Here is a 71,278-nt window from a genome sequence, read left to right as displayed (position 1 = left end):
TCCAGATCATATAGCATGCCAATGCCTGGACTCTTTCGTCACCTTTTCTAACCTACTTTTGATTACGGGTGGTAACAGCCCCAGGTGATTGTCCAACTTAACCTTGTTCTTAGCCATAGTCCTCATGACAAACATCCTCACCTCTTCTAAAAGAGTAAGTATAGGCTTGCCCCTTGCTTCTTTGATCTTTGAATTGAAAACCTCACAAGCGTTGTTGCAAATCGAATCCAATTTCGGGTTGTGCCTGAACTGTGACCTTGTCCATGCCTCCCTTGGCCACTTGTCAAGATACTTCCATGCGTTCTTGTTCAGCCTCTTTATCCTATCCATGTATTCCTGAATTTCAATAGTTAATAGTTGGGAAAAAAGTCCATGTAAGCTAACACCAGTTGCAGAAAAAAGTGGCTATATGTACCTTAAACTCTTGAAATGTTGTAGCTCTAGCACACTCCCATAACAGTCCCTTCAGCTCCAGGTCCTTCCACTGCTTGTTGAAATTTCGCCACAAGTGCCAGACACAGAATCGGTGGCCCACATTAGGCATCACGGCTTTCATGGCAGGCAGTAATCCCTGAAGATAGCAAACAATATGTTACCATAATAATCCCTAACTTTGAAAATCGATCACCATAATAGTCCCTAACTTTAAAAATCTATCACCATAATAGTCTCTAACTTTGGAAACCAATCACCATAATTGTCCCTAACAGCACACCACAGAGGTAAAGTATATATTCAAACAATTATATCAGAGCAGTACTCACAGTATGGCAGTATACCCTAACAGCATACCACAGAGGTATAGTATATAATCCAACAATTATATCAGAGGTATCATCACAATATGGTAGTATACTACACTTTATGCACTAAATCAAGCTAACACAGTTTTACACATTAAGGATTAAGGTTACAGTAGGAAATTACCTTTTGCATATCAGAGATGAAGTTCCACTCATGGGTCTTGTAGTCTCTAAGATCCTCATGTAGCAACTCTAGAAACCACTTCCAATTCTCAAAGTTCTCTGATGAGCGGATATTCTATACGCTTTTTGGGGTTAATTTCATATAGTTTTTAGTATGTTTTAGTTAGTTTTTAGTTTATTTTCATTAGTTTTTAGGAAAAATTCATATTTCTGGACTTTACTATGAGTTGTGTATTTTTCTGTAATTTCAGGTATTTTTCTGGCTGAAATTGAGGGAGCTGAGCAAAAATCTGATTCAGGCTGAAAAAGGACTGCTGATGCTGTTGGATTCTGACCTCCCTGCACTCAAAGTGGATTTTCTGGAGCTACAGAACTCGAAATAGCGCGCTTCCAATTGCATTGGAAAGTAGACATCCAGGGCTTTCCAGCAATATATAATAGTCCATACTTTGCTCAAGGATAGACGACGTAAACTGGCGTTCAACGCCAGTTCTCTGTCCAATTCTGGCGTCCAGCGCCAGAAAAGGATTAAAAGTTGGAGTTCAACGCCAGAAATGGATCCAAACCTGGCGTTGAATGCCCAAAATGGCCTTATACACGTGAATTGCTTAAGTCTCAGCCCCAGCACACACCAAGTGGGCCCCAGAAGTGGATCTCTGCATCATCTGTCATAGTCTACTCAATTTCTGTAAACCTAGGCTACTAGTTTAGTATTTAAACAACTTTTAGAGACTTATTTTGTATCTCATGACATTTTAGATCTAAACTTTGTACTCTTTGACGGCATGAGTCTCTAAACTCCATTGTTGGGGGTGAGGAGCTCTGCTGTGTCTCGATGAATTAATGCAAGTATTTCTGTTTTCCATTCAAACATGCGTGTTCCTATCTAAGATATCCATTCGCGCCTAACTATGGAGAAGGTGATGATCAGTGACACTCATCACCTTCCTCAATCCATGAATGTGTATCTGACAATCACCTCCGTTCTACATCAGATTGAATGAATATCTCTTAGATTCCTTAATCAGAATCTCCGTGGTATAAGCTAGATTGATGGCGGCATTCATGAGAATCCGGAAAGTCTAAACCTTGTCTGTGGTATTCCGAGTAGGATTCAAGGATTGAATGACTGTGACGAGCTTCAAACTCGCGAGTGCTGGGCGTAGTGACAGACGCAAAAGGAGGGTGAATCCTATTCCAGCACGATCGGGAACCTCAGATGATTAGCCGTGCTGTGACAGAGCATTTGGATCATTTTCACAAGAGGAGGGGATATAACCATTGACAACGGTGATGCCCTAACACACAGCTTGCCATAGAAGGACGTGCGTGCGTGAACCAGAGGACAAAGGAAAGCAGAGGTTCAGAAGACAAAGCATCTCCAAAACTCCAACATATTCTCCATTACTGCATAACAAGTAACCTTTAACCCATGCTCTCTTGTTCATTCGCAATTCAACTGATAAATCTAATTGACTTCCTGACTAAGAATTGCAAAATAACCATAGATTGCTTCAAACCAATAATCTCTGTGGGATTCGACCCTTACTCACGTAAGGTATTACTTGGACGACCCAGTGCACTTGCTGGTTAGTGGTACGAGTTGTGAAAAGTGTGATTCACAATTCGTGCACCAAGTTTTTGGCGCCGTTGCCGGGGATTGTTCGTGTTTGGACAACTAACGGTTTATTTTGTTGCTTAGATTAGAAAAAATTTCTCTTTTTTTAGTTTAGAATCTCTTATTGTTGTCGTGTTAAAATTTTAGAACCCTTATTTTCCTTTTCTTAAAATCTTTTTCAAAAAAAAAAAATAATTTTTCTATTAAATCCTGTGCCAAACTTTAAGTTTGGTGTTTTCTTGTTGATTTTTCTTAAAATTTTCGAAAATTTATTCTGGTTTTCTAAAAATTTTAAGTTTGGTGTTCTTCCTTTGTGTTTTTGTGTTCTTGTGAATCTTCAAAGTGTTCTTGAGTTTTCCTTGTGTCTTGATCTTAAAATTTTAAAGTTTGGTGTTCCTTGGTGTTTTTCCCTCCTAAAAATTTTCGAAAACAAGGAGCATTAGATCTAAAAATTTTAAATCTTGTGCTATCTTATTGTTTTTCTCTCTCTTCTTAAAATTCAAAAATATCTTTTCTCTCTATTTAAAAACATCTTTTCGAAATCTATTTCTAAAATTCAGATTTTTATTTAAAAATTTAAAACCTTTTTCAAAATTCATCATATCCTTTTTAAAATCTCTTAACCACTTTCTCTCTCCTCACTTTTTCGAAAATCTTTCACTCATTTTTATTTATTTTATTTTGATTTATTTTGTTTCCGAAATAAATAAATAAAAATATTTTTTCTATTTTACATCATCTCCCTTTCTCCATCATGGACCTAAGCGGAAATGAACAGTCCAGGAGGACTCTGGGGTCATATTCTAACCCCTCTACTGCTTCATATGGGAGTAGTATCTGCATACCCTCCATTGGAGTCAGTAGCTTTGAGTTGAATCCTCAGCTCATTATCATGGTGCAGCAAAGTTGCCAGTATTCCGGTCTTCCACAAGAAGAACCTACAAAGTTTCTGGCACAGTTTCTACAGATTGCTGACATAGTACATGATAAAGAAAAAGATCAGGATGTCTACAGACTATTACTGTTTCCATTTGCTGTAAAAGATCAAGCTAAAAGGTGGTTGAATAACCAACCTAAGGCCAGCATAAGGACATGGAAACAGCTAACAGAAAAATTTCTGAATCAATACTTTCCCCCAAAACGGATGACACAGCTAAGGCTGGACATCCAAGGCTTCAAACAAGGAGATAATGAATCTCTTTATGATGCCTGGGAGAGATACAGAGAGATGCTACGAAAATGCCCCTCTGAAATATTTTCAGAGTGGGTTCAGTTAGACATCTTCTATTATGGGCTTGCAGAAGGAGCTCAGATGTCTTTGGATTACTCAGTTGGTGGATCTACCCACATGAAAAAGACAATTGAAGAAGCTCAAGAGCTCATTGATACAGTTGCCAGGAATCAGCATCTGTACCTAAGCAGTGACCCTTCCATGAAAGAAGAGGTTAAAACAGCAACTGCTGAACTCAGTCCTGTAAAACAAGATGCTGAATTCAATCAGCAATTGGACTTTCTAACAAAGCAGTTAGCCGAATTCAAAGATAGACTACAAGAGACAAGGATGGCGAATATACATATGGACGAACAGTTTAAGCAAACAAAGCAGCAGCTGTCAAGGCAGATAACAGAAGAATGCCAAGCAGTTCAACTAAGAAGTGGGAAAACATTAAATACCCCACCTCAAGGCAGCAAAAAGCTAAGAAATGAGCAAACCACCCAAAATTCACCTGAGGACAGTAAGAGCCGAGGAAAAAGTAATTCTGGAACTAAAACGCCAGAAATTTGGTGGAAGGCTGGCGCTGAACGCCCAGACCATGCTCAGGACTGGCGTTCAACGCCAGAAACAAGGCAGGACTGGCGTTCAACGCCAGAAATAGGCAAGGATCTGGCGTTGAACGCCCAAAATGGGCAAGATCTGGCGCTGAACGCCCAAAATGGGCACAGTTCTGGCGTTCAGACGCCAGGAACAGACAAGGAGTTGGCATCTAACGTCACTCCAGTCTCTAACTCTGGCACTCAATTGCCAGTGAGGGATCAGACACACACAAATGCTGAAAGCAACCCCTCTAAAAAGGCTTCTTCAACCACTTCTGTAGGCAATAAACCTACAGCAACTAAGGTTGAAGAATATAAAGCCAAGATACCTTATCCTCAAAAACTCCGAAAAGAGGAGCAGGATAAGCAATTTGCTCGCTTTGCAGATTATCTCAGGACTCTTGAAATAAAGATTCCATTTGCAGAAGCACTTGAGCAAATACCTTCTTATGCCAAGTTCATGAAAGAGATCTTGAGTCATAAAAAGGATTGGAGAGAAACAGAAAGAGTTCTCCTCACTGAAGAATGCAGTGCAGTCATTCTGAAAAGCTTTCCTGAGAAGCTTAAAGACCCTGGGAGTTTTCTGATACCATGCATATTAGAAGGTCAATGCACCAAGACAGCTTTATGCGATCTTGGGGCAAGCATCAACCTAATACCTGCATCCACTATCAGAAAGCTTGGCTTAACTGAAGAAGTTAAACCAACCCGGATATGTCTCCAACTTGCTGATGGCTCCACTAAATACCCATCAGGCGTGATTGAAGACATGATTGTCAGAGTTGGGCCATTCGCCTTTCCCACTGACATTGTTGTGCTGGAAATGGAGGAGCACAAGAGTGCTACTCTCATTCTAGGAAGACCTTTCCTAGCAACTGGACGATCCCTCATTGACGTCCAACAGGGGGAAATAACCCTGAGAGTCAATGATGATGAGTTTAAGTTGAATGCTGTCAAAGCCATGCAGCATTCTGACACATCAAAAGACTGCATGAAAGTTGATCTTATTGACTCTTTGGTAGAAGAGATCAACATGGCTGAGAGTCTCGAATCAGAGTTGGAAAACATCTTTAAAGATGTTCAGCCTAATTTAGAGGATTCAGAGGACATGAAAGAGCCTCTGAAAATTCTTCTGGAAGAAGAAAAACCTCCTAAACCCAAGCTCAAGCCATTACCACCATCCTTGAAATATGCATTTCTGGGAGAAGGTGACACTTTTCCAGTGATCATAAGCTCTGCCTTAAATTCACAGGAAGAGGAAGCACTTATTCAAGTGCTAAGGACACACAAGATAGCTCTTGGGTGGTCCATAGGTGACCTTAAGGGCATAAGCCCAGCTAGATGCATGCACAAAATCTTATTGGAGGATAATGCTAAACCAGTGGTTCAACCGCAGAGGCGGCTAAATCCAGCCATGAAAGAAGTGGTGCAGAAAGAGGTCACCAAATTACTAGAGGCTGGGATTATTTATCCTATTTCTGATAGCCCCTGGGTGAGCCCTGTCCAAGTCGTCCCAAAAAAGGGAGGCATGACAGTGATTCATAATGAAAAAAATGAACTGGTTCCTACAAGAACAGTTACAGGGTGGCGCATGTGTATTGACTACAGAAGGCTCAATACAGCCACCAGAAAGGATCATTTTCCTTTACCATTCATAGACCAGATGCTAGAAAGACTAGCAGGTCATGATTATTACTGCTTTTTGGACGGCTACTCAGGCTATAACCAGATTGCAGTAGATTCTCAGGATCAAGTGAAAACAGCATTCACATGTCCATCTGGAGTGTTTGCTTATAGAAGGATGCCATTTGGGCTGTGTAATGCGCCTGAAACCTTCCAGAGATGCATGCTCTCTATTTTCTCTGATATGGTGGAAAAATTTCTGGAAGTCTTCATGGATGACTTCTCAGTATATGGAGACTCATTCAGCTCTTGTCTTGATCACCTGAAACTTGTTCTGAAAAGATGCCAAGAAACCAACCTAGTTTTAAACTGGGAAAAATGTCACTTCATGGTGACTGAAGGGATTGTTCTTGGGCATAAAATTTCAAACAAGGGAATAGAGGTGGATCAAGCAAAAATAGAGGTAATTGAAAAATTACCACCACCTGCCAATGTTAAGGCAATCAGAAGCTTTCTGGGGCACGCAGGATTCTATAGGAGGTTTATAAAGGATTTCTCAAAAATCGCAAAACCTCTAAGCAATCTGCTAGCTGCTGACACACCATTTGTGTTTGACACAGAGTGCCTGCAGGCATTTGAAACGCTGAAAGCTAAGCTGGTCACAGCATCAGTCATTTCTGCACCAGACTGGACATTACCATTTGAGCTAATATGTGATGCCAATGATCACGCCATTGGTGCAGTGTTGGGACAGAGGCATGATAAGCTTATGCACGTCATTTATTACGCCAGTCGTGTTCTAAATGATGCCCAGAAAAATTACACAACCACAGAAAAAGAATTACTTGCAGTGGTTTACGCCATTGACAAGTTCAGATCATACTTAGTAGGATCAAAAGTGATTGTGTATACTGATCATGCTGCTCTTAAATATCTACTCACAAAGCAGGATTCAAAACCCAGGCTCATCAGATGGGTGTTGCTTCTGCAAGAGTTTGATATAGAAATAAGAGACAGAAAAGGGACAGAGAACCAAGTGGCTGATCATCTATCCCGTATAGAGCCAGTAGAAGGGACGCCCCTCCCCTCTCTTGAGATCTGTGAGACTTTTCCAGATGAGCATTTATTTGCCATTCAGGAAACACCATGGTTTACCGATATTGCAAACTATAAAGCTGCAAGGTTCATACCCAAGGAGTACAACAGGATACAAAAGAAAAAATTAATTACTGATGCAAAGTACTACTTGTGGGATGAACCTTATCTCTTTAAGAGATGTGCAGACGGAATAATCCGTAGGTGTGTGCCTAGAGAAGAAGCACAGAGGATCCTGTGGCATTGCCACGGATCTCAATATGGAGGCCATTTCGGAGGTGAGCGAACAGCCACCAAGGTCCTCCAATGTGGCTTCTATTGGCCCACACTCTATAAAGATTCCCGAGAGTTTGTACGTAACTGTGACAGTTGCCAAAGAGCTGGTAATCTGCCTCATGGTTACGCCATGCCTCAACAAGGAATCTTGAAAATTGAGTTGTTTGACGTATGGGGAATTGACTTCATGGGACTTTTCCCACCATCATACTCAAACACTTATATTCTGGTAGCAGTTGACTATGTATCAAAATGGGTTGAGGCCATTGCCACACCCACCAATGATACTAAAACAGTGCTGAAGTTCCTCCAGAAACATATCTTTAGCAGGTTTGGTGTCCCTAGAGTACTCATCAGTGATGGGGGCACTCACTTCTGCAATAAACAGCTTTACTCTGCCATGGTTCGGTATGGGATTCGCCACAAGGTGGCTACTCCATATCATCCACAAACTAATGGGCAAGCTGAAGTCTCTAACAGAGAATTAAAGAGAATCCTGGAACGGACAGTAAATACCCGTAGAAAGGATTGGGCACGGAGCTTGGATGATGCTCTGTGGGCTTACAGAACAGCATTCAAGACCCCTATAGGGACCTCTCCATACCAACTCGTGTATGGTAAGGCATGTCACCTGCCCGTGGAACTAGAACATAAGGCCTACTGGGCAACCAAATTCCTAAACTTTGATGCCAAATTAGCAGGAAAAAAATGATTGCTCCAGCTAAATGAGCTAGAGGAATTCAGATTCACAGCTTTCGAAAATGCCAAGCTTTATAAAGAGAAATAAAAAAAGTGGCATCACAGAAAACTGTCATCTAGAATCTTTGAACCAGGACAGAAGGTTCTGTTGTTTAACTCTAGACTCAGGCTATTCCCCGGGAAACTGAAATCCCGGTGGAGAGGACCATACGTGATTATAAGTGTATCACCATATGGTTATGTGGAGCTTCAAGATATTGATTCTGATAAGAAGTTCATTGTCAATGGGCAGAGAATCAAGCACTATCTTGAAGGCAACATTGAGCAAGAGTGCTCAAGGCTGAAGCTAGATTAAAAGCTCAGCAAGGTCCAGCTAAAGACAATAAAGAAGCGCTTGCTGGGAGGTAACCCAGCCATAGAGCAACAATCCTCTAAGCATTTTGCCCTATTTTTATTTTTATTTGTTTATATACAGTTCACTGACACTAAGGTGAGGAATCATTTGTATAAATCCACAGAGTTACAGAAGGACTCGGCACACAAAACAGAGAAAAAGAGTTCACTGGCAAGAAATGCCAGTAAAAGTGTATTTTGGGCGTTCAACGCCCAAAATGGGCATCCACTGGGCGTTGAACGCCAGTAATGGCAGCAGCTGGGCGTTGAACGCCCAGGAGAGCAGCATTTGGGTGTTGAACGCCCAAAACAGGCAGTGTTTGGGCGTTCAAACGCCAGGATGGCAGGGAGGAGACAAAACTCATTTTTCTTCAAATTTTTTCATTCTAAATCTTGATTTTCATACTTTAATACATGATTTCTTACATAAACATGTTAAGAACCCTGATTTCTAAAATCCCTAATTTCTAAAAACCCTACCTTAAAAATATCAAATGTATTTTAATCCATAAGCACCAGGCCTCTTTGCAAATTCAATCCAACTCTTTTCAAAATTTTTTTTTTTTACAAATCTATCTTTTCAACTCATCAATATCTTTTTCAAAACCTCCACTTTATCTTTTTCAAAATCTAAATCTATCTTTTTCAAAAATCTTTCATATCCTCTCAATTTTAAACTATATCTTCTCTTATCATATCTTCTATCTTATCTTTTCCAAATAAATCTTTTTATCATATCTTTATCTCTTTTTTTCGAAAACCCACCCTCCCTCCCTATAAATTTGAGTTCGGCCTCCCTCCCCTCCCATCAATAATTGCACCTAGCTCTCCTTCTATCCCTCTCCTTTCTTTTCTTTTGCTTGAGGACAAGTAAACCTCTAAGTTTGGTGTGTTTATCCGTGATCACTAAGATCATGGCTCTCAAAGGAAAACAACCCACTCCAAGAGGCAAGAAAGAGAGCGTTCCAAAACCACTTTGGAATCAAGGGAAGTTCTTATCTAAAGAACATTCAGACCATTATAACAAAATAATGGGTCTGAGATCAGTGATCCCGGAAGTTAGATTCGATCTGAAAGAAGATGAATATCCGGAGATCCAGGAGCAAATTCGAATCAAGAACTGGGAAGTCCTAGCTAATCCTGAAACGAAAGTGGAAAGGAATATGGTCCAGGAGTTCTATGCTAATATGTGGCAGACTGACAAGCAAAAACTATCTGGAACTGCTTTCTATGAATATCGGACCATGGTCAGAGGAAAGATTGTTCATACCATCCCTGATAAGATCAGAGAGATCTTAAAGCTACCTCAGCTGAAAGACGATCCAGACTCCTTCAACAGGAGAATGATGAGAACAGACAAGGGCCTGGATAAGATTCTAGAGGACATATGTATCCTTGGAGCCAGGTGGACCACCAACACAAAGGGTGTCCCAAATCAACTCAAGAGAGAGGATCTCAAACCAGTCGCCAGAGGATGGCTGGACTTCATTGGGCATTCTCTGTTGCCTACTAGCAACCGTTCTGAAGTCACAGTTAAAAGAGCAGTGATGATCCATTGCATCATGATGGGAAAGGAAGTGGAGGTTCATCAGCTGATCTCAGCTGAATTCTACAAAATTGCTAACAAAAATTCTAAAGAGACCAGGTTGGCTTATCCAAGCGTGATTTCTCTGCTCTGCAAGGACGCCGGAGTAAGAATGGGAATAACTGAGTATATCTCAGTTGAGAAACCAATCACCAAAGCATCAATGGAAAAACAACAAGCGCAGGAGGATCCCACCAAGAAGAAAACACAGGAATTTCTCCCAGAAATCCCTCAATCTGAATACTGGAAGTATCTTGAGACGTCTGTCACCAAGATACGGGAAGCTATGGAGCAAATAATAAAAGAACAGAAGGAACACAGTCAAATGCTGACCTATATGTTTAAAGAACAAGAGGAGTAAGTGCGTGACTTAAGGGAATTGAAGCGTCAGAAGTTTTCTCTTGAAGAATCAAGCACCCCACGGATCAGAGGAACACCCATTCCCCAGAACAAAGGTTGTTAAATTCCAATTTCTGCTTTAACTCTGTGATAGTGTCGTTATAGAAGTTCACTTTAGGAGTCATATAGTAGTAATTAGTATCTATTTTGATTTTATCTCCAATTAAGCCATAGTTTATTTTTCTCATCATCAGCAAACATGAATAAAATAGTAGATCTTTTGAATAAGAGGCAATAAAATTTCGAGTTTTAATAAGAGAAATTCTCATTAGTTACATGTGGTGGCAATACTTTCTGTCTTCTGAATGAATGCTTGAATAGTGCATATGTCTTTTGAATTTGTTGTTTAATACTGTTAAATATGTTGGCTCTTGAAAGAATGGTGAACATAAGACATGTTATTAATAATCTGAAAAATCATAAAAATGATTCTTGAAGCAAGAAAAAGCAGCAAAAAAAAAAAAGCAGAAAAAGCCAATAGCCCTTAAAATCAAAAGGCAAGGGTAATAAAAAGGATCCCAAGGCTTTGAGCATCAGTGGATAGGGGGGCCTAAGGGAATAAAATCTTGGCCTAAGCGGCTAAATCAAGCTGTCCCTAACCATGTGCTTGTGGCGTGAAGGTGTCAAGTGAAAACTTGAGACTGAGCGGTTAAAGTCAAGGTCCAAAGCAGAAAGAAGAGTGTGCTTAAGAACTCTGGACACCTCTAATTGGGGACTTTAGCAAAGCTGAGTCACAATCCAAAGGGTTCACCCAATTATGTATCTGTGGCATTTATGTATCCGGTGGTAATACTGGAAAACAAAGTGCTTAGGGCCACGGCCAAGACTCATGAAATAGCTGTGTTCAAGAATCATCATACTAAAATAGGAGAATCAATAACACTATCTGAATTCTAAGTTCTTATAGATGCCAATCACTCTGAGCTTCAATGGATAAAGTGAGATGCCAAAACTGTTCGGAAGCAAAAAGCTACTAGTCCCGCTCATCTAATTAGAATCTGAGCTTCACTCAAAAACTCTGAGATATTCTTGCTTCTCAACCTATTAGTCTTCTATTTTATTTGTCTAGTTGCTTGAGGACAAGCAACAGTTTAAGTTTGGTGTTGTGATGAGCGGATATTCTATACGCTTTTTGGGGTTAATTTCATATAGTTTTTAGTATGTTTTAGTTAGTTTTTTGTTTATTTTCATTAGTTTTTAGGAAAAATTCATATTTCTGGACTTTACTATGAGTTTTGTGTTTTTCTGTAATTTTAGGTATTCTTCTGGTTGAAATTGAGGGAGCTGAGCAAAAATCTGATTCAGGCTGAAAAAGGACTGCTGATGTTGTTGGATTCTGACCTCCCTACACTCAAAGTGGATTTTCTGGAGCTACAAAACTCGAAATGGCGCGCTTCCAATTGCATTGGAAAGTAGACATCCAGGGCTTTCCAGAAATATATAATAGTCCATACTTTGCTCAAGGATAGATGACGTAAAATGGCGTTCAACACCAGTTCTCTGCCCAATTCTGGCGTCCAGCGCCAGAAAAGGATTAAAAGTTGGAGTTCAACGCCAGAAATGGATCCAAACCTGGCGTTGAATGCCCAAAATGGCCTTATACACGTGAATTGCTTAAGTCTCAGCCCCAACACACACCAAGTGGGCCCCAGAAGTGGATCTCTGCATCATCTGTCATAGTCTACTCAATTTCTGTAAACCTAGGCTACTAGTTTAGTATTTAAACAACTTTTAGAGACTTATTTTGTATCTCATGACATTTTAGATCTAAACTTTATACTCTTTGACGGCATGAGTCTCTAAACTCCATTGTTGGGGGTGAGGAGCTCTGCTGTGTCTCGATGAATTAATGCAAGTATTTCTGTTTTCCATTCAAACATGCGTGTTCCTATCTAAGATATCCATTCGCGCCTAACTATGGAGAAGGTGATGATCAGTGACACTCATCACCTTCCTCAATCCATGAACGTGTGTCTGACAATCACCTCCGTTCTACATCAGATTGAATGAATATCTCTTAGATTCCTTAATCAGAATCTCCTGGTATAAGCTAGATTGATGGCGGCATTCATGAGAATCCGGAAAGTCTAAACCTTGTCTGTGGTATTCCGAGTAGGATTCAGGGATTGAATGACTGTGACGAGTTTCAAACTCGCGAGTGCTGGGCGTAGTGACAGATGCAAAAGGAGAGTGAATCCTATTCCAGCACGATCGGGAACCTCAGATGATTAGCCGTGCTGTGACAGAGCATTTGGATCATTTTTACAAGAGGAGGGGATGTAACCATTGACAACGGTGATGCCCCAACACATAGCTTGCCATAGAAGGACGTGCGTGCGTGAACCAGAGGACAAAGGAAAGCAGAGGTTCAGAAGACAAAGCATCTCCAAAACTCCAACATATTCTCCATTACTGCATAACAAGTAACCTTTAACCCATGCTCTCTTGTTCATTCGCAATTCAACTGATAAATCTAATTGACTTCCTGACTAAGAATTACAAAATAACCATAGATTTCTTCAAACCAACAATCTCCGTGGGATTCGACCCTTACTCACGTAAGGTATTACTTGGACGACCCAGTGCACTTGCTGGTTAGTGGTACGAGTTGTGAAAAGTGTGATTCACAATTCGTGCACCATTCTCCACTTCCACAACTGCCCAGGCAATAACGTAGACATGATGATTAGCATCTTGTCCAACAGCCGATAGGATTTGGCCCCCGAAAACAGTTTTTAGAAAAGCCCCATCAAGTCCAATTAACGGACGACAGCCAGCCTTGAAACCTAACTTGCAGCCACTCAAGCAGACATACATCCTCTCAAATATGACCTCACCACTAGGCTGTGGCTTTGTACAAATCTGAACAGTTGATCCCGGGTTGGTTTTCAACAGTGTTTCACCATAGTCCCTAAGCATGGCATATTGCTCCTTCGCATCCCCATAGACTATATTTCTAGCATCACACAGTGCCCGTGATATAGAGTTTCTATTGAGCGACAAGTCATATTTCGTCTTGAAATATGTTGTAGCCTTACAGTTCCTGAAATTGGGATATTTTCTTAGTTTTTTGACCAACTTACCTGCAACCCAATTTCTATTTGCTGCCCTGTTCTTATCCTCTCGTGGACAAGTGTGGTTATTGAAGAAAGTCTTAACTTGCCAGCAACTGTCTTCGTGGTCCCTTGATACGTACACAACCCACTTGCAATCCTTCACCTTACATACTGCCCTTACCCTTTTCCCGTCGTTCTTCCTAAACCTCATCCGTCTCCCTTCTTGTATAGTGAACTCCCTCACTGCCTCCTTGAACTCCCACTTAGTATTGAACTTCATCCTGACTTCTAAATATAGTTCCCCGAACCTAGCACCCTGTCTAAACACCGGAAATACCTCATCCGAACTTTCTTCTCCAACCAGCTCATTCTCTGAATTAGGTGGTGTTTTCATCTCCAAAGAGTGCCACAAATTTCCACCATCCGATTCTGACCCCGGATCAAAAGCGTCATGGTTATCCCCCTTTAGGCCTCCCGCCACAAATCCGATGTCCACATCTTCATCAGAAACATCTTCCACAAATCCATCATCATCAACACAGACCTTGGCCTTCTCTTTTTTCTTTCCACTCTCTGCCTGGACCTTCTTCCTTGCATTAGGTTTCTTGACTTTCTTCTTCTGTGAAGGAACGGTATATCCAATGCCCGATTCATCCGAGTTATCATCCAGCTCTTGTGGCTTATAGGCCTCGTCCTCAGCACTCTCGTAGCTGTCATGAGAGTCTGAGTCAGAGGATAAAAGAACATGATCACCAGCATTTTTCTTTGCTTTTGAAATACCTTTTCCTACAGACCTTAGAAAATATCTCCTAGTCCTAGTTACATTGTTCTGTCTGGGCATGGATTTGGGTTTGGGAACTGTCTTAGGCTTAGACTTTGACTTAGGCTTAGACTGGGACTCCATGTTAGAATTCACATTGCTCTTCCTCGGTAACGCCTCTTTAGCTTGGGGCTTGTATGTTACCATGCTTAAACTCATAGGAGGGTCCTTCTCGGTGGTAGGTTTGACAGGGGGTCTTTCACCATCCTGAAATTTGACTTGGCTTGCTCTCTAAGATCCCTCACCTGGTCATCAACATGCACAACAACATCCTCTCCTTGTACTATTTCAGGTTCTGAAATTCCATGTTCAATGTAGACATCTACTACCCCATTGTTCTTTCCACCATGAGAACACAGCTCTCTCAACTCATTATCAGAGTCTAAACGCCTTAAACCTACTTCCAGGCTCATCCCAGGGACCTGCCACCAAACCTCCTTCATGGTCTCATAGCCTAGCTCTTTGAAGTAATTTCTCAGGTAGAATACATCCAACCTGTCCACATCCAGATCACCTAAACAATGCTTATTGTCAGGTGTGTATGTCCATCTCCCATCCTTACCCCTCTCAAAATTTCTCCCATGATGAAACAATATGTCTAACAATACGGTGTTCATCTGCAACATAACAGAGGAAAAAAAATTTACCACGCATGCAACACAAAAACAACAAATAACTTAGATATTACACACCCCCTGTTCTTTTCACAAGAAACAGAGCATGCATTACTGGTTTGAAGAAGGAAAACACTAAAACCCTAACAAGCAGTGGATTCTAACACAAACTACATGCATCATGTTCAAGTAACTTTAACAATCGGCCATATCAGGAATGAAACATGATCCAAAAAATTAAAAAAAATAAAATAAAATTTGTACCTTGAAGCTAGCTTAAACGGTTCTTCAGTCGTTGCTTCAATGGTGAACCACGAACCTTCCCCCAAGTTCAGTGCAGCAATGTTAAGAAACCAGGCAGCAGTGCCCTTGCCTGTCGCTACTAATTATGGAGGAGGAGACCAAGCATTGAGAGAGGTGAGAAAATATGGAGGAGAAGACGTAACGAATGCCAAACCCTTTGCCCAAGTTACTACTACACTCACTGTGATCAAAACGGAGACGTGTGGGTTTTCAATCGTTTTGCCTCATGAAACGACATCGTTCCGAATGTCCAACGTGGCAGTGGCTGTGCCACATAAGCAACGTCGTCACTGAGTCACGCAGGAAATTCTCCGAAGGACCATTATGGTGCACGAATCGCAATCTGGGGGACATAAACAGTGCAATTGGAATCTCAGGGGCTAAATTGGTGCACGGGCTGAATCTGGGGACCACTATGGGGATTTAGTCAAACAAACACACTCACACAGCTGAGAAATAGAAGAAGAGAGAAACCCCATGGTTACTATTCATCTCAATCTTCCAAAGCTCATATCTTGAGCTAGAGAGTTCCGATCGCCGCACCGTTTGCGGCTACTCGTTCCTTGTGAAGAGCTCTACAAAACCCACCCAAGAAATTAGTAAGGCAGCCACGAAATCTTCTCAGTTCTTCTCTCCAAATTTTGGATTTTATTAGGGTTTTGGGTTAAATGGGTTTTTGTTGATTTTGGATGTTTAAGTTCACTCTAATCCTTGCTTAGCATTGAGTTGTGACATCCAAATCTGTTGGAAAAGGTAAGAGATATTAAACTCTTGGGCTTTTATGTTTAAATGGAACCCTAGGTTGATTTGTGATGGTTTATGCATATATAGTTTGATTATTGTGACTTTGGGAGCTATTGAAACTTATTGGTGCTTATTGGAGTGGAATTGAAAGCTTGGATTGTGGTTGGGAGTTTGATTGTGCTAAATTGGAGTTTTGGTTCATATAGGGAATCGGCCAAGGTATGGTTTCGGTTTCCTCTATGTAGTATATAATATTCATGGACACTTAGGCTAGTGACCCATAGGATAGGGTTGAAATTATGTGATTGTTGATGATGGTTGGTTGATGTTGTATGTTGAATTAAAATGGTTATGTTGAGAAATAATGATATTGAGATTTTGATGTATGATAAATTGGGGTGACTGACTATTGTTATTTATGGCTTAAAAGCAAGAATGAGTTTGATGATAGAAAATTGATAATTGTGATATGATAATATTAATGTTGAAAATGATGAAGTATGATGAGAGATTGGTATTGATGGTTGGAGAATGGTGAGATGTGATGAAAAGATGTGGTAAGTGATGAATTTTTGACCCAAGAGGGTAGTTGTGCTGTAAATGGGGGGGGGGGGGGTTGATGTTGTTTTGGTGGGAGGTGATTTGAGAATTGTGAAAATTTGGTAAATTGTGGATTTTGGTAAAAAAGATTTTTAGTGAATTTTGTCCGATCATAACTTTTGCCTCGGTTTTCAAAACTGATTGAAACTTATTTAGAATTAAAGATCTTTGAAAACTCTTTACATCGATATAAAGTTTGTAAAATTTGGAATTTTGTAGAGAAAGTTATGATCATTCAAAGTTGGTGTTAAAAATCTGAAATTCTACAAAGTTGCAGAATTTCAAGATTTCTGATATGTGCGGGCGCACACCCTCGTGCGGACGCACACCCCTGCAAATAATTTGACCTGTATTCACGCACACCCCTGTGTGCACGCACAGGTAGGGAAGTGCGTTCTGTTTGCAGCGCTAGCACAGCTTGTGCGCGCACATATCCAACGAAAAACTTCAATATGTGCGGACGCACATGTCGGGAAGGTCAGTCTGTTGGGGGGCGCTAGCACAGGTTGTGCGAGTGAACAGATTCTGAAAATTTTGTCACCTGTGCGTACGCACACCCCTGTGCGTACGCACACACTTTAAAATTTTCTGGGCATGTGCACGCACACACCCCTGTGTGGCCGCACACACCCCTGTGTGGCCGCACACATCCTGTTTCCCTAATTTTGCTTATTTTCAACTATTCTACCTTTCCAACAAGGTTGTAAGCTTCTAAAACACCATTTTAAGACTTTTGGGCCTAGTTTTGAGTATTAGAACATGGGATATAACCTAAGGGTTCTAGAAGATGATTTTATGATCAATTAGAAAATGGAGGCCTAGGTTTCTGGCGTGCTGAGAATGGTTTGACGTTATGTGATGAATGGTTGATGTATGAGACGAGAATTGAGGAACTATTGAGTTCGGAACTAAGATGTGAATTTACAGTGGTTGAGATGAGTCGAAGACTCTGAATGAGATGATGGACCCATGTATATTGAAAATGTTTTCTGAAAAACCACTGAAGTACTGATTTGTACTAAGATTATGAGACGCTATGCGCCTGGTAGGGACGAGGTTGGATCCCGCCTGTCGAGGTAGTGGCGGCGGCGGCGTAAGGGCAGTGGTTTGTCCCGCTTGCGTTGAGATGTGAGGTCTGTGGCAAGAGTATCCCGCTCGCTTCTCTTCGGATCTATAGGGCGAGCAGGCGCCGGTACCTGGATATTGATCCAGGCACTATATCTCGGGGGTTCCCATATGAGAAATCCGAAGGGCAACGTCTCCATGAAGATGTGTCGGGTTGGCAGTTGAACCAACAATGTTATATCACAGCCAGTAGGCAAGCATTCATCATATGCATTTCCTATCTGTTTGTTTGCTTTGCCGACTTGTAATTGTATGCCTAATTGAATAACATATCTATTTGCTTACTTGATCTACTTGCCTTGTATGCTTTTACTTGTGAATTACTTGCATTGTTATTAACTGTGCTTTCTACTGGGATTGAGGAGGTTCGGAAGGCGATGACGATGGGATCGCATGGAGGATAGGATGGTAAAGGCTGTGGGACAGCGGTGTTGGTTAGAATAGAAATCCCTTAAGATAGATCACCCGCTTTATTTATGATGAGGTTTATATTATGCTTATTTGTTTTAGAATGCTTTAAGCTTGAATCTTATGATAGATATGGAGTTTAGGATTGCCTTTGGTGTCCCGGAGTCTTATATCCTACATCACTGGGCACTGTTACCATACTGGGAACCTCCGGTTCTTATACCATATCTTTGTTGTGTGTTCAGATGCAGGTCGCAACCCACCTCGGTGAGTTGCTTTGGATGGTGACAGAAGCGGAGGATCCTAGATTCTTTTGGAGTCTTTTTGGTTTATCTATTTATACATCTCTCTTTTGTATTTTGTTTAGCCTAGAGACTTGTATTATGAGAGAAAAACTTGTATAAGTTGTTTTTAAACCGTCAGGTTTCTGTATGGTTCTGTATACCTGTATATGGCTAGCCGGCTTAAACTCCGCGGGTCGATGCTAGTTTCCTATAATATTATATACTTATATTTTATTATATCTTATCTGTTTCTTGTGCCTTAAGATAGTAGCTTCGTTAGTACGTTTTGCGCTTTTGAAATCCTGTTTTTGAGCTATATCCTTCATCGGGCTTCTAGATTATATTATTCTTTCTATATATATCATACGTATGAGCTTTAGAACTATCGTAATCTCTGGTTAACCTTTGCTTTATGACGTGAGGTAAAGCTTAGGCTAATTAGGGTGTTAAAAAATACATTAATAAACAAATAAACTAAATTAACTATCTCAATTATACTTGGACTATTCAACAATTCAACATAATCTTTTCAATTTGGGATTAACTACTAACCATAGAAAATAGAAAATTTAGAGTAACTTAGTATTATGAACATTAATTATGTGTTGTGAAATAACCTAAAATTATAATGTAATTTATTTTTAAAGAAATAATCAAGCATTATTGTTAATTATGAAATAACCTAAAATGATAATGCATTTTATTTTAAAGAAACAATCAACCATTAACATTAATAAATAGAAACTATCGTCAAAATATTTTGATTAAAAATATGAGGGGTTAATTACTATTTATTATTAATAATATATTGATTATATCAAAAAATAAAAATATAATTATCTATATTTACATTATTAGAAGAATTAGCATCACAAGTAGAATTTTATAAAAAAAAAAGTAAAATTGCATATATATAGTGAATTTAAAAAATAAAGATGGTTAAGTAATTAAGATTTTTTTGAAATAAATAGTAAAAAAATAAATGTTATAAACTATATTCTTTCAAAAAGTAATCCTTATAGAAATAAATGTTAAATAAGACAAATTCTAAAAAAATATACTAAATTATAACTAAATTTTGTATATTTTATTTTAAACATAATACAAAAATTTAATTTAAATTTACTTTTTCAAATTTCAGCCTCTCTCCTCAATACAACCTTTCAGATGTTATAGTAATGTAAGTCAAGTATAAAAGTGTAGTGCATTCTCACCTATATATTCAAAGGAGATTCTCGCTAGATACGCAGGAAAAGAAATAAAAAGATAACATCTATATCATCGTATACATATGGCGGATGAAATTAATTAATATGATTACAATTTCCATAGTAAAAATATTAATTAATTAGGAGCTTCCAGTAGATGATGAAAAGAATTATTTTTTCCCCATAATTAACATGTATGTATATATAGCTAATTTTTAGAAGAAGGAATAAATATATATAATAATTTATGTATATATTCTCTGTTAATAATTTATGTAAATTGTGTATAATATGAATGTAATAAATTATATTAGATTCATGTATATGTACGCTTAAATAAAAACTGATAAAATATAAAAAAATTAATGTATTAGTAAATTATTTAGTATTCATTCATTATTAATATTATTTATCTATTTATATATCAAATTAATTCCTAATTTTGTATTAAGTAACTCATTTTAGTCTTTAAAATTAAATATCGTGCACCAAATTATTCCTAATATTTCATATTAACAATTTAATGGACAAATCCAAAAATATCTATATGATAATGCCCTAATATTTTAGCATACTATAAATTATACTATAATTTTATATATCATATTATAACTTTAAGTCAACTCCTTAAACACATAAGTACACATGACAAAAGAGAATATTATAAAATAAAATTATAGTAAGATTATTTAAAAACACTGTAAAAAAGACACATTGTAACACCCTAACTTTTAGCATGTCATGATCGTACCAAAAGTAAGGCGTTACGGACCTGATTTTCTTTATTATAAATTTACTATTGAGCCTTTACGTCGATATCGCGTTTCTGTTTTTAAGAAAATTTCAAAAAAAAGATTTTAGTAATTAAAAATCACATAACAAAAGATCTTCAAATAATAATAACCACATAATTACTAATAATAATAGATGTTATACGATTAAATTCAATGTAAAACTCAAATACAATACCTATCCATCTGCATAAAATAAAAAAAATCCTAAAGCAACAAGGACGAGGGAACTCTATAAAAACAACAGGAATCACAAGTAAATCTACTAGTCGTCTGCAGCTTCTTACTGAATCTCCGAACCTGTGTCACTGAAAGGGTGGAAATTTTGGGGTGAGAACAAACCACACGTTCTCAGTAGGCAATGGGAATGCCGTAAAAGTAATGGATTAAAATGCAAATAATTAACTTTGCTCAATAAAAATATATTTTTATCAAACCCTTTTGTTCTACTTTAGCTAACAAATTACCTCTTTTTTTAAAAAAACTCTAAACTCAAATCAAAACTTAAATATAAAATTAGTCACATTTTCTGTCTCTCAGCCACATAGTTAATCTTCAGTCAAATGTCAACTTGTAATCACTTTAATACACTTACAAACAAGTAGTGCAAGTAAGAGATTCAATTCAATGTACAAGCAAGTCACAACAAGACAAACAATACAATCACAAAGTAATAAGACAAGCAAGCGCAATCAAATGCAAATGTGCAAACAACATGATGCATGTCTATTCCTAACGCAGGCCATGAGCTCATGTGTCGGTTGCCTACCCGCTCCCGACATTACCCAGGCACAAGTCCCAGGTATGGCTTTCCAGATGCATCAGTGTGCTTATAAGTCGTACGGCTAGGCCGCATCAGTGTGACTTTCCAAATCAATAAGCTTACATCTGGAAAACAGTTCTCAGTGTGTGGGCGTCCCCACTTTACATTTGGCACTAAGGCCCAAACAATATCACATCTGCTCTCCTATGGCAGACACTTCATTAATTAATATATTCTTTAAATCCTTGTTCTCTGCTCTCCTGTGACAGAGATTCCTTTTCTTAATAAACCGAGCTCAAATCTTTACTTAAAACAAAATCTCTCCTTAAAAGATTGGGTTTAAAACATTATATTTTTCTTAATAAATCAAACTTTAAAATAGAGTAAATCTTTTCTTAACTAAATATATTTTAAATAATTTAATTTTTCAAAACCAAATCTTTTAAAATAACTTTTCAAATAAAACCTCAGATTTTATAAAATTTTGGCGGTATTTTCTCTAAAATTCAGTCTAAACCACCCTTACGGGTTCCCTATTCCTCAACAATTCACCAGCCTTTTTCTCAACAATTCTCAAATCAGCGAAATTCTTAATAATCAGAAAACAGTCACATTCACAGCAATAATCCATACTCAATAACATTACTATTATTAATATATATATATAGATATATTTGTAATTATTCAATTAATTTTGTAGGCATTCTAAATTAAAAACGTTTATCTTTAAAAATAAATCCCCTACCTTCATACGAAATCAAAATCAACGAAAACTTTGGAGAAACTTTTTTATCGAGCTGTTGAAGAGGAAAGCGTCAGAAATCATATGTGCCTCCTAGAACTCCAGTTGGCCGAACTCAAGGGAAAGAGGAGCTACGTCACCGTCAATTTCTACCGGATCAAAATAACACCAACATGTAGAGGAAGAAGATACAAACACTTTTATCGGATTAGATTTTTTATTAGAGTTACGGATCACAAGAAATTGAAGCTAAAAACTCATGGTTTCCATGAAAGCTCACATTCTCTCTCGGCCTTTCTTTCTTCTTTTTTTTGCCAAGTTCAATTCGGTGGTGAGAGTAAAGAAATGATAGTGTTAAGGCTGATAGGAATGAATGGATAATTTGTGGTGGCTAATGCTTCATTAGGTGTCATTGATTAATAATTAAGAGTGGCATGTGTAACAATTATATGTATGTATATATATATGCACAAGAGCACATAAGCCACGTTTCTAATTCTTTCATTTGGTTATATATAAAAAGAGAGCATGTGTCATGTTATAAACAAGTAATAATATAATATTGTAATAATATAATACAAATCTTAATGGCTTCGGCCAAATAAATATAACTAAATAATAATAATAATAATAATAATAATAATAATAATAATAATAATAATAATAATAATAATAATATTTATAAAAATCAATTTAGACTGTAACTATCAATATAGTTTCTGATATAATTTCTGATAGATAATTTAAAATAATAGAATAAGTCATCATTAAATTAAATTTTATTTTTAAATTCAAAGCATAAAATTTAATTTTAAAAATTCGGATGTTATATCCTACCCACCCTACAAAAATTTTTGCCCTCGAAAATTGATATAAGATGGAAAAGATTCATATCAATTCCATTTTCAAAAATATCGAAGAAAAGAAATAGAGAGGTGTGGCATGTTCAGTTTGCAAATGTGAAAGAAACCATATCTGATGAAAGAAGTTTGAAACAAAAAGTCTTACGACAAACAACCAAGGAAGAGATTCACATTAGCACGAATAAGGATTATGCGTTGAAACGGAGCTAACCCCTAAACTTAACTTCTAACGTTCCAAAAACCCACGATTCACGTTACCTGTTACTTCTATCTCGTCTATGATAATCCATTAGTGTTTCCATATACATGAATCATTAGTATTAAGTTGGCCAAACCTAATACCATGAGAGATGCAACGGTTGACTAACAGCATTAATCAATAGACAATCATGCATTTGAAACTCAAACTCTTGTCAGTGGGACAAGTCCTACTGCATGACAAACACTCAGAGTATGCAGTAAAGCATAGTCAGTCCATTCCCAAGGCTCTAACGGGAACGAACTGCTCTGATACCATAATGTAACACCCTAACTTTTAGCATGTCATGATCGTACCAAAAGTAAGGCGTTACGGACCTGATTTTCTTTATTATAAATTTACTATTGAGCCTTTACGTCGATATCGCGTTTCTGTTTTTAAGAAAATTTCAAAAAAAAAAAGATTTTAGTAATTAAAAATCACATAACAAAAGATCTTCAAATAATAATAACCACATAATTACTAATAATAATAGATGTTATACGATTAAATTCAATGTAAAATTCAAATACAATACCTATCCCTCTGCATAAAATAAAAAAAAACCCTAAAGCAACAAGGACGAGGGAACTCTATAAAAACAACAGGAATCACAAGTAAATCTACTAGTCGTCTGCAGCTTCTTACTGAATCTCCGAACCTATGTCACTGAAAGGGTGGAAAATTTGGGGTGAGAACAAACCACACGTTCTCAATAGGGAATGGGAATGCCGTAAAAGTAATGGATTAAAATGCAAATAATTAATTTTGCTCAATAAAAATTTTTTTTATCAAACCCTTTGAAAATACTCTTGTTCTACTTTAGCTAACAAATTACCTCTTTTTTTAAAAAAACTCTAAACTCAAATCAAAACTTAAATATAAAATTAGACACATTTTCTGTCTCTCAGCCACATAGTTAATCCTCAGTCAAATGTCAACTCGTAATCACTTTAATACACTTACAAACAAGTAGTGCAAGCAAGAGATTCAATTCAATGTACAAGCAAGTCACAACAAGACAAACAATATAATCACAAAGTAATAAGATAAGCAAGCGCAATCAAATGCAAATGTGCAAACAACATGATGCATGTCTATTCCTAACGCAGGCCATGAGCTCATGTGTCGGTTGTCTACTCGCTCCCGACATTACCCAGGCACAAGTCCCAGCTGGTATGGCTTTCCAGATGCATCAGTGTGCTTATAAGTCGTATGGCTAGGCCGCATCAGTGTGACTTTCCAAATCAATAAGCGTACATCTGGAAAATAGTTCTCAGTGTGTGGACGTCCCCACTTTACATTTGGCACTAAGGCCCAAACAATATCACATCTGCTCTCCTGTGGCAGACACTTCATTAATTAATATATTCTTTAAATTCTTGTTCTCTGCTCTCCTGTGACAGAGATTCCTTTTCTTAATAAACCGAGCTCAAATCTTTACTTAAAACAAAATCTCTCCTTAAAAGATTGGGTTTAAAACATTATATTTTTCTTAATAAATCAAACTTTAAAATAGAGTAAATCTTTTCTTAACTAAATATATTTTAAATAATTTAATTTTCCAAAACCAAATCTTTTAAAATAATTTTTCAAATAAAACCTCAGATTTTATAAAATTTTGGCGACATTTTCTCTAAAATTCGGTCTAAACCACCCTTACGGGTTCCCTATTCCTCAACAATTCACCAGCCTTTTTCTCAACAATTCTCAAATCAGCGAAATTCTTAATAATCAGAAAACAGTCACATTCACAGCAATAATCCATACTCAATAACATTACTATTATTAATATATATATATATAGATATAGATATATTTGCAATTATTCAATTAATTTTGTAGGCATTCTAAATTAAAAACGTTTATCTTTAAAAATAAATTCCCTACCTTCATACGAAATCAAAATCAACGAAAACTTTGGAGAAACTTTTTTATCGAGCTGCTGAAGAGGAAAGCGTCAGAAATCATATGTGCCTCCTAGAACTCCAGTTGGCCGAACTCAAGGGAAAGAAGAGCTACGTCACCGTCAATTTTTACCGGATCAAAGTAATACCAACATGTAGAGAAAGAAAATACGAACACTTTTATTGGATTAGATTTTTTATTGGAATTACGGATCACAAGAAATTGAAACTAAAAACTCTTGGTTTCCATGAAAGCTCACATTCTCTCTCGGCCTTTCTTTCTTCTTTTTTTTGCCAAGTTCAATTCGGTGGTGAGAGTAAAGAAATGATAGTGATAAGGCTGATAGGAATGAATGGATAATTTGTGGTGGCTAATGCTTCATTAGGTGTCATTGATTAATAATTAAGAGTGGCATGTGTAACAATTATATGTATGTATATATATATGCACAAGAGCACATAAGCCACGTTTCTAATTCTTTCATTTGGTTATATATAAAAAAGAGCATGTGTCATGTTATAAACAAGTAATAATATAATATTGTAATAATATAATACAAATCTTAATGGCTTCGGCCAAATAAATATAACTAAATAATAATAATAATAATAATAATAATAATAATAATAATAATTATTATTATTATTATTATAAAAATCAATTTAGACTGTAACTATCAATATAGTTTCTGATAGATAATTTAAAATAATAGAATAAGTTATCATTAAATTAAATTTTATTTTTAAATTCAAAGCATAAAATTTAATTTTAAAAACTTGGATGTTATACACATCTCTTTTGTTAATCAAAAGTTAGAAAGAAAAAAAGATACACCTAATAATGAGCAACTAAAATAGACAAAATTAAAAAAATAAAATAAAATGTATAAGTAGAGATAAAAGAAATAAAAATTAAATAAATTACAAAAATTGTACTCTAAACACAAGAGAGAGGAAGAGAGAAAGAGAGAAAAGAGAAAACAAATGAGTAAAAAATACATTATGATCTTGTATAAATAGATGACATTGAAAAAAATAAACTAATTAAATTAATTCATGTATTTCATTATCATATTTATTATTTACTAAAATAATTTGATGTTTACTCTAATCAAATCAAATCAAATAATTAATATAATTAAATAAATTAATTAATTTATATAAATTATAATAAATTGTGAGATTTAAATGTCTAATCAAATTAATTAATTAATATTATTCATTAGTTATAATTGATTTGTTTTAGAGAATTAAAAGAAATAAATTGAAAAACACTCTCAAAAGCATATCACGTCAGCTTTACTATTAAATGCAGAAATTTAATTTTTATATAATAGAATAGATAGATTGTAATAATTTTACAATATTCATTTAATGAGAATTTAATGGATTATACAAGTAGTAGCATTTTACTAATCTTTATTTAAAGTGATACAGTACCTCTTTATTAATTAATACCAAGGTTCAGAAAATCGAACCGGTCATTAAACTACTCTAGTTACTGGTTTACTGGTTTACCGGTCTAACCAATGATTCAACCGAAAAAACCGTTTTAGAATAGAATAATAAAAAATTATAAATACACATCCTAAAATATAATTATAATCTAATATAAATCTTAAAATATCTTTGAAATTTAAAACACTACATAAAATATCATCAACCAAATACATATGATCTTATCAAAATCAAAACTCAAAAGTTAAATAGTAATAAAAGCATATCTAAATATTAAATCCCAACATCATGGTTTATCAATCATCAAAACCTTAAAAATCAGCTAGTGTTGACCGTGAAGTACGCAGACACCAGAAACAGCCATCATTCAGGTTCAACAAGTCACAAACTTGTAGACGGTCAAAGATTGCATGACCTCCAGCTCCAACAATTTATAAACTCAAAAATTGATGGTAAAGGAGTCAAGGCAGGCTGCTGCCCACATCTTTCTAAAACCACCAGTGCCCATAGCCCCATACCCTAGTTCTAGTTGTGGCTCATTTTAGCAACTTATTTGTCAGTTAATTTACAAAATGGAAATTAAATTACAGAATGGAATCATTGAAATTTGAGTGAAGAGCTCGTCTCAAGTCGATGGACACTTAAAAAACTATAGCAAGAGACATTTCAGTAAGCAAAATGCCACAACACAATCTGCCACTTGACACTATCTTAAGCTCAAGGGCGATCCTTAGGTTCCAGAGCGGCAATTTCCTTCATAACTTCTGCTTTGTCAGCTTCAAACTATTCGTCCTCTGCACAAAATTCCAATAAATGTGATAATGGGAACATGATTCAGTAAAAACAAGTGCTGTAAATTCCCTACTATACCTTTATCGAGTTTTAAGTCACCCAATAACCTCAGAAGCTTGCTTCTGTTTGTAACAAGTATGCCCACAAGTATGCCCACGATGTCAGCTGGTTTCTTTTGATTTGCAACAAATAGCTGTTACAACAATGGCACATCAATACAAAGAAGAAAAACTTGGCAAGAATATGGTTACAAATAAACATTTAAAAACGTGTGCCTTTGTATATAATTATATGACCGATCATAGAATTAAATTTGCTTTTCTTTATCTCCTCACTGCAACAACCATGTCAGCATGGAACAATCAATCATTTACTAGTTCATTGTACTTTCAAATGCAAACTCACATGGTTATCTCAACTACCGGAAGCTCCGATATCGATTCCGCTGAGTCAAGCGAATTCTCCACGAGTTCTCTAACAGTAGTATAAAGAGATTTTCCTGGCTGATATGAAATCCACATAATATAAATACAAACAAATCACAAAGTCAATAGAAACATAAAAATCAGACACGCCACTCCTACATTATCTAATCCTGCAATGTTCTTGTTCTCAGCAAAGAATTCCGGGGACATTATGCAAATTTGAACAAAGACACAAAACCCCATAATCAATATAATCATTTAATGATTTGTTGATTTCAGAACAAAGAGTCAGAGAATAAAACGAAAAATGAAGAACAAGTGCACACCAAAGTCACTAACCATCAAGAGGGCGACGAGCAGGACGAATCCAATGGAGGATGGGGAGAACTTACTTTCCCATCAGGCAGTGAAACAACAGACTCAGTTCCAGAACAAATAATCACCCTAACCTTCAAATCAATAACTATTTCAACAAAAATTCAGAAACATCATACTCAAAAATTAAAAAATGGCAGCAGCAGGCCAGCAACATAACAAATCCATTTCAACAACATAATTTCAACAACACAAAACTAATGATTTACGTCATTTCAGATTCAGAAATCACTAATTATCAGACATTCAAGTTTCAACACAGACTCAACAGAGCATAGGGAATCATTAAACAGTGCCACTAACCTTCAACTGAGAGCAAGACGACGACGGCGACACCACGGCAAGCATCTCGAACTCGAAGCCTTGAACAGCGAAGCTAGAAGACGACGCGACAACGACGTGCCGAGCTAGGGATTTGGTTTGGAACAGGGGGGAGGAGGAGGCCGCGGAGGCGCCTACAACGACGAGCGGCGGCGTCGAATCCGTTGAAGAGGCTAGGTTTTTGGTTTGGGTTCTGAATTCTTGAAGAAGCTAGGGTTGGTGAGTGGTGAGGGACTGAGGGCATTTGATTCGCGAAGGCGTTTGGGGGAGGGGGGTAAGTGACACGGCGTGGGTTTGTTTTTTTAAGAACCGGCTGGTTTCCGGTCCGACCCAACCGACCGATTTTCTTCCGGTTTTCCAGTTTTCCAACGGTTTTGAAATTGGCGGTTTTAGAAGGAGGACCGGACCGTTTCTCTCATCGGTTCCCGGTTTAACCGGTTCAACCGGCCAATTCGATCCGATTTTCAAAACATTGATTAATACTAACAATCTAACATCATTTTAAAGATGGTATTTAATAAATTCTAATTTTAAATTATTTTAATTACTCTCAAAATTATTGGAATTGCTCTTAAATTACATCATGAATCATATCTATTGGACTTGTTTAGGTGTCATTTGTAAGATATTTTTTAATAATTTTTTTAAAAGATATTTTATAAAAGTAAGAGTTATTTTATGTTTGGATACTTTATTTAAAAGTACTTATTTAAAAGATGTTATTGTTTGGATACAAAAATACAAAAATACTTTTATAATAATAAAATTACTAAAAAAGACACTCAATCATAAAAGAGTTTATTAATAATAATAAAAAAATAATTAAGAATACTAATTCATTTGATCTGATAATTGATCTCTTATATTATCTCTTGTTTTTTCCATTGTCCGAACATCTTCTTGTGTTGGTTTTTCCCATTTATTAATTTCAAAATTTGTTGATCCATTTTTTTTACCGTAGTACCATCATCTTCATTAGCTTGTAATGAAATAATATCTTTAAATTTTTGCAAAATACTTATGTCATTAGAATCCATCATTCTTATAAAATTATGAAGTGTGAAACATGCAACAATGATATCACGCTGGATTTTAAATTTGGCTCTTAATGGCATGTTTTGTAGTATCTTTCATCTTGCTTTGCATATTCTAAAAGTACTTTCAATTACTGTTCTTAAATTTGAATGACAATAGTTAAACTTTTCATTGTTTGATCTAAAGTTTGGTGCTAGTCTAAATGTTGGAATATAAAATCTTGTATGACGATAAGGTCTTAAGGATTCCTTAAAAGTTGGATAACCAACATCAACTAAGTAATATCTACCTGAGATACATTAAAAAATAAACTTAAAAAATTAAGTCATATGTTAATGTAAAAATGAATGTAACCTCAAAATAAACTTAAATGTATAACTTACCTTCTGGTGAATGTGAAAATTTTAGTTTTTTCGTTCGAAGAGTCTCCACAAAAATTCTTGTATCATGTGCAGAGTCTTCCCAACCAACCCATATAAATGTGAAACACAGATTAAAATCACACACACAGCTATTATATTTGTTGTAGTATTTTCTTTTCTACCAATAAATCGCACTTGCTCATCTTGAGAAACATGAATTGCTATATGCGTACCATCTATAACTTTAATACAATCTTTGAAATACGGCCAATCTCTATCATTATCTATAATATATTTAGGTGTGTTTCTAAAACTAGGGTCAATAGGTCTAATTATGTTTTTTGATAATTTCTTCACACATGATAGGACATGATGAAATTGACGAAATATAGTTTCACCTGAATGCTGAAATCGCTCCTCTAACATTTTATAAGAAGCTCCTTGCCCAAGCATGTATAAGAATGTTGCACCATCTCTTCTCCACTAACACCTCGTGTAGATTTTAAACTATAATTGAGAACTAAGTCATTACATAAATGATTAAACATTAATTTTTTAATTTTAAATTGTTCAAAAAATCACATTTTATTTTCTTCCTTTAATTCTAATAATCATTGATATCCTGATAGTTTTAAAATCATTTTCTCTTGTTTGGAGATATATTGCAAGTAATAATTGGCAACTTCACAAATAGCTAATATAGCAGCTGACTCGTAATCTTTTTCAGAAGCTTCATATTCAGTATCATTATCTGTTTTATAACCACTCATCTTGTATAATTTAAATTAACATGAAAAATAAGATAACAAATAAAAAAATACTATCCATAATGTCATTATTAAATTAAAGTTTCAAAATATAAAATCAAAACACAAATTATAACATTGTCACTAAATTAAAGTTCAACAATAACGATAATAAGAATTCATGTAGAAAGAAAATTTTAAAAATAAAGTTTAGAGACGGGTTCATGTCATCCAATTTAAAAGATTCTAGCCATCCAAGTTGTTGATTAGGATCATCACTCAATGCAATAAAAATTTCTCTATATTATGGCTTAACCATTAATCTAATTTTCAAATAGAAGTGTGGATTATATGGTTGTAGGCCAGGTAATTTGCGTAGCAATTTGATACAATTTTCTATGGAGAAAGGATCATCTCCCTTGTTTGCAGCTTTTGACTCCACACCAACTAAAATATGATCAAGTGAGTCCTGTAATCTAGATGCTATTCCAGCTCGTTTTCTAACTTTTTTATTAAAAGTCTTCCTTCTTTTCTTTCTAGTAGGACTTTGAACAACTGTATAATTAGTAATGTCTTCTTTAAACAATTCATTTGTATTATTAATGTCACCTCTACTCTCGAAATTCTCATTGTTCTGATTATTAAATTCTTCAGGATTTGGATCTTCCGGTGGCGTCCAAGCACCATAACCAGTAGCTATATATGATGTTCTTGAAACATTGCTCAAGTCTATTTAAAAATTTAGGACCTTCATTCTTAAACTTAGCGAATTCTAGATTAATCTGTTTAAAATATTAAAAAAAACATAAAAAGACATCTAATAAATTTTAAAAATAAAATTAACTCATGTATTATTTTATCATGCAAAATTAACATATCTTAATTTTATCAGTCCACCAAGATTTAGAAGTTAACACTGTTTTTTCTCATGATCCCAACTAAAATCGATCTCTTATCCAACTAATTTCGCCCATAATTAAAAATAAGATTTAAGAGCATTTCATTTATTTTTTATTTGTCTATGCACATATGTTCTCTTTCTAATTTTTTTTGTAGATTTTTTCAACCAATTTTATTGAAATATTTATTAAGCCTATTACCATCTTGTATCTTTTTCACATAGACAGTTAAAATATTTAAGTATTTCTATTTTGCTTTTACAGTTTTTACTTCTCCATTTGTTACATTCTCATTTTTAATATTCATTTTACTAGAATTTTTGTTTGAATTTAATTTTGGAGCTACACTATATAAATTATAAATTATATCAAATTTTATAATATATAATGTTAATAAAACAAATTATAATATGAATAATAACAGTGAATATAATAACACACCAAATAAAAATAGAATAATGTGATAATAAATTAAATAAAAATTACGAACAATATAATAACAATAATGACAAAATGATAACAAAAAGAAAGAGTAAAAGAAAGCAAATAATAATAAGGGTTAAGTACTATTTTCGTACTTAACGTCTTGGGTCGAAATCAAAATTGTCTCCAACCTTTTTTCGTTATTAAAATTATCTTCAATGTTTAAAAACGCTTTAAAATCATCATTTTCCGAATTATTGGACCAAAATACTCTCGTCATCATCATTCTCCTCTTCACCTTTCTCACCCCACCACCTCTACTGCCATCAACATTGCCGGTGAGAAGAAGAAGAAGAAGAAGGCTTCGCCGGAGAAAAACGACGCAGCGACAGTATTGCCACTGGGTTGCCATTGTCGCTACAAGGCTATTGTTGGATCACCGCTGGTTCATTGGAGAAGAGAAAGAGAGAAAAGCGATGCGAAGAAAGGAGAGATAGGTTGTTGCTGCAAGGTCGTCGCTGCTGTCACTGGTTCATTGGAGGAGAGAGAGAGAGAGAGAGAGAGAGAGGGGGGGAGGGGGGCACTGCCGCCGCTGGTTCATTGGAGAAGAGAGAGAAGCGATGCGAAGAGAGGGAGGGACGGGTTGCTGCTGCCGTTGGGTAGCTGGTTCTCCGCCGCTGGGTTGCTGGTTCATTGGAGAAGAGAGAGAGAGAGAAAAGCGATGTGAAGGAGGTGCTGTCGCCGCTGGTTCGTCGGAGAAGAATGAGAGAGAAGCGATGCGAAGGAGGAAGGGGTTGCGGGTTGCCACTGCTGTCGCTGCGTCGTTTTTCGTCGGCAAAGTCTTCTTCTTCTTGCCGGCAATGTTGATGGCAGTGGAGGTGGTAGAGTGAAAAAAGTAAAGAGAAAAATGATGATGATGACGGTATTTTGAAGTAGTTTATTAGTATAGCAGCAACTTGTAAAAACTAAAAAACATAACGCTAAAAAAGATATACTTACACTCTATTCAACGGAATATGATAAATAAGTTGACCCTTTTGGTATGTACAACGAATAATTAGAGTATCTTTGATTTTGAATTAACCATTTACGAATAATTATTTTAAATATACTTGAAGTTCACTCGTAATTTTTTAATAGAAAAATATTAGATGTTCAATATTTTTTCTTACATTTGTTTCGTATTTGAACAAAAGTTAGCTTCCTCTTCTTCCCTAAAAAGGATTGGTTTACTAGCATTTTCTTTTTTAAATATACAGGTTTTTATCAAAAGTGGCTTATATTTATAGATAAAGTAAATATTTATGGTATTAAAATTTTTCTGAGTATTAGAAATCATTATATATTTATTTATACCAAATGATACGGAAATAAAAGATAAACAAGAAGATAAGAATTTAAACTGAATAAAAAGATTACATTGGAATTGAAATAACAATAAAAAAGATAGATTGAAATTGAATACAAAGAGAATCACTCTACTTTCTACCCAATTTCTTGACGCAACAAGAAAGAGACTCCTCAACCTAACTTGTCAACGCCATAGTTTGGAAATTGAATCGAAGGGACTCCTCAACCTTCTATTCAATTCCCCGATGTAACAAGAGAAGGACTCCTCAACCTCAATTGTCCACACCATGGTTTCATCACGAAACCAAAAAGGTTTAAAACCTCTAAAAATTCTATGCTACTACTGCAATAGCTAAGGAGGTATTTATAACCTCTTATTAGGTTAAAACAAAGAAAACCCTAAAGCCCATAAACATAAGGCCCAATCTAGTAATTAAATAAACAAAAATCAAAATACATTAAATAAAATATTCTAAAAATGTAAACTAAAATATCTTCTAAATAACTCTTGAACTTTTCATATCACGAACATTTGAAGCACGTATCATTATACATATTATTTTGTAGATTTTTTAATAAAATAATTAACTTTTAAAAAAAATCAATGATGGTATAATAGAATAATTAAATATGTTATACATAGAGTCACCAAAAAAAAATATGTTATACATATATAATCAAAATTTTTATTACAAAATAACCAAATCTTTTCTGTATATGAAATATATATCTTTGTGTGTGTGTGTTTTTATCAATTTTAAAATAAGAAATTAATTATGGCCATCGCTCGTATAAAAAGGCAAACAACTATTATTTTTCAAGTTGTTTATTTAGACATAGTTAAAAAAGTAATTTAAGAAACGTGGGTTAATAATAAAAGATAAATTATAAATAAAATTAAATCAACAAGTAAATTAAAAAATTTCAAAAAGAAATAATTAAATTATCTAAAGTAATAGACCAAAAATTAATAATTTTAACTATTATTAATTTAAATGACACTGAATTTTTTAAATTCATACAAAATATATTTTTTTTAAATTTCAATTTTACAATAAATTTTATTCAAAAATAAATAAGAATTGTTAGACTAAAAATGAAATAAATAGTAAAAGAATTGATAGATTAAAATATAGATCTTCAAAATTTAAAATTTTTTTAAAATAATTAAAAAACTGTAAATAAAAATTCAATTCGTAAAAAAATTATTAAATTTGCAAAAAATAAAAAATAACAGAATGATAATAAAATGGACGGACAAAAATAATATTATAAAATTTATAAAAAATAATAAAAAATAAAACAATTCTCTAATAAAATTTTGGTAAAAATTTAAATTTAAAAAAATAAAAAAAAATTAATTTTAAAATTAAAGTAATAATTTTAAGAATATAGCTGTTTTTATTCAATTTTTTATTTTATTTTTAATATAAAATATAGGTATCTCAATATCTCAATTATATCATCAACAGATTTTAAAGAGACAAAATCAGAAGATGAAAGAAAAAAAATACAAGGTGTCAAAGACAAAATTAAATTGTAGAAATTAAAGAAACAGAAAATTAAAAAAAATTAAAAAAAAGACAAATATAAAATAAAACAACATATAAAAATAAAGAAATTGTATTGAAAAAAAATTAAAAAAATAAATTACAATTATTTTGACAGAAATTATTTTTAATATAGAAGTGAAGATGGTGTTTTGGTTGAATAGTGACATTTGAAGTGTATTATATTATTGTGAAAATATTTAATATATTTTTTGTGTATTGGTTGGGATGTTGCCACGTGTTCAATACACCCCCACTTATTGCAAAACGCTCTTCACGTGTTAACTTCTCACCTACAAAATCCACTCATCTATAATTACACCAAATAATTTCATTTTTAATAAAAACACCAATATTTTTTCCATATAAAAAAAAATTAGTCATATTTTGAGTTTAGAAAAATTACTTAGAGTAAAAATTCTATTCTGTAATACTAAAGAGCCCAAGAATTTTTTGAATTTGTAAGTATTTTTTAAAAAAAAAACATTGAATTCTCTATAATATTAACCTAAAATTTTATTTATAGAGTTTTTATATCAACTGACAGTTGCACCTTGACACGCTACTTTCGACATCTTCAAATTATATGCGCAATTGTTCTCGCACTCTTTATCCACGGTCAATTGGAAGCTTTAAAAATAATTAAACTATCAGATAATTTAATAAAAATAAATATCATAATATAAATATACTGAGATACTAATATATAATTATTTTTTATATAATTTCTTTTAAATAATAATATTTTTCGTTGAATAATAACAATATTTTTAATAATAATATTTTTAATTTATATCACGTATCAAAAATTTAATACATAATAATTTATTTAATAAACGAGATTTTTTTTAAATCTATATCCGTAGTTAATTATAGCTAGTTTGCGAATACTACTGTCTAAGAGTAATAACTGACTAATTTCTGTAACATTAAACACGGGAATCATCAAGGTTGAGACACTCGTGACTTGTTGAATACTTGAATGTTGAAGATAGAGTAGAAAGTAGAAACCCTTTCGATCGGCCTATCGTACAATAACACGTACGAATCATCTTAGTGATTTCAAAGACAATCTTTTCAATTATAAAGTTTGACGATGTCAATTGTCAACAGATTAAAGAAGAGTAACTTATTAGATTAGTCCTAAAAAAATTATTTATTTTTTAAATTAATTTTTAAAATATTTTTAATTAAATTTATATTTTAAAAATTTTAAATTAATTATGTTAATTTTTTTTATTTTTAACATGACACATTAAATAACATTATAATATACATTTAATAGTTTTAATTAGTGATTTCATAATATATTTATAAAATTAAATTAAATTAACCACAAATTAAAAAATTTAAATACCTCAAAATTTCTCTTTAATTATATTTTAATTTAATTTAGTTTTATAAATTTAATATATTAATAATTAATTAAAATTTTTAAATATATATCGTAATGTCACTTAATATATTATATTAAATTATTAACAAATTTTGATAACATCTACAAAAAAAGAAATAAAAAGTTAATATAATTAATTTAAAATTTTTAAAAATTAAATTTAATTACAAAAATTTAAAAATAAATTTAAAAAATAAATAATATTTTACAACGAATTTAACCATTTACTATAGTGCGCTATTTCAGGTAAACCAACCACCACTACATTATTTGTTTATTGTTGCCGCACGGACTTTCTCATTGACTTGGGAAAAAAGTTTTTTCACTAACGACAATGGAGATTGGAGACTAACAATGTTCATTCAACATATGGACGCGTTTACTCATCCAGAATCATTCCTAGTTTACCCATAAATCAACTTAATCATCTGCATACCTATAATATTTTTATTATTATCCGCTTATACTTTTTCATTAATAAATTGTACATCATATGTACAAAAATAAAGCAACTAAGGTTTGTTCTCATTCATGAGCACTCTTTAAAACTCTCTCCTCATTAAAAGCATTAATTATGATGGAATCATCCTATTTTCATGCCTAATCAGAACTATGCTATCTAACCGAGACTTACACATCTTCATAACCGTTTTCCCTAGTACAGTGACCAAGAAAGCAGCCATTATTGCTTTGAGGAAAAATCAAAATAATTATGGACAACACCATCATGTTATCACTTATTTTCTTTCTTCCTCTCTCCTTCATACGAACCACCACTTCACTAGGTAGTTTTACTAGTTTAGCTCTGAATCAATCTCTTCAAGACGGCGAGACCTTAGTCTCTTCAGGTGGAACATTTGAAGTTGGTTTCTTCAGCCCTGGAAATTCAACAAACCGATACTTAGGTATATGGTACAATAATGTGTCCCCTTTAACAGTTATATGGGTTGCCAACCGAGAAATACCACTTGAGAGCAATTCCGGAGTTTTGAAACTCAACCAAAACGGTGCACTTGTGATTCTCAATGGCACAAACAGCACAATTTGGTCCTCATCCAACAACACACCGGGGAAATCGAGTAATCCAATCGCGCAAGTCTTGGACTCGGGAAATCTTGTGTTGAAGAATACAGAAACCAAGGAGAGAAATGATTTTCTGTGGCAGAGTTTTGATTATCCAGGCGATACGTTCGTGCCGGGAGGAATGAAGATCGGATGGGACTTAGTAACTCGAAAAGAATATTTCTTATCATCTTGGAAGAGCGACGATGATCCGTCCGAAGGAGAGTATTTTCTAAGAATAGTAACAAAAGGATATCCACAGTTTTTCACATTCAAGGGATCAAAAAAGATATTCAGAGGAGGATCTTGGAATGGAGTGGGTTTTTCAGGTTATCCAACTCATCAACTGTCACAATATAGACAACGATTTCTCATGAATGATAAACAAGTGTTTTTAGAATGCGATATACTTGACAAATCAATTGTCTCAATATATAAACTAAGAGCTTCTGGCTTAGGACAAACTTATGCTTGGACTAATCAGAGTAACACCAGAAATGTCATCTCCACCGGTGTTCAAGACGAGTGCGAACGCTTCGCTTTGTGCGGTGCCAACTCTGTATGCATTCTCGATGGTAATCTTCCAACCTGTGAATGCCTGAAAGGCTATGTTCCTAAGTTTCCTGAACAATGGAATATATCGTATTGGTCTAACGGTTGTGTTGCGAGGAATGTTAAATCTGATTGTGTCAATGGAAGTAGCAGTGATGGGTTCTGGAAATATACAGAGATGAAATTGCCGGACACTTCTTTTTCATGGTTCAGTGAGATCTTGAGCCTTGAGGATTGTCGAAACAAGTGTTTGGAGAATTGTTCTTGTACTTCTTATTCGAACTTGTATGTTCTTGATGGAGGGAGTGGCTGTTTACTTTGGTTTGATAATATGGTTGACATGAGGAGATTCACTCAAGGGGGACAAGATCTTTATATCAGAGTCCCTGCTTCTGAACTAGGTACTCACCATTTCTTTCTCATCATTAGTTTAATGCATTTTATACTTGGACATCACTCAAGAAAGATTACCCGTCAAAATTTTATATTTTAATTTCTCCATTCACCTACTGGAGCCTTGGAGCGGTTGAGTAAGCAGTGGAAACAGTTACTCATGTAATTATCAGGTTAGACTGCATACATTATACTTCTTTAGTGCAACCCTTTTCCCAGATCCTGTTAACGTGGGATGCTTATGCCCTTCTTCATACTATGCCTTCTTTTCTTTGTTAAATGTTTTTATTTGTGTTCTATTTCCTTTTTAAGATCAATTTCTATGTTGTATCTTGTCCTATTACCATAGGGGCAGAAAAGAGTAACTTATATAATTGAAGGCTCATATCATGAATGTTACAAAATTCAATGTAGACAGTGAACATCAAAGGCAGTAATATACAAGGATTAATTACCAGACTATGCTAACTAATATCAAGGAAGTTATATTAGTGATGCTTGTTAGTTGTACTTTTATTTTTTTTTTTAATTCCAACTTCCTCAAGCAATAAAACATAATTTAAATACATATTCCCTTAGTCATAAGAAATTAGTAACTTAATAATTGGTGATTAATCAAATAATGTGTGCATCTTTCATATATTTATGTTGCAGATAATGGCCGCAGAAAGAAGATGATGCTGATAATAGGAATAACAGTTGGTGGGATTATTTTTGGATTAACATGTGCCTGCGCATTGATACTCAGAAAGCGAGGTACATTTTACATGAAATTAAGCAGCCCTAAGCGTAATTTAATTAAGATCTAGTCCACATTTAATGATAGTAGTTACTTATTCATTTTATGTTCCAACCAATCAGGGGTAGCAAGATTAATTTACAGGAAGCATTATGAAAGTATACTGAAAAAAGAAGAGATTTATCTACCAACATTTGACTTTTCAGTCATAGTTAAAGCCACTCAAAACTTCTCAAGCTGTAACAAACTAGGTGAAGGTGGTTTCGGACCAGTATACAAGGTAAAAAATAAATAAATACAACTTATCCAAAAACATAAATTTCATTTCTAATAAAAAAATTTCTAACTAGTGAATATGAAAGATCTTCAGGGCACATTGACAAATGGTCAAGAGTTAGCTGTGAAAAGGCTTTCGAAAAATTCTGGACAAGGATTGGAAGAGTTTAAAAATGAAGTGGTGTTGATAGCTAAACTTCAGCATCGTAATCTTGTAAAGCTTCTTGGTTGCTGCATAGAGGAAGAAGACATAATGTTGATCTATGAATATATGCCCAATAAAAGCTTGGACAACTTTATTTTCGGTTTGAGCCTTTATCATTTGCACTAAAATATTTATGATAGTTTCTTACTGTTTATACATTGGTTATGATACTTTGGAGTATTGCAACTGGTATATATACTAAACATACTTGTTTGTAATTGATGGCTGCTAGATGAAACTAGAAGGCACCTGCTGGAATGGCCTAAGCGTTTCAATATTATTTGTGGCATTGCTCGAGGACTTCTTTATCTTCATCAAGATTCTAGGTTAAGAATTATTCATAGAGATCTAAAAACCAGCAATATTCTACTTGATGCAAATTTGGATCCAAAAATATCTGATTTTGGCTTAGCTCGAACATTGTTAGGAGATCAAATTGAGGCAAATACAACCAAAGTTGCTGGAACATAGTAAGCTATCATTTTTCTTCTATTATTTTCTAATGTCATTGAAATGCAACTAACTTTTGCTTGAAAAATGAATATTTTAGTGGTTACATGCCTCCTGAATATGCTGTACGTGGGCATTTCTCTACGAAATCAGACGTCTTCAGTTATGGAGTGATAGTTTTAGAGATTGTAAGTGGAAAAAAGATCAGAGAATTTTCCGATCCAGAACAGTGTCATAATCTTCTTGGATACGTACGCACAATAACTTGATTATCTAACTAATTGGTATGTATATTTAATTACTCACTAATAATACACTAATTTCTTTGCTTCTCTTTTAGGCATGGAGGCTATGGAGTGAAGGAAGACAATTAGAACTACTAGATGAAGCATTAGGGGAAAGGTTCACACCTTCCGAAGCAACAAAATGCATACAAGTTGGCCTATTATGCGTTCAACAAAGGCCAGAAGATAGGCCTAACATGTCATCTGTTGTTTTGAAGCTAAATGGTGAAAAATTATTGCCCAATCCAAAAGTTCCTGCATTTTACATTGAAAGAGATACCATACCTGAATCAGATGCTTTGTTGGAAAATTGCATGTCGCGAAATGAAGTTTCCATCACAGTGTTAGAAGCTAGATAAAGTACAACGACAAAAAGTACAAGGGTGAACCTACTAATTATTCAACACATTGCTGGTTTAAAAGAATTGTACGGTATTATGCAATTACACATTTTTATTTTATGACTTTAAAAGAGTAGTTAGTGAAAAATTGCGTTATTATTCTAAAATTTATCTACATGAATATGAGTTTATACAGTTTTATCAGTAATGCTTACTATAACACCTTCATTATCAAAATTTCACATTTCCGGCTGCACTACTCTGATAGCGAGAATATGGCAACTTCAATATATTTAATAATAAGATATAAATCTTTAACTCGAAACCGTATCGCTGTTTTCTTTAAAAATCGAAAATACTTTTTCGTTTCAATCAAGCATGCATATATAACCCAATTTAAATCACAATCCACATACACACACATAAATAGTAATAGCATACAAGTAACTTATAAATAGTAATAGCATACATATCACTACAACTCCTATCCCTCTTACAAAATATAATAATAAAGACGAGGGAAGACTATAACTGTATATACAATAATATAGAATACAATCAGGTGCTCGAAAGAAACTTCTTAAACTCTTCGTCCATTCTGAAAAGAAAAATCTGTAAGGGGAGTGAGAATATCGTCCTCATTAATTTTCAGGAAGGAGTTTTTAAGAATTGTCATAAGAAGATATTTAAAAGAAAATTGTTTTTCGATTTCAGTAATCATCGCTCGTCTTATAAATCTTTTTGAAAATCAACTGTTAATCATCCAAAAACCCAAACCTTTTCGAAAACCATTAGTTAATTACCCAAAATCCAAATTCATATTTTGAATTTATAAAAATTCCAATTAAACATAATATCTCGTAATCTTTCACTATATATACCAAAAGGAGTAATTTCATCAAACTTATCACTGATTCATCCAATCACGGCCTCCAGCCCAAAACAATATCACATCACGGCCTTCGGCGTAACACAAAATCAAATCACACTCCAGCCACCATAATCCGAAACAATAGTCACAATCACAAGTAATGCAATTCAAACACAATCAAGAGCATTTACATCAAGTATATGAATTAGTAGTTAAACAGAATTATTTACATAGGCAAATCAAGTACAATATACACACCCAAACAATGTCACATAGATGCATATGATGCATGCCTGTCTTACTGGCCATGAGGTCACGTGTCGGTTAAACTGCCAGAACCCAACACATCCGGTAGCTAACCCGGACATAGTCTCTCAACACGAAGGGAATCCTCAACCTCCCTTTCAGAGAGAGACTATGATGCAACGATAGGGACTCCTCAGCCTAACTTATTCATACCACAGCTAGAAATTGAATCGAAGGGAATCATCAACCTTCTCCATTCAATTCCCTGATGTAACAAGAGAGGGAATCCTTAACCCTGCTTGTCAGCCGCAGCAAGAGAGGGAATTCTCAACCTCCACTTGTCTATCACAGCAAAAGAGAGAATCCTCAATCTCAACTTGCCTTTACGTGAGCGGGACAAAACCACCGTCCTCACTATGTCAATCCAAAACTCATTTCAATCCAACATAGTCAAACATAACCAAAATTAGAATTAATAATACAGAATTGAATCGAAGGGAATTCTCGACCTTCTATCTAACTTTACGGTGCGACAAGCGAGGGAATCCTCAACCTCAAGCTTATCCACCACAACAAAAGAGTAAATCCTCAACCTCAACTTGTCTATCGTAACAAGAGAGAGAATCCACAATCTCAACTTACCCAGTTACTTCAATAGCAATATATATTTAGTTCACCGTACGCCAAGAATCACTTTCCCTCAAATCATTCTCCTTTAAAACCAAAACAACTTTTTATAACATTTTCCGAAACCTTCAAAATAATGTCACTCTAAACCCGTTCCCTTTTATAAAACTCATATTTACTCGATCAAAATCCCCGAAACCAATGTGAAAACCATTTCCAGTTTAAATCCTTTTTGAAAGACTCAAAATTGTCAATCAAACTCAAATACTGTAGATTTGCTAAAACTCCTCAAAATTCTTTTGTTGTTTTTCACAAGTCTGCCACTAATAATTTTGACACAAATTGCTTTGACACCATAATTAAGTAATTTCACTCTTTTTCAAAAAAGTCGTATCTGCTTCTCGATACTTGAGATCTTGATACAAGCTCGTTTCGACACTACCTATCAAAATTGACAAAAAACGAGTGAAACAAAAACAAAATTTTTTATAATAATATTGATAATGTAATGCTCCAAAAAATATATTTTTAGCCATGATATAATTAAATTCAACTAGTTCTATAATATCTCAGATGATGATGATGGTGATAATAATAATAATAATAAAGAAATAGTTCCCTTTGTTTTCTTTTATGAAATAAAGATAGACGTGAAAGTCTTGAATTTGAATTATTAGTGTTAAAAAACAAAACTTATTATTATTTTTTTTAAATTTACAAGAAATAGTCCAACATGCAAGTATACATAGTTGCCTTTGTTACTAACGTCTGCGTATTTCACACACATATGTCTGAATTATATGCGAAAGACAAGAGAAACAAAAATTCATAGCAAAAACAACAAATAAAAAAGTATAAAATTTCATGAACACACCGTTTTTTAACCTAAAATGAGTTAGCTAGTCAGCTTAATTTATACATAAAAGTATGATGACGACCCTTTCCTTTCTCCATATTCTATCTAGCTTCTAATATTGTTATAGAAATTTGGTTAGCTGAAAAGAGTGTGTTGTTCGGCAATGAAGAATCTGCTTAAAGTTGAACACCTCTATCAATGTAAAATCCAGGAAATTTTGGTTTGGGCAACATTTTCTCGCCATTTAGCATTAGAAGCACCAATGACATACTTGGCCTATCTTCTGGTCTTTGTTGCACACATAGTAAGCCCACTTGTATGCATCTTATGGCTTCAAAATGGTTGCAATTTTCCCTTATCACTTCATCCAATAGTTCCAGTGGCCTATCCTCAGTCCATAATCTCCATGCCTAAAATCATGCTGGTAATCAAATTAGTAGATTGGAAATCATCCAAAATTGATTCTTTAGTTCTCTCTAAAAATTTTGCTTACATGTCCAAGTAGATTAAGATAGTTTTCGGAATCTGAGAATTCCCTATTTCGTTTCGCACTTAACAACTCTAATACTATCACACCATAACTAAATACATCTGATTTCTCTGAAAATTGTCCATGTACTGCATATTCAGGAGGCATATAACCACTGAAAGCATAAATTAGTAATTAAAATAAACAAACATAATATGGAGAAACAAGTCAAAATTATGGAGAAATATCTTACTATGTTCCAGCAACTCTATTTGTATTTGCCTCAACTTGATCACCAAAAAATGTTCGAGCCAAGCCAAAATCTGATATTTTGGGATTTAAATTTGCATCCAAAAGAATATTACTAGTTTTAAGATCTCTATGTATAATCTTTAGTCTAGAATCTTGATGGAGATAAAGAAGTCCTCGAGCAATGCCGCCAATAATGTTAAAACGCTTAAGCCAATCTACGGCCTTTCTTCTTGTTTCATCTAATCAGTTATGTACAATTCTTAGCATAACTTTTGTTGTAGAAATATTAAAAATTGCCATAAACGTATTTCTATATAAATTGAAATAGTTCTTACCAAAAACAAAGTGATCCAAGCTTTTGTTAGGCATGTATTCATAGACCAATATTTTTTCTTCCCCCTGAATGCAACAACCAAGAAGTTTTACAAGATTACGATGTTGAAGCTTGGCTATTAACACTACCTCATTTTTGAATTCTTCTGATCCTTGGCCAGACTTTTTTGAAAGTCTTTTAACTGCTAGTTCTTGACCATTTATAGTAGCCTGAAAAGATAAATAAAATTGTATTATAAAAAAATGTTAAGGAAAAATAAAAGTCCTGGGTTGATTTTCTTATCACCTTGTATACTGGTCCAAAACCACCTTCTCCAAGTTTTTTGTTGCTTGAAAAGTTGTCTGTAGCTTTAGCTAAGACTGAGAAATCAAATATTGGGAGATCAACATCTTGTCTTTGTTTATTTTTCCTTATATTTCTTGCGAACCCTGATTGGTTGGAAAAACAACAATGGATGGATACAAAATATGAATCAATTACTCGTAGAGCTTGGACAAATTTTTTTTTCTAATTTCTCTTTTTTACAATGCCTATATGGAAGATTATATCATTACAGTGTTTACCTGGATATTTAATTAGCATTATGGTAACCCAACAGATTAATCCAAAAATAATCATTCCAACAGCAATTGCTACCGTCTTTATCTTCTTGTTTCCATGGTCATTAGCTACATTATGATCAACACAGATGTAGGACACAATTACTCAACAATTTTGAAAGTAGCTCGATTGAATGAAATTGGCAAAGTTTTATTGTTTCTTTACGTTGAATCCTTATAAAGGAAATAATGGTCTCACCTTAAGCATGTCATCTCTAATTGCAATACCATAATATTCATATAATTGAGGTAACTACCAAACACACTTTCTTCTAAAATTAATTTAACCTGCTCAAAAGTTACCTAATTATTCTACAAGAAACTAAAATGGAAAAGGAGATGAAGAATTAAAAACAAAAGAGTTACCTAACTCAGAACTAGGGACTTTGATGTACAGGTCTTGACCCTCTTGTGAGAATTGCCGAATGTCAATAAGGTGATCAAACCAAAGCAGACAACCAGTTCCTCCATTACGAATATCCAAATTCGCATAAGCCGTACAAGAACAATTTTTCAAGCATGTCTTCTGACATTCCTCAAGATTCATTGCGTTATTAAACCATGAAGAAGATGTGTCCGGCAATTTCATGTCTTTGTACCTCAAGAAGCCTTGTGTGTTATTACACGTCGATGAAGTCTTTCTAACACAACCATTGGACCAATATGACACATTCCATTGTTGAGGAAACTTGGGAACATATCCTTTGAGGCATTCACATGATGCAACATTATCACCAATGTTGCATACAGAATTCGAACCGCAGAATGCATAACTGTCGCATGCATCCTGCCCCCCGGACGTAGTAGTTTCCGCAGTTTGACTTGTCCATACCATGTTTTCCCAACCACCTGAAGGGGTCGCTCTAAATATTTTGAAAATTGATCTATCAAGTATATCAAACTCATAATACACCTCTCTATCACTGAATACAAATTCTCGTTTAAAAATGCTCTGTTGCAGATTCGGATATCCAGTGAAATAAATGCCATTCCATGAGCCCTCTCTAGCGTTAATGAAGGATCCTTTCATCTGAACTAGTTGCGGATACCCTTTACGATCAATTTTGATGGAATATTCTCCCACTGCAGGGTCATCTGTACTTTTCCAGCTTGACAAATATCTATCTATGCCAGATTTTAGTCCGAGCTTCATTCCCGGCATCAAAGTGTCACAGGGATAATCAAAACTCTGCCACAAGAAGCTGCCCTCATCCTGCCCACTTTTCACCACAAGATTTCCTGAATCAAAGAGCTCTGCTGTTGAATTACTCAAATTAAAGGCTTCGTCTGATACCTTGGACGACCAAAGAATAGTAGCGTTTGCCCCGGTGCGAAGTTGAAGAATCCCCATTTCGTTTAACATGAGGATCCCTGACTTGTTGTGGAGTGGTGTTTCTCTGTTGGCCACCCACACAACTGTTTGCTTTCCTGATACATCTGTGTACCAGACACCCAAATATCGATTTGTTGAAGTTCCAGGGCTGAAGAAACCCAGTTCGAAACTTGCATCAGCTGAAAGCAAAGTCTCGCCACCATCACGAATACATTCACTCATTCCTAAATTGTGTAAAGAAGTCGAGCCTCTCATGTAGGATACTAGAAATAACAAAATAAGTAACATTTTGAAGTTTCCCATTAATGTCTTTCACGAGCCCCGAATGAGCTTTCCTGGTTGGTTTATTGACAAAATGTTCATTAAATTAAATTAAATAACAATAAACCAAAAATGAGTAGACTCTTTCTGTACGCAATGAACCAATAGATGCCAGGAAACTAAAATGGCCGTGTAACTCGGGCAATCCAACATTTTTTACACGTGCTTTGATTTTTCATATCACCTGTAACAATCAAACAGTCATAGAGACTTGAAATTAAGATAGGTGCCATCATACTTGGTGTATAAAGTCCCAAATATCAATTCCAAAGGTTCCCTCTCAATCAATGATCGCAAGTTGCAACGAGATAGTAATTAATCAACTAAATCTATCCAAATTCCAAAACGTCAAATGGTGCATTGAATTATATAAAATCTTTTTTTAACAAGTTATATTTATCTATCCAATTATGATATTTATGCGTAAATAATTAGTTACTAAATTAACACTTAAATATATAAAATTTAGGTAACCAATACCTCCTCACATAGTGATAAGAACCGAATTAGACTGACTGATTTAATTAGAAAATTGATGAACCGAATTTTTAAATGGTCTGGTTCAATTTTTAAATCATTTAAGAATTAGAATCGATCAAAACTTGTAAAAAACCGATTTTTAAAATTAATAAAGATATGGTTTGAACTTAAATTTTTTTTTGTGCTTACATATCTTTCTTATCATCACACTATATTGTTCCTTATTATTTTAAATGTTAATTATTAATTATATAATAAAAACATACAATAATTTTGTTAGATATTATTATAATTTTATACTTACTTATATTTAAATTAATTAAATATGTATAAATAAAAATATTAGATATTTTTATTAATTATAATATAATTATTTTTTTACGATTATATAATATTTATTAATATTATTTTTCAATAAATACATATAGTATATAACAATATAATAAATATAAATTAATTAGTTAGTTATTAAAAAGGATAAGTATTGTTTTGGTCCCTCACGTTGAGGGTCAGAATCGAAATCGTTCCCAAAGTAATTTTGGATTTAAAATCATCCTTAATGTTTTTTTCATAGTAAAATAATCTTTTTTAATAAAATTTTTATTTTTATTCCTAAATTACCCCTATTTTAATTAAAAATAATTATAAATTAAAAAAAATAACGCGTTTTGGGGGGAAGGAAACGCAAAAGGGGGGGGGGGAGGGAGGAGGCCTCCACCGTCGCAGGAGGCCATCGCCGCACCATTGGGTCCTTTGCCATCGAGTACGAGCAGTGAGAGAGGAGATCTGAAAAGAGAGAGGGAGCACCGGTGGAGGGGAGGATGCTGCTGCCATAGCCGCCGCCACCATCGCGGCACCTATATCGTCATCGGTCCGCCCACGAGCCGCCGCTAGAAACATCGCCGCCATTCATGCATGCTTCTGCCGCTTCCGTGGAGTGCGTCGCCGGGAAGGGGAGCCCGACGCGAGGAGGGCGACGCGCGAAGGAGAGAGAGGAATCTGAGGCTGAGTTGGGTTCTTGCCACTGCCGATCTGCCCAGCCGCCATTGCTCCGTCGTTCACGAGCTGCCGGTGGTTCTTGCTTTGGCCTCTGCTTGCTGCTTTTACTTGAGCTTCTGCTTTGGCTTCTTGTTGGATTTGTGCTTCTGCTTGTTGATTTGGCTTTGTGCTTGAACTTCTGCATCTGTTTCTACTTCAGTTTCTGCTTTCTGCTTTTGCCTTCTGCTTGTGTTTTTGCTTGTGTTGATTTCTATGTTCATTTAAATTTTTTTTGAATGTTGAATGTTGTGTTATTATTGATTTGAATGTTCTGTTATTGTTGATAATGGATTCTTGAATTTGAATGTATGTTCTGTTATTATTGTTGTTGTGGAAAGAAATGGCTGATAGTGGAAATAGGGGCGGTGACAGTGGTAGAGAATGCAGAATGAATTTTTTTTGAATGCTAAATGTTGTGTTATTATTGATTTGAATGTTCTGTTGTTGTTGATAATGGATTCTTGAATTTGAATGTATGTTCTGTTGTTAATGTTGTTGTGGAAAGAAATGGCTGATAGTGGAAATAAAGGAGCGGCGATGGTGGAGAATGCAAAATGAACGATGGTGGCAGGGAATGCAAAATGCACGGGTTGGGGGTATTGTTGTCTTTTAAAAAATTATTTTATTAAAAAGAACGATTTTAATATGAAAAAAAATATTAAGAATGATTTTAAATTCAAAATTACTTTGGGAACAATTTCGATTCTGACCTTCAACGTTAGGGACCAAAACAATACTTATCCCTTATTAAAATAAATATATTTATTTTAATATAAAAATAAAATTAAAAAAATTTTTATCATAAAAAAATATTAAAATTTTATATACTTATTTAATAATAACCAAATTATAACTTGTTGATTATAATTTGTTAAAACTTGAGTTTTTAAAATAGAATAAAGATATATATATTTTAAATTTTAAATTTAGAATTTTGACTATTTTATATTTTTTATTTACATAGAAACATTTCTACCAATTCAACTAATAATTTTTGGGTTAAATCAATAAATCAATAGTTTGATCCATTCGATTATTACTAGTTCCATTTTGACATCTATACCTCCTCATGTCAACAACTTAACAAACTAGCTAATTAATTTATAACAAAATCCTGATTTTACAATAATAAAATGATAATTTAATGCTGATTTTACGCGTCACCCTTCTTTCACTTCGTATTCTTCCACCAATCGTGAATTGTACCGCGTAGTGCGTTTTCCTGCCAGCATCAATTTTCTACAGTATTTTGTGTGCCTTTCCTGTCACCATTAATTTTGTAATATTACAAAAAGAACATCTAAAATTATTATAAAAAAAATATTTAAACCTCAAATAAAAATAAATTTAAAATTTAACGAAAAGAAACATTTAAAATTGACAAAAAAAAAAATATTTAGAATTTTTGCCAATAACGACACTTTGATGGAGGCCATTGTAGTAACATTCTTCCGATACAATGTAGCAAACGAGTTGTGATGAATGGCACAAACTTCCAACGAAACAGCAAATGGCAACGGCAGAAGACTGATAGTAGTGCGGTGGCGGAGGTAACCATGCGGAAGAGTATTGTCGTTGGAGAAAGAAGCCGTGAAAGAGGGAAGAGAAGGGTGAGGATTTCAATTATTTTTTTTAACTGTGAGAGGGTGTAAAAGTGAGTTTTGGATGATCATTGTCAAATACATGGATTGACTTGTAGGAGAATTTGGATGATCAAACTGGAGGTAGACCGGGCTTAAAATAACCAATTTTACACAGGAAAGTCTACCGGTTTTCTAAGTTATACCCGACCATTCTCTTCAACACTAATATTATAAGCACATGTTGTTATCAATACATGCAACCTTTCCTATCCAATTATTAGCATATTCTTATCATGTCTAACTTACCGGATGCATAGTTGTGTGGAATATTTTTTGCTATTCCGATCTTGATGAAATATGGGAACTCGTCAACTCGTGCAGCAACAAACTATGTCGAGCATGGTACTTGAAAAGACGTTTCAATGTTTAAGTGAGCTTTGTGTGTCTTGTGTTGAGTCAAGAATTGAATGTTAATTCTTGTGATGATAAGCATAATTGGTGTTTTTTATTTTAATTTATTTTTTTACGAGTATTATAGGTATTAATTATTGTTTGAAAATTAAACTAGATTAGCCGGTCGGACCGGTCAAATTGCAAATCGGACACCAATATAGTTTGGTCCAGTATAAAAAACCGTTCAACTCAAAATCACTTTTGAATCGTTGAATTAGTCAAGAATCGGTCGATCGAACCGAACCAGGATCTAGCGGGTTCTCGTGAAACGTCGTCATTTAGGGTTTGCTAATTAGGGATAAAAAAATCCTGCTTCTCCCATGAGCTATTCCTGATTTCCTCATTTTTAAACTCTCTACTCTCTTTCAACTCTCAACCCTATAGTCTCTCCACCGTCGCAAGGAAAGACTCAGCGTCGCTGCCATCCGTTGCACTCAGGGACCACCGTATCTTCCTCTGGTCGTCCGCGGCTTCGCGCTTCTTTCTCATTACACAATCAATGTGTCTTCCTCGAGCCTGGCGTGAGTCGTTGGTCATCGTTTGCTTATGTAACACCCTACCACACATAGCTTTACGCCTAGGACGTAAATCAGAGGTGGTGAGGTGTTACGACCTCTAACAGTAAAAATACTTATATATGTGACAAGAGTAATATAATTAAGAGCCTTGAAAGAAACGGTACAATCAATAAATAAAAACGAAGGTACAAAGTCATGGTCAACGATAAGACGAAAAGCTTATACAGAAAATCAAAAGATAGATATATATATATAGGATTCCAACAGGTAAATATAATCAAGCTCTAGGCTCGATATGCGAAGCAAAGGTCGGCCAGAGTATATATATATATAATCCAAAATATCCCGGACTCGAAAAACTGACAACCTGTTTCTCTAAGTCAACCTCTAAGAGGGACAAGCATAAAATATAAGATGGAGAATCTATATACATATATAAACATATAATAAAATACAACCCTAAGTCCTTAGAGTTCTTCGCTTCTACAGAGTCTCCAGAATGCTCAGTGAGATACCTCCTGATCTGCATCTAAAAACCACAATATATGTATGGAATGAGAACCGGGAGTTCTCAATATAGTAAAGGTGTCCACGTACATAAGATATAAGGTCCCGGGAAAGTCAGAGGCAATCTTAGAACTCCGACACTCAGATGTAAGTCTTAAAGTTTATAAATTGAAAACCATAAATAGGGTAGGTTATCTAAGGTTCTTATTTCTAATTCCTTTCTAACTTAAACCCTAATTTCCGCCTTCCTCCAATCCTCCAAAACTTTGGTGCATAGACAAGCAATATAAACAAAGCAAACACAAGTAGGATACAGATACAGTAGGTAGCAAATATAGCAGGTAAGCATAATAATCACATAGGCAAGCCTAATTAATGCACAATCAGACAAAACACACATATGCATATGATGTATGCCTGCTCTATGACTGATGATATCATCTGTCGATTATATAGCCAACCCCGACATGTCTTGGTAGCTAACCGTGGACAGAAACACCCTTCGCAGAGCAAGAGGGGCTGAGCCACAACCCCCTTGCTACTACTCGCTCAACCCGGAGCAAGTGAAATAACCACTACTGCTGTTACTACCCAGGTTGTAGGAGTTGCGGGCAGTGGCAATATGAACGGTATAATGACAAGCTACAACAAACCAGATGAAGACAAGCAATTACGAGGCGACACTGATTTGGAACGCGAGGAGGGGGAAATTGTTATAGATGGTTGGGTTAAGAATAAGGGCAGAGAACAAGAGAAAGATCACGACGACAGTACAAAATTAGGTGTAGAGATTGGAGTTGGCGCAGATTCTGGCAGGGAACTTCACAGTGACAACCAAAGGCTGAGCTGGGAAGAGGAAATGGCAGAGAACAAAGAGGCTTGGAAACTAGCTGTTAAGTCAGGTGCTCAGTGTAGTGATGAGGAAGATATTATGGCTATCTTGTAGGAGCAGAATAAAGCTATTGCTATGAAACGGCGACAGGCAAAGCAAAAAGAAAAAGTTCGAAGGAGTCGGCCAAAGACTCGAAAACAGGTGTGTCATAATTTTGTGAAATGATTTTCAGTTCCTAGAACATTAGGGGGGTTGGGAGGTGCTGGAAAATTTAGTATGCTAAAGAATTTTAAAAGTAAGTTTAGGTTGGATATGATGAGTTTGATAGAAACAAAGAAAGAGATAGTGACTAAAATGGATGTAGTTCGTATCTGGGGAAGTGAAAGAGCTTGCTGGGAGTTTTTAAGTTCGATCGGGACTTCTGGAGGGTTGTTGTTAATTTGGGATGAAGCGGTTTTTAAATTGGCTACCTAATATAAAGGGGATACATGGCTATGTGTAGAAGGGATTGTGGTAAAAGATAATTTTCACTGTGCTATCTGTCTGGCGTATGGACCGCATAAGAGAGTAGAGAAGGCTTTAGTGTGGGAAGAATTGAGTTATATTGCAGGGCTATGTCAAGTGCGGTTCTGTTATTTGGGGGATTTTAATAAAATTTTGCACCTGGAAGAAAGGAAAGGAGTGACTAGATTATCAGCGTCAGCAGAAGATTTTAGAGCATGGGTAAATGATATGGAATTGATCGATTTGTCGCTAAATGACCGGAAGTACACATGGTTTAGGGGACAGTCATGCAGTCGTATTGATAGGAGCTTAGTTTCTTTAGGATGGCTTGATGTATACCCAGGGACGGATCCAGAAATGTTGTTATAGGGGGGCCAATAATATATATAATATAAAAAATATATGCAAATAAATTATAGTGTAAGATGTATTAAAAAAATATATAGATAGAGAATATATATTTAAAGTATAAAAAAATGTGTACTTTTTACTAACAAAGTGGTACACGTCGATTTTTTATATCATAAAATTCATCGATAATAGAATCTGTGTCAAATTTTTCAGCAATCTTCTTCTCAATGTAAATCAAAAGACAATTAGCAAGCAATTCATCTTCCATTTTGTTTCTGAGTCTATTCTTCACAATATTCATAACTGAAAAAGATCTCTCAGTTGTAGCAGTTGAAACAGGGAGAGTTAATACCAAGCGAATCAAACGATCAATCAAATGATATGTTAAAGACTTTCCTGTCTTCATTAATCCTTGACATAACTCCGAAATTGTGCACAAGTTAGTTAATTCAGCATGATTAGGAACATCAAGTTCATAATGTTGAGCTTGCATTCTAATGTGAAATTTCTCTTGGTCACTGAAGTCACCTGGATAAAATTGTTCTACTAATTCACATTCTTTGTTGACACTGAAGAACTTATAATTATCTCTGGGATCTAAAGTTGAACTTAAACTAAGCAATTCCACCATATTATCGTTGAATCTTCCATTAAGCTCTTGCAATTGTGTATTAATTACAGCCAGAAATAAATTAACACGGTAATGATGCTCCACTGAAATTTGATCAACAATTTTGCGAGTTCGGCCTCTTCTAGGAATATGCAATGCATTCATATCAGGAACTTCAACTTCATGTTTCTCACAAAATAGTATAACTTCTTTTATGAAAGCCTCCCAACTTGATTCTCTCATTCTTTGGATTAAAGTCTTGGTAGTAGAAACCAGAGTTAAAGCATTCAATATGTCTTGATTTTTTCGTTGCAAAGCTTGACAAAGATCATGACTAACTTCCAAAATATTTCTCATCAAATGCAAAATAAAGACAAATTCAAAGGATGTGATAGCATCATAAGCAGCACTAGCATCACCACGAGTGGAGAAATTACCTTCTTCGGTGCTTTTTTCAAGAACTTCACAAGTAGCATCAAACATGCATAACAAGCTACGTACAGAATTCAAATGAGACCCCCATCTAGTATCTCCAGCTCTTTGCAAAGTACCAATTTGATTAAGTCCACTACCTGTCACAATTTGATCATTGGCAATTAAGTTTGCAACATTATTTGCTTGAGCAACCCTTAACTGATCATGACGTTTAGGAGAAACAGTCACAACATTCACAATTAGTGTAAGTTTTGAAAAGAATTGATGAACATAACAAACTTCTTTGGCTGCAGAAACAAGTGCTAATTGTAGTCGATGAGCAAGACAATGAATGTATAATAAGCAAAAGGATAATCTTTCAGAAATAGAGCTTGCAATCCATTCCATTCACCATGCATATTACTAGCTCCATCGTACCCTTGTCCCCTAAGTTTTTGGACATCAAGATTATGACAAGAAAGAACTGATGAAATTTCTATTTTCAATGTCAAAGAACATGTATTAGAAACATGTATAATATCAAAAAATCTTTCTTGAACACAACCGTGCTTGTCTACAAATCTCAAAACCACAGACATTTTTTCTCGCTTTGACTCATCTCTTGCTTCATCAATAATTATACAAAATTTAGAATCACCAATTTCTTCTCGAATTATTGCACGCACTTTTCTAGCAAAGATATGCAATATATCTTTCTGAACACCGGGAGATATATATTGAGCATTTTCAGGAGCATTTTCAAGGACAACATTATTAACATTCTGATTACAGGAAGCTAAAAGCTTAATTAACTCAATAAAATTTTCCCTATTCAAAGATCCAGGACTTTCATCATCGCCTCTAAATGCATATGCTTGAAATGCAAGCCATCGAATAGCATTAATAGATGTCTTCAACCTTAAACGGTTATTTGCAATAGTTTCATCACTATGCCTATCAAGAACTTTATCTATATGCTTAGATTGAGCCATTAAATCATCACAAGATTTCACACATAAATTATGGGGAGAATTAGGAATAGAACCCTCGTGACATACAAATGCACAATTTACCCCATTGTTTACTTTCTTCTAATTACTAAATCCTAACTCTGAAAATGCATTTTTTCCATCATTGCGAGCACCATAATGTTTACCAAACAAGTAGCAAGGCAAACAATAAGCAGCATCTTTTTCTGGTGAATATTCTAACCAACTTGAAAATTTCTTAAACCAAGAAGATTGAAAATATCGACGGTGATTATTATTACCAGAAGATGGATAGCTAATATTAGTTGGTTGGTATGGCCCAACTATTATGTATGCTCTACGAATCTTATCACGTTCATTGATATTATACTGCCAAATTGGACGTCGCTTTCCTGGATCCCTTTCTAGTAAAGAGATATCAACATCTCTTTCTAATCTTGGTACTTTAGTTTCATGTTGATGTATATTTTGAGTAAGATTAGAGAGCTCACTTACTTGAAATTCTTGTGAAATAAGATTAGAGGGTTGACTTGTTTGAACTCCAACATTATCAGTAGATTTTCTCTTAAAAATTGCATCAATTTTACTTTGCTTTTTCATCATAAAATGTTCTAATTTCTTTTTACCTGAAAAAAAACTCAAAAAATTATATACTTACATAAATAAACAAAATCTAAAAATTTTTTATTAATTAAATATCAATAATAATAATTTTTTTTTACTAAATTACTATCAATTTCATTAAAAAATAAAATAAAAAATAAGAGAAAATAAATCTCAAAAATAAAATGAATACCTTGCGTTTGATATGAATATATTATATATGATTGAAATATGAAAATAACACTAAATACTTACCTTAGCTTGGGAATGGCAGTGACACTGTAATAGTGACTTGGTGAGCGCCGCGTGACTTGTGAGAAAACAACACAGGAATAGGAAATGTGAAGAAATAAAATTAGTTTTAGGGATTTGAAAAATTTTAAAAGCTATTATGTTTTATTTGGGTTGGATTAAGCTTTCTACTATTTTTTTTTAAAAGCTGGGGGGCCTAGGCCTCCACTTGCCCCCCCCCCCATACATCCGTCCCTGTGTATACCCAGAAACGCGTCTAAGAGGAGGTCCAAGAGGGTTATTGGATCATTACCCTGTGATTATGGAAGACAGCAGAATTTTTGACGGGCCAAGACCGTTCCGTAGCTTGGACTCATGGTTCACGTATGAAGGGTTTTTGAGTATGATGAAGGAAGAATGAAGGAAATTAGGTGATGTACAGTTCTTAGAAAAGATGAAAGCGATATCTGTACCACCACGTAGATGGCATAAGCAGCATTTTGGGGATATATCGGAGAGGATAAAGAGGTTTGAGGAAGAATTAAAGAAGGTGGATGATATGGTTAGTAGTGGACGGCATGATGGTACACTTAAAGCAAGGAGGAGGGCATTAGTAAAGTGCTGTGAAAAGTGGTATGAGAGACAGGATGTTCACTGGAAGCAAATGTCTAGATCTCGGCATGCTAATGAGATGGATAGAAATACAAGATACTTCCATAATATTGCTTTGGCGAGAAGAAGAAATAACAGAATAAAGTCTTTGGTAATTCATGGGAGGTTAGTGCGGAATCAAGCAAGGATCAAAGTTGCGATTCGATGCTTCTATAAATGGCTGTACCACCAAGAAGCTTCTCCAAGTATGACCTTTAGGGATGGATTAGTTAATCGGCTAGCGATGGAGGAAGCTGAAGCATTAGAGGTGTTACCATCAGTAATGGAAGTGAAAGAGGCAGTTTGGGATTGTGAATCTTCTAAGGCTCCAGGGAGTGATAGATACAACATGAATTTCATAAAAAAGTGTTGGGTCAAGATTGGAATGGAATTCACAGCTGCTGTGATGAGCTTTTTGAGACAGCGAGACTACCAATAGACTCTAACATCACATGGGTAACGTTGGCTCCAAAGTTCATTGGGGCTAAGTAGATAAAAGATATTAGACCGATCAGTATGGTTGGGTGTGTCTATAAGGTTATTTCTAAATTGTTGACACGAAGAATGAGAAGTGTAATGCCAGGCTTAGTCAGAGAATCGCAAAGTGCCTTTGTGAATGGGAGAAAGATACATGATGGAGCTTTAATTGCATGTGAAACTGTGCAATGGTTGAAACTGAAAAAGAAGGCGTCAGCGATCATCAAATTGGACTTCCAAAAAGCCTATGATAGGGTGAAATGGTGCTTTGTGGATACTGTGCTAGAGAGATGGGCATCGGTAAAACTTGGAGGGCATGGATCAGGGAGTGTATTAGATCTGCATCTATCTCGATTTTGGTAAATAGGTCACCATCGAAACCTTTTAAGATGGAGAGGGGGCTCCGTCAAGGCGACCCATTATCACCGTTTTTGTTTGTTCTAGTGGTGGATGTGCTTAACAGAATGATTAGGGAGGCGGTTAGGAATAGTCGGATATCTCCACTCTTAGTTGGAAGAGATAATATAGAGTTATCACACTTACAATTTGCTGATGGCACTATTTTATTTTGTCCGCCGGAGGAGGAGACAATGAGAAACTATCAGAGGCTGTTGAGGTGCTTTGAAATGATGTCTGGGTTGAGCATTAACTTTGAGAAATCCAACTTGATACCAGTGAACTGCAGCCAGGAGTGGGTAAGACGAATGTGTCAGTTACTTGGTTGTCAGGAGGCAGCCTTACCGGTGAGGTATCTTGGTATTAGTCTAGAAGCAAATCTGCGGCTGGTAAAAACTTGGAAGCCGGTTATAGATAAGGTGGAAGAGAAACTCAGCTTGTGGAAAACAAAGGTCCTAAGTAAGACTAGTAAGCTGGTATTCATTAAGTCGGTAATCAATAGCCTGCATGTTTATTACTTGAGCTTGTATAAGATGCCAAATGCAGTTGCTCGAAGAATCATTTCTCTACAGAGGAGGTTCTTTTGGGAAAAGGAGGATGGACGGCTTGGAATGGCTCTTGTGAAGTGGGAGATGATTCAGGCACCTAAGAAGCTAGGAGGATTGAGGGTGGGTGATGCGGTAATTCGTGATGCGGCTTTACTGTTTAAATGGTGGTGGCGTTTCTCAAAGGAGGATTGTCCCCTATGGAAGAAGATTGTGTGCTCCTATAATAGCTTGAACCCAAATCACTTGTTGTCAACTCAGAAACTACCAGAAAGAGGAGGATTGTGGAGAGACATATGTCAAGTGCAAATAAAAGAGCAACATGTAAGGCAGAAGATGATTGATGGCCTTGCTATGGAAGTAGGGGATGGTAGATCTACCAGATTTTGGGAGGATACATGGCTCCAAGTGGGAAAGTTGAAAGACTTCTTTCCGAGACTCTTCTTGATTTCAAACCAAAAAATGATCAGTAATTGGGGATTGCGGATTCTGGGATGGGATTGAGTGGGTTTGGCACTTCCAATGGAGGAGGAAACTACTTCAATGGGAGATAGATACTTTGAACCAGATGCTTCATGTCTTGCAATCTGTTAAATTGATAGTAGAAGTGCAGGATAGAGTAGTGTGGAAATTTGACAAGGAAGCCGTTTATTCAACTAACTCATTTGTGCAGGTCGTGCAGGAAGAGACTTTGGATGAGGAGCTTCTGAGATTCAAATTCACAAAGAAAATTTGGAGAAGTTTAGTTCCACCTCGAGTCAAGTTGTTCACTTGGTTTGTTTTGGTAGGCCGGGTCAATACAAAGAACCGGCTAAATAAGCTGAGAATCTTACCACAAAATGATAATATGTGCATGTTGTGCAAGAAATATATTGAAAATATACAACACTTGTTTGTTACTTGTGAGTACTCTTGGCAGGTGTGATGTGCATGGATCTCGAAATTTGGACAGGTGTGGACTGCCCCCGGTACTCTAAAAGAGCACTTTGAGAGTTGGAGATCAATGCCTATGAAAAAAGAGAGGCGCAAGTTTTGGCTAGTTGGGTTCTTCTCATCTATATGGAACATTTATTTACGTCGAAATGATGCTATATTTCAAAGCAAGACAACAGGAGTCGTTGATTGTGTGGCTCAAACTTTCTCATGTGCTGCAGCGTAGTGTGGTAAATAATCCATGTTGATAGCTATGCCAGAGATGACATCGAAATTATTTTTTCTTTTGTTGTTTATCTTCTTTGCTCCACCTAAGTGTTAAAAACTTTCGTTCAAAAAAAAATAAAACAATTATTATGTTGTGGTTAATAACAAAGATAGTAATTTTATTTTAATCTTTAATTTTTATCAAACTTTTTTAGAATTTAAATTTACTTTCTTCTACTCTAATTAATTCCATTTGATTACTTTTTAGTTTAATTTTCTTACCATTTAAGTATTTAAATTTCTGTCAATTGCAAACAAACCGGTGTGTGGATCGGGCATGCCACCATTGCCCTCGTGGGGCTTGTAATACTAAAGGTTAGGTTTTAGCTTAGTTGTAGGATAGGCGCCTGAGCCTCTCTTGTGGGTTGCTCCCTTGATTGGTGATTCTTCTGTTTTTTCTTATGCTTTCTTGTGCTTCACCTTTGGGGGAATACTTGTTTTCTTATGATGGTTTTCTCCATTGTAGGTTTATCAAGGTAAATAAGGAGGTTGAAAAAGACTTGCTTAAAACATTAGGGAGGAACGTCCTCTTTTGAGAAGGAAAAGAATTTGTGCAGTGGTTATAAATTATCTTATTTAATATTTATTAATTATTATTAAAATAATTATAAAATTTTAAATATAATAAAATATAATTACAAACGTTAATATATAAAATTATAAATATTATGTTATATAAGATATTGTCCCGGTCATTAAGGTTTACCTAATATAATAATAATTCATTACTATCATTACTCTCCAAGCCGCGTTGTGCTTGTTAACTGATAGTTATAAGTTATAAGTCACATACAACTATAATAAAATTTAATTATTCTATTAATTTTTATAATTTTATAAAATTTTTAATTAAATTTTTATATATTTTTTAATTTGATTTTTTGACTAATTTTTTTTAATTAAGTTTTTTTTAATAATAATTAATTTAATTGTATAAAGATCTAAGTAAAAAAACTAGTGCAAGAATTTAAATGAAAAAATATATATAAAAATTTAATTAAAAAAATTAATACAAAGATTCAATTAAAAAAATATAAAAATTTAATTAAAAATTTTATAAAATTATAAAAATAAATAAAATAACTAAATCTTTTTTATATAAAATTATAAAATATAAATTATGAATGAGGTATAACTCAAATACTCTCTCATACTCACAAGTAACATGTTCGATATCTTTCATAAAAAAAAGTTGTAAACTTTGACCAAAAGTTTACTCTTTATATAATTGAGTCAAATATATATAGTCACAAGTCAGAAGTCCGAACATACTACACAACTTGTCCTCGCCCTTTTAGTTTCTATGCTACCGTAAGAGGAGGCCAATCAAGAATATGCTTATCTGCTGATCGTAAAAACACAAATCAGTGGTGGGTTATATCAAAATGTTACTTACCTTCTTCTTTCTAATGTTCTTCGTTACACCCTCCACTTCGATAGATAGTTTTGGAATGAATCAATCTATTCGCGACGGTGAAACATTGGTTTCAGCTGGTGGAAGTTTCGTGGTTGGTTTCTTCAGCCCTGGAACTTCAACAAACCGATATTTGGGTGTGTTTTATAAAGATGCATCAGGAAACCAAACGGTTATGTGGGTAGCCAACAGAGAAAAGCCCCTTCAAAACAAATCCGGGATCTTAAAGTTCAATGAAAATGGGACTCTCCAACTTTTCAGTGGCACAACCAACACCAGTGTTTGGTCCTCCAACATTTCAACCAAAGACTTGAACAGTAACTCTTCAACTGCACAGCTCCTGGATTCGGGAAATCTTATAGTGAAAAGTTCAGATGATGGAAGCAAGATTCTGTGGCAGAGTTTCGATTTTCCCGGCGACGTATTGATGCCGGGAATGAAGATTGGATTGAATTTAGTTACAGGTCTGGATAGATATCTGTCAACCTGGAAAAGCGCCGACGACCCGGCCCGGGGAGATTATTCTATAAAATTTGATCCCAGAGGATATCCACAAATAATTCAAATGAAGGGGGTTGTATTGAATGCCAGAGAAGGGTCCTGGAATGGCCTTTATTTCACTGGCTATCCATATTTGGTGCAGAACAATATGTTTCGACGCGACTTCTTTTTTAACGGTGAAGAAATGTATTATAAGTCGGAAATTCTTGACGGATCAACTTTTAGAATAAATCGAATGATGCCTTCAGGTATTTGGCAAACTACTACATGGACGGGACAAGGAAGAGGTCAGGTGAAAACAACCACATCCGGGGGACTGGAAGATTGTGACAATTTTGCATTTTGTGGTTCAAATTCTGTATGCAATATGGTTGATAATGATGCAGCCTGTGAGTGCCTCAAAGGTTATGTTCCAAAGTTTCCTGAACAATGGAATGTGTCACATTGGTCTAACGGTTGTGTTAGAAAGACTGCGTCTAAGTGTGATATTACAGACGGATTCTCGAAATACATAAACATGAAATTGCCGGATACATCTTCTTCATGGTTTGATAAGACAATGAATCTTGAGGAATGTCAGAGGTCATGCTTGAAAAACTGTTCCTGTACGGCGTATGCGAATTTGGATATCCGTAATGGAGGAACTGGCTGTCTACTTTGGTTCAATCATCTTGTTGACATGAGGCAATTTAATCAAAGGGGTCAAGACCTTTTCATCAAAGTCCCTAACTCAGAGTTAGGTAACTGTTTTTTCATCCTTCATCTCTTTTTCCATTTTGATTTCTTGTGAAATATGTAAATTAGCTAGTTAGGATTTATCATCGCTGCCTCGAGAAGTTTTTATCTTTTCAAATTAATTATGAAAAAAAAAAAAGGTAAGTTTATTAGAAAAGTATTATAAGGGGAGTTACAGAATTTCAGTAATGCGGAGTTTTTGAATATGAGCAGCAAGAGAATTGAACGGAATTGAATGGAACTTTTGCTATTGAATAATATTGAATGTCAATGTACAATTACACACTGATCTATTTATATTACTACTCCTAGCAGCTTATACCTTTAAGAGGCAAGATAACTGCCTGTAACAGATTCTGGTTTAACTGCTTACCAGAATCAATAACTAACTCCTAACCTACTACTCATTTTCTTTCATTCTTGATTCATTTACATCAATACCTCTATTAGGGAGAAATTTCCCAAGTTACCTCAATTATATTGAAGTTCTTAATTGCTTAAGATCAGACCACCATATTTGGAAAACGATATACTACTTACTAGATTTTTCTAGTGACGTAATAAGATGCATGTTAATTGTCATAGTATATTCCCTTTAATTTTTTTACGTGTAAAGGCTAAATTGCTGCTTAAATATATTTTCTTTCTCAGCATTAAATGTAAAGGAAACTATATAACTTATGCCAACTTCATTAAATTGAGATACTGCGAAAGCTGTTCTGTAATCGTTCTGCATCTTGATCATAATGCAGCTAATGAACATGGAAACATGAAGAAGAAGAAGAATGTTGCAATTGTAGTAGCTGGAGTGATTATTTTTGGATTAATCATATGTGCCAGCATAGTGCTCATTAAATATCCAGGTAAACACCATCAAGGATATTATTTGCCATATTATAGAGCCATGTAAACAAGAGGGGGAATTGTGCAAGTTTTATGTGTTTGTTGACTCAGCTTTTATCAATTGTTTTCTTCCATGCAACCATTCTTCAGGGTTAGCAAGAAATATATGGAAAAACAAGCAAAGACAGGTAGACGTTGATCTCCCAATATTCGATTTCTCAGTCTTAGCTAAAGCTACTGACAACTTTTCAAGCAACAAAAAACTTGGAGAAGGTGGTTTTGGACCAGTATACAAGGTGATAGAAAGAATCAAGCAATTCAAGGACTTCTATTTTTCCTTAAGATTTTCTAATAATACAATTTTATTTTTTAGGGTACATTAATAAATGGTCAAGAACTAGCCGTTAAAAGACTTTCAAAAAAGTCTGGCCAAGGATCGGAAGAATTCAAAAATGAAGTAGCATTGATAGCCAAACTCCAACACCGTAATCTTGTAAAGCTTCTCGGTTGTTGCATTCAGGGAGGAGAAAAAATATTGATCTATGAATTCATGCCAAATAAAAGTTTGGACCACTTTGTTTTTGGTAAGAACCCTTTCTTCTGTATGAAGTTCTATGTCAATTTAATATATCTAGGAGTAAGTATGGTTTTGGTCCCTAACGTTGAGGGCCAGAATCGAAACTGTCCCTCATCTAATTTTCGATATAAAATTGTCCTTAACATTTTTTTTTCGTATTAAAATCGTCCTTTTTAATAAAATTTTTTGTTTTATTCCTAAACTACCCCTATTCCTATTTTAATAATAAAATTATAAAATTAAAAAAAAAAACGAAAACGCAGTGTTGGGGGGGAAAGGAAGAAAACGCGTTGGGGGGGGGGGAGGGGGTGGGGAAAGAAAAGGGTATACGAAGGGGGAGGAGAGGGGAAGGGAAGAGGGGGAGGGGGACAGCGTCGGGGAGCTTCCGTCGTCGCCGCCGTGACCTCGTCGTCGCTGCCGCCTCTTCCAGAACTCTGATGATGATGACGATGAAGGGGGAAGGGAAGCCGCCGTCCCGCCGCCGCAATCTCGTCGTCCCGCCGCTGCAGCCGCTGCCTCTCTCATGTCCAGATCAACCGCGACCCTCTCCCGTCCTTCTCTTCTTTCCTGTCTCGGATCTCCTCGAACCAGAGTTCACCGCCGCCGTTCATGCATGCTCCTCTGTTGATTTGAATTTCTTTGAACCAGATCTCTTCTGTAGATTTCTTTGAATTTCTTTGAACCAGATCTCTTTCCTTAAATTTCTGTTTCTCTGTTTCTTTGTTTCTGTTTTTGTTTGGGGGTGGGGGGAAGGGGAGGCGGGGAGGGGGAGGGGACGCGTGGGGGAAGGGGAGGCGGGGAGGGGGAGGGGACGCGTGGGGGTGGGGGTGGGGGTGGGGGTGGGGGTGGGGAGGGGGGAAGGGGAGGCGAGAAGGGGGAGGGGGAAGGGGAAAGGGTGGAGGGGACGGCGGCGGCGTTGGTGGTGGTTGTGGCGGTGGTGTTGGTGTTGATGGTGGTGGTGGTGGAGGAGGTAATTGTGTTGGTAGTGGTGAGGGTATTTTTGTCCAAAAAAAATTAAAAGGACGATTTTAATACGAAAAAAAACGTTAAGGACGATTCTAAGTCGAAAATTAGATGAGGAACGGTTTCGATTCTGCCCTCAACGTTAGGGACCAAAATCATACTTACCCCATATATCTATGAGTGTTATGCTAAAAAATATGCATATCTGATTAGATGAAACAAGAAGAAAGTCCCTAAATTGGCTTCAACGTTTTAACATTATTAGCGGCATTGCTCGAGGGCTTCTTTATCTTCATCAGGATTCTAGACTGAAGATTATTCATAGAGATCTTAAAACCAGTAATATTTTATTAGATACAAATTTAAATCCCAAAATATCAGATTTTGGTTTGGCTCGAATATTTTTAGGCGATCAAGTTGAAGCGAATACAAATAAAGTTGCTGAAACATAGTAAGTTCTTATCCCCTACTAATTATGACTTGGTTTCTCCATATGATGTTTGTATTACTTTAATTTCAAATTGTCTATATTTTCAGTGGATATATGTCGCCCGAATATGCAGTGCATGGACAATTCTCAGAGAAATCAGATATATTTAGTTATGGTGTAATAGTATTAGAGTTGTTAAGTGGAAAAAGAAATAGAGATTTTTCAGATTCTGAAAACTACCATAATCTACTTGGACATGTAAGCAAAATTGTTAGACAACCTAGTTAAAGAGTCAATTTTTGTATGACATCCAATCTACTAATTTCATTACCATGATTTTAGGCATGGAGATTGTGGACTGAGGAGAAGCCATTGGAACTATTGGATGAAGTATTGAGGGAAAATTGCAACCCTTCTGAAGTCATAAGATGCATACAAGTGGGCCTACTATGTGTGCAACAAAGACCAGAAGATAGGCCGAATATGTCATTGGTGGTTCTAATGCTAAATGGCGAGAAAATGTTGCCCAAACCAAATTTTCCTGGATTTTACATTGATAGAGGTGTTCAACTTCAAGCAGATTCATCATTGCCGAACAACACACTCTTTTCAGCTAACCAAATTTCCATAACAATATTAGAAGCTAGATAGCATCTGGAGTAAAGAAAGGGTCATCATCATACTTTAATGTATAAGAAATTGAGATGACTAGCTAAGTCATTTTGCGGGAAAAAAAAATCCAATTGTTCATGAACTTTTTATACATTTTTATTTAGTGATTTTGCTATGAATTTTTGTTTCTCGTCTTTCATTCGCATATAATTCAGACAGAGGTGTGTAAAACAAGCATATACGTTAACAAAGACCACTATATATACTTGCATGTTGGAGTATTTCTTGTAAATTTAGAAAAACAAGTTTTAAAAATTAATAAAAGAAATAGTAAGGGTCATTAGAATTTATTATTTTTAGTCATTATTTAGTTATTAATTCAATTTTTTTAGTTTAGTTTTTTTAGTCTAATAATCTAACAATATACTTTATCTCATACTTTTAAATTGCCAAAAATAATAAATTCTGATAGTTCTTTAACATTTATCAATTAATAATTCAAACTTAAGACCTTATCTTATTTATTTCTTTAAAAAAAAAACGCAACTATTTCGACGACGATGATTATTATCCAAGATATTGTAGAATTAGTTTAATTGATTATATCAATATCATGGCTAAAAATATATTTTAGGAATATTATATTCTAACATTATAGAAAATTGTTTGTTTCATACTATAAATTATTTAAAATTATTTATAATATTTTCAAAAGTAAATTATTTTTTTTTGATGGATGAATATGCTATTTTGTTATATATTCTCAATTTCTCATAAATAAATTCTTAGTTTCCAAAATATTTCTGATACTAATAATAGAAAGAGATCTTTGGTAAGAAGTATAACAATGACGAGGATTGTTATAAAATAACTAAATAAATAAGGAGGAGGTAACAAGAATAAAAATATAAAGAGGGAGAAAGAAGTATTGCAATATAAAAGAGAGAGAGAGAGTTGTTTATTGTTTGTGTGTTTTTATTTAGAGGCTTAAGCCTCTATTTATAGGTGCACATGATGACATTTTTCAAACTATAATAAATGGAGTCATCTTTGATAAACCAAGCTATATTGGAAATGTGTATCCACATAAGATCTTATCACAACACTCCCTCTTGAATGACCATTTAGGATTATTGCCTCGTTAAAACCTTATTAAAAAAAATTTAATGGAAAAAAAAATCTTAGTGAAGGAAAAAGAGTACAATATCTTTTGATAATGGGGACCGCCTCATTAAAAATCTTGTCAAAAAAAACCCAATGAGAAAAAACCTGACCAAGGAAAAAAGAGTACAATCTCCCCCTCTTGTCGACATCATTTAATGTCTTGAAAATCGGCGTATCCCAATCTCATGTACCAATCTTTCAAAGGAGGATTTTGGGAGTGACTTTGTAAATAAATCTGCCAGATTGTCACTTGAGCGGATCTGTTGGACATCAATTGTCCCTTGATTTTGAAGATCATGAGTGAAGAAGAATATGGGAGAAATATACTTTGTTCTATCACCTTTGATGTATCCACCTTTAAGTTGCGCAATGCATGCTGTATTATCTTCAAACAGGACAGTTGGAGCTATCTTATGATCAATCAGTTCACATAATAACAGAATATATTGGATCAAACTCCTGAGCCAAAAATATTCGCGACTAGCTTCATGAATCGCTAGTATTTCGGCATGATTAGAGGATGTTGCAGCAATCATCTGTTTCGTGGACCTCCATGATATAGCTGTACCACCATATGTGAACAGGTATCCTATTTGAGATCTCCCTTTATGTGGATTAGACAAGTATCCGGCATCTGCATAGCCAACTAGTTGTGACTTGGATCCATAGGGATAAAACAATCCCATATCAACTGTTCCATGAAGATATCGAAAGATTTGTTTGACTCCACTCCAATGTCTTCTGGTTGGAGAAGAACTATATCTTGCTAGTAAATTCACCGCGAATGATATGTCAGGTCGCATATTATTAGCAGGATACATTAGCGCTCCAATGGCACTAAGATATGGTACTTCAGGACCAAGGATATCTTCATTTTCTTCTTTAGGACGAAATTAATCATTTTTCACATCCAAAGATCTTACGATCATTGGAGTACTTAATGGATGTGACTTATCCATATAAAATCTCTTCAAGATCTTCTCTGTGTATGTTGTTTGATGAATAAAGATCCCACTTTTTGTATGCTCAATTTGCAGGCCGAGACAAAATTTAGTTTTTCCAAGATCTTTCATCTCAAACTCTTCTTTTAGAGTTTTTATAATTGTTGGAATCTCTTCAGGAGTTCCAATGATATTTAAATCATCAACGTACACAGCAATTATAATGAATCCAGATACAGTTTTCTTTATGAAAATACACGGACATATATCATCATTCTTGAATCCGTTTTTGGCCAAATACTCAGTAAGACGATTATACCACATTCGTCCAGATTGCTTTAGACCGTATAAAGATCTTTGCAATTTAACTGAGTATAACCCCTGCGAATATTCATTGGATGGTTTCGATATCTTTAGTCCTTCATGAACTTTCATATAGATATCACGATCTAATGAGCCATATAAATAGGCTGTTACCACATCCATTAAATGTATATGCAGTTTATGATATGCAGATAAACTGACCAAATAACGCAATGTTATTGCATCCACTACAGGGGAATATGTTTTTTCATAATCTATACTGGGCCTTTGTGAAAAACCTTGTACTACAAGTCGGGCTTTGTAGCGCACAACTTTATTTTTCTCATTTCGTTTTCTCACAAATACCCATCGGTATCCAACATGTTTTACATCTTCTTGTGTACGGACTACAGATCCAAAGACTTCACGTTTTGCAAGTGAGTCTAACTCAGCCTTCATGGCTTCTTTTCATTTTGGCCAATCATTCCTTTGTCGACATTCTTCGACTGATCTTGACTCAAGATCCTTATTTTCATGCATGATATTTAATACCACATCATTGATAATTGTCTTATTTCGGTCCCAATTCTCTCCTGTAAAGACATAATTTGTCGAGATCTCGTTATTTTCACAATTTTCAGGTACCTAAACGTCTTCTGACATTAAAATTATATCAGAATTTTGGACAACTGCAGGTGTCTCTACTATGTCTTTTCCAACAGGAATAGATTTACCTCTTTTCGCTTTCGAGGATTTTTTTTCTTTGGAACCGACAGGTCTGCCACGCTTCTGGCGTGTATTTGCTTCGGTGGCAATTTGTCCAACTGGGACATCAATTCGAATTGAAGCATTTTCCGCTGGTATATAAGATTTGGTTATCCTCTTTGTATCGGAAAATGCATCAGGCAATTCATTTGATATTCTTTGCAAATGTATAATCTTTTGAACTTCTAGTTCACATTGCTCTGATCGAGGATCTAAATGCATCAAGGATGATGCATTCCAATTAAGTTCCTTTTCAAGAAGCTTATTCTCTCCCCCCTAATATTGGAAATTTTGATTCATCAAAATGACAATCCGCAAACCGGGCTTTAAATACATCTCCAATTTGTATCTCAAGATACCTCACTATAGAGGGAGAATCATATCCAACATATATTCCCAATTTTCTTTGGGGTCCCATTTTGGTGCGATTAGGTGGTGCGATGGGAACATATATCGACATCCAAATATTCTTAAATGGGAAACATTTGGCTGCTGGCCAAATGCTAATTGCATAGGAGAGAACTGATGGTAACTCGTTGGTCTCAAACGAATAAGTGCTGCGGCATGTAAAATAGCATGCCCCAAACCGAGGTTGGGAGATTTGTTCTCATAAGTAAGGGTCTAGCAATTAATTAGAGGTGTTTAATAAGTGATTCTGCTAACCCATTTTGTGTGTGAACATGAGCTACTGGATGTTCAATACGTATTCCATTAGCCATACAATAAGCATCAAAAGCTTGGGAAGTAAATTCACCAGCATTATCAAGATGAATTACTTTTATTGGATTTTCTGGAAATTGTGCTTTTAATCGAATAATTTGAGCCAGTAGTCTCGCAAACACCAGGTTGCGAGAAGACAATAAGCACACATGTGACCATCTCGAAGATGCGTCTATTAGGACCATAAAATATCTAAAAGATCCACATAGTGGATGAATAGGTCCACATATATTACCTTGAATCCTCTCTAGAAATTCAGGAGACTCAAATCTAATCTTTACTGGTGATGACCTTAAAATTAACTTCCCTTGAGAACATACAACACAACAAAATTCACTAGATTTAAGAATCTTCTGGTTCTTTAGTGAATATCCATGGGAGTTTTCAATAATTCTCCGCATCATGGTTATTCCCGGATGACCCAATCTATCATGCCAAGTTATGAATTCATTTGGGCTAGTAAACTTTTGGTTTACAATGACATGTGATTCAATTGCACTAATTTTGGTATAATACAACCCAGACGAGAGTGAGGGTAATTTTTCTAATATAACTTTCTTATTTGAATCACGAGTTGTGATACATAAATACTAATGATTTCTCTCATTCATTGTCTCAACATGATATCTATTTCGGCGAATATCTTTGAAACTTAATAGTGCATTATTTATTATAAATTTTGTTCCTCCAGGAAACAAAATTATAGCTCTTCCGGAGCCTTCTATCACATTGCCCGAGCCAATAATAGTATTAATATATTCATCTTTTGGCACAAGATGGGTAAAATATATATTACTTTTAAGAATAGTGTGTGAACTTACACTATTCGCAAGGCAAATATCTTCAGAATATGTCCTTGCCATTTTCTTCAAAGACAAATAATAATAATAATAATAATAATAATAATAATAATAATAATAATAATAATAATAAATAAGTAAAAGTACATTCACAATAAAATTATTCACATGAATACTTAACAAACACACATATTAAACTATTCCATCATTGATCAAATAGCCAATATTTCCTTCAAGATCTTCAAAGAAATTAGATACATCATAATTTGAAACAAAATTTGTTTTCTTTTCTTTGTCATCCTTTTTCAAGGATGCTTGATAAAGATCAACTAGGTGCCTTGGGGTACGACAGGTACGTGACCAATGGCCCTTTCCACCACAACGGAAGCATTTATCCTCAATTGATTTACTTTACCCATTGTTTCTTTCTTTATCCCACTTCTGGTGAGATCCTTTCTTGTGAACATAATTCATTTTTCTTTCATAATTTTTCTTGTTATTAAAACATTGCCATTTACCTCTTCTGGGGTTATAATTTGCCACATTTGCTTAAGGAAATGGGGCGGCGCTAGCTGGGCACGCTTCATGATTTTTTAAGAGTAACTCATTGTTGCGTTCAGCAACAAGAAGACAAGAAATTAGCTCAAAATATTTTTAAATCCTTTTTCTCGATACTGCTGCTACAGGAGCACATTCGAGGCAAGGAAGGTTGAGAAAGTTTTCTCTAACATATCGGGCTTGAGAAAATATCACATGATTGTACCTTTCTTCAAGGTCTTTCCACATATCTCCAGGATCTTTTAGTGTGAGATATTCATTTTTCAATCATACGTCAAGATGACGACGAAAGAAAATCATGGCTTTAGCTTTATCTTTCTGGGATGTATTATTTTCAGCTTTAATGGTATCTTCAAGATCCATTGAATCAAGATGGATTTTAGCATATAGTATCCATGATAAATAATTATTTTCAGATATATCAAAAGCATTAAATTCAAGATGAAAGAGCTTCGATATAATAAAAATTTATTACCTGAAGTCTTCCTAAAATATCGTTAGAGCTTCATGCTGATAACATGTTATAAAATAACTAAATAAATAAGGAGGAGGTAACAAGAATAAAAATATAAAGAGAGAGAAAGAAGTATTGCAACATAAAAGAGAGAAAGAAAATTATTTATTGCTTGTGCGTTTTTATTCAGAGGCTTAAGCCTCTATTTATAGGTGCACATGATGATATTTTTCAAATTATAATAAATAGAGTTATCCTTGATAAACCAAGCTACATTAGAAATGAGCATTCACATAAGATCTTATCACAACAAGAATATAATTGTAAACGTATATGTTAATTCTTATATATAGAAAGCGCACCTTTTTGGCATGGGAACAAAAATTTGAAATTTCGGCAATAAATATTTCCTGAGAATAAATTATTCCAAGGTATTAGATTTTAGCTTTAATTATTTTGTTCATTTTTATAAATTTATTAAATTTTTAATTAAATTTTTAGAATTTAAAAATTTATAATTGAGTCTTTACTAAATAAAAAATTTCAATTAGGTCCTTTTTAATTTTTATTTTGTTAAAAAAGATAATATTTTTAAATACTTTTTGTGATGCATATAAGATGAATTATAAAATATAAAAAAAATACTTTAGGATTAATGAGTTTTTTTTTTTGAAAAATAATAACTATTAATAAAGATCTAATAATAAATTTTTATTTAACATAAGAATTTAATTATAAATTTTCAAATTGTAAAGATTTAATTAAAAATTTAATAAAATTATATAGATTAATAAAGTAATTAAACCTAAATTTATAACTTTTTTATTTTAATACTACAAGTTGTTTCAAATTGTTTTTAATATTCACAAGAATAAAATA

The 71,278-nt window shown here is 34.8% G+C and overlaps 6 protein-coding genes and 1 long non-coding RNA gene across 10 annotated transcripts in view; 3 read left to right on the top strand and 4 right to left on the bottom strand.

Annotated features, from left to right (window-relative positions):
* Window positions 1-14,922, bottom strand: part of LOC148570150 (uncharacterized) — a 15,988-nt gene extending 1,066 nt beyond the window's left edge. The window contains exons 1-6 of the mRNA XM_088506873.1: window positions 13,069-14,922; window positions 915-1,025; window positions 765-780; window positions 661-703; window positions 416-571; window positions 57-336 (exon numbers count right to left, since the gene is read on the bottom strand). Coding sequence (XP_088362999.1) covers window positions 57-336; window positions 416-571; window positions 661-703; window positions 765-780; window positions 915-1,025; window positions 13,069-14,464 — 2,002 coding nt within the window. The 5' untranslated portion in view covers window positions 14,465-14,922. The remainder of the gene's footprint in view (window positions 1-56; window positions 337-415; window positions 572-660; window positions 704-764; window positions 781-914; window positions 1,026-13,068) is intronic.
* Window positions 14,923-26,509: 11,587 nt separating this feature from the next.
* LOC107630114 (uncharacterized) lies at window positions 26,510-28,542 on the bottom strand. Its single transcript, XR_001618141.3, has 5 exons — window positions 28,249-28,542; window positions 27,910-28,033; window positions 27,551-27,648; window positions 27,224-27,338; window positions 26,510-27,147 (listed from the first exon to the last, which is right to left on the bottom strand). It is a non-coding gene; the product is annotated as an uncharacterized LOC107630114 (long non-coding RNA).
* Window positions 28,543-36,532: 7,990 nt separating this feature from the next.
* On the top strand, window positions 36,533-40,533 carry LOC107630109 (G-type lectin S-receptor-like serine/threonine-protein kinase At4g27290). 2 transcript variants are annotated; one of them, XM_016333149.3, is made up of 7 exons: window positions 36,533-38,042; window positions 38,689-38,790; window positions 38,896-39,053; window positions 39,144-39,354; window positions 39,487-39,724; window positions 39,805-39,955; window positions 40,045-40,533. In XM_016333149.3, exons 1-7 carry the CDS (start codon window positions 36,740-36,742, stop codon window positions 40,345-40,347), a joined length of 2,466 nt encoding a protein of 821 aa, XP_016188635.1. In that variant the 5' UTR covers window positions 36,533-36,739; the 3' UTR covers window positions 40,348-40,533. The 2 variants fall into 2 exon arrangements, with proteins under 2 accessions (XP_016188635.1, XP_088364690.1); XM_088508564.1 differs by having other exon boundaries at window positions 36,544-38,069; window positions 40,045-40,524.
* Window positions 40,534-42,885: 2,352 nt separating this feature from the next.
* Window positions 42,886-46,294, bottom strand: LOC107630112 (G-type lectin S-receptor-like serine/threonine-protein kinase At4g27290). 3 transcript variants are annotated; one of them, XM_016333154.3, is made up of 7 exons: window positions 44,950-46,292; window positions 44,548-44,652; window positions 44,270-44,412; window positions 43,986-44,193; window positions 43,652-43,889; window positions 43,423-43,573; window positions 42,886-43,339 (listed from the first exon to the last, which is right to left on the bottom strand). In XM_016333154.3, the coding sequence occupies exons 1-7, from the start codon at window positions 46,217-46,219 to the stop codon at window positions 43,106-43,108; spliced, it is 2,349 nt and encodes a 782-aa protein (XP_016188640.1). In that variant the 5' UTR covers window positions 46,220-46,292; the 3' UTR covers window positions 42,886-43,105. The 3 variants fall into 3 exon arrangements, with proteins under 3 accessions (XP_016188640.1, XP_088364692.1, XP_088364693.1); XM_088508566.1 differs by lacking the exon at window positions 44,548-44,652 and having other exon boundaries at window positions 44,950-46,294; XM_088508567.1 differs by lacking the exon at window positions 43,423-43,573 and having other exon boundaries at window positions 43,254-43,339.
* Window positions 46,295-51,781: 5,487 nt separating this feature from the next.
* Window positions 51,782-54,519, bottom strand: LOC148570149 (uncharacterized). The gene is made up of 3 exons (XM_088506872.1): window positions 53,940-54,519; window positions 52,856-53,835; window positions 51,782-51,883 (listed from the first exon to the last, which is right to left on the bottom strand). Exons 1-3 carry the CDS (start codon window positions 54,517-54,519, stop codon window positions 51,782-51,784), a joined length of 1,662 nt encoding a protein of 553 aa, XP_088362998.1.
* A 1,285-nt stretch (window positions 54,520-55,804) lies between these two features.
* LOC107632808 (uncharacterized) lies at window positions 55,805-56,440 on the top strand. The gene has a single exon (XM_016336459.1). It carries the CDS (start codon window positions 55,805-55,807, stop codon window positions 56,438-56,440), a length of 636 nt encoding a protein of 211 aa, XP_016191945.1.
* Window positions 56,441-59,868: 3,428 nt separating this feature from the next.
* Window positions 59,869-64,873, top strand: LOC107630110 (G-type lectin S-receptor-like serine/threonine-protein kinase At4g27290). The gene is made up of 7 exons (XM_088508565.1): window positions 59,869-61,274; window positions 62,022-62,132; window positions 62,263-62,408; window positions 62,486-62,696; window positions 63,866-64,103; window positions 64,190-64,340; window positions 64,425-64,873. The coding sequence occupies exons 1-7, from the start codon at window positions 60,005-60,007 to the stop codon at window positions 64,731-64,733; spliced, it is 2,436 nt and encodes an 811-aa protein (XP_088364691.1). The 5' UTR covers window positions 59,869-60,004; the 3' UTR covers window positions 64,734-64,873.
* Window positions 64,874-71,278: the final 6,405 nt, after the last annotated feature.

The sequence above is a fragment of the Arachis ipaensis genome, chromosome B3 (genome assembly GCF_059453495.1).
Source record: "Arachis ipaensis isolate K30076 ecotype BB chromosome B3, ASM5945349v1, whole genome shotgun sequence".
Lineage (NCBI taxonomy): Eukaryota > Viridiplantae > Streptophyta > Magnoliopsida > Fabales > Fabaceae > Arachis > Arachis ipaensis.
This window is presented reverse-complemented; position numbering and strand designations above follow the sequence as displayed.

What these genes read in the sequence shown, in the direction of transcription:
- LOC107630109 (XM_088508564.1), top strand. Translation starts at nt 36,740, where the DNA reads ATGGACAACACCATCATGTTATCACTTATTTTCTTTCTTCCTCTCTCC. An exon ending in CCATTTCTTTCTCATCATTA is followed by an intron (nt 38,070 to 38,688) that starts GTTTAATGCATT and finishes TTTATGTTGCAG; the next exon opens with ATAATGGCCGCAGAAAGAAG. An exon ending in CTTGGACAACTTTATTTTCG is followed by an intron (nt 39,355 to 39,486) that starts GTTTGAGCCTTT and finishes GATGGCTGCTAG; the next exon opens with ATGAAACTAGAAGGCACCTG.
- LOC107630112 (XM_016333154.3), bottom strand. Translation starts at nt 46,219, where the DNA reads ATGGGAAACTTCAAAATGTTACTTATTTTGTTATTTCTAGTATCCTAC. An exon ending in CTTGGATCACTTTGTTTTTG is followed by an intron (nt 43,890 to 43,985) that starts GTAAGAACTATT and finishes ATAACTGATTAG; the next exon opens with ATGAAACAAGAAGAAAGGCC. An exon ending in AATAGAGTTGCTGGAACATA is followed by an intron (nt 43,574 to 43,651) that starts GTAAGATATTTC and finishes TTATGCTTTCAG; the next exon opens with TGGTTATATGCCTCCTGAAT.
- LOC148570149 (XM_088506872.1), bottom strand. Translation starts at nt 54,519, where the DNA reads ATGGCTCAATCTAAGCATATAGATAAAGTTCTTGATAGGCATAGTGAT. An exon ending in TGGAGCTAGTAATATGCATG is followed by an intron (nt 53,836 to 53,939) that starts GTGAATGGAATG and finishes TTGTTTCTGCAG; the next exon opens with CCAAAGAAGTTTGTTATGTT. An exon ending in TTGATCGTTTGATTCGCTTG is followed by an intron (nt 51,884 to 52,855) that starts GTATTAACTCTC and finishes CTAATGTTCTAG; the next exon opens with GAACTGAAAATCATTTCACA.
- LOC107632808 (XM_016336459.1), top strand. Translation starts at nt 55,805, where the DNA reads ATGAAAGCGATATCTGTACCACCACGTAGATGGCATAAGCAGCATTTT.
- LOC107630110 (XM_088508565.1), top strand. Translation starts at nt 60,005, where the DNA reads ATGTTACTTACCTTCTTCTTTCTAATGTTCTTCGTTACACCCTCCACT. An exon ending in AATAAAGTTGCTGAAACATA is followed by an intron (nt 64,104 to 64,189) that starts GTAAGTTCTTAT and finishes CTATATTTTCAG; the next exon opens with TGGATATATGTCGCCCGAAT. An exon ending in ACCATAATCTACTTGGACAT is followed by an intron (nt 64,341 to 64,424) that starts GTAAGCAAAATT and finishes CCATGATTTTAG; the next exon opens with GCATGGAGATTGTGGACTGA.